Below are 72,089 nucleotides of genomic sequence, written 5' to 3'. Positions count from 1 at the left end.
TGGATCATTAGTCTAAGGGAAAATTATCGGGTTTCTACTTTTTTCCTTACATAACCATATTGCAGTATGTGGAATCTAATTCCAAACCCTTTGCAGTTGGGAGAAGTCATCCCCTATCCTGATTGAATCCATATTAAATGTTGTTGCACTGATTTTTTCAGAATCGGTGGCTGGGCTGATTTAGAGTCAGCAGACTTTCCGAATTATCGTGCCTTAAAGAGGCAAAGTGGTTGGGAGGTGTAGCCTAAAGAGTTAGAGCAACCCTTTTCCACTCAAGGAAAGTCAAAATATGAATAGGGATGTAAATTTAGTGGGGTGGTGCCCACTTAGCCATACTAAGGGACATAGAGGTGGTGGAGTTAAATAGTGTAAATACACACCCTCACAAAGGAGAGTGAAAACTTTTGATCTCCAGTTCTCTCATGTTAATTCCTAGGAAATTCCTCTAACATTATATCCAACTTGTGGGCGATAAGTTGTAAGAGACTTGTGGTGCAACTAGTCTATGATTGGGAGGAGAGCGAAAGTCCTTCCCATTTGCTGTTAAACCAGATAAGTAACTTGGTCTAAATATTGTTTGTGAATATTGGATTAAATTGTTTATTCAATGCGAAAGATCCAAAAATTGTTTAAATTCTCCCTATGTATGAAAAATTGGATATACATTAAAGACGTTACAAATCATGGCCCATATAACTTGAGTATTTGAATTTTATATATAACAATGTTGGTAGTGTTCAACAATGTCCAAATTCTTACGTTTCTAAATCTGGTGTGTTGCTAGAATTTTCTGTTAATATAATCTTACATTGTTTCACGGATATTTTGAATTATATTCCTTTTCATAGGCACATATATGTTTACACATCTATCTCTAGAACATTGAAATTTCACTTCTATAGGATGCTTGTCTTAATTTATAATATTTCCCATGTTACTCTTTATTCAATGCTACCTAGTGATTTTTGTGTCATGGTGCTACATGTTCAAGGGGTGCCTACATCTCAGTTAGTCATTTCCAGTCCTTGTTAACCTTTTGTGTTGGTCATCCCTATGTCAGTTGTGCTTGGTGACTTCATGTGTACACATCATCTCTTGGCATATTTTATGTTGATTTATGGGGAATACATTAAGGCCCTCCTTTAACAAATCTTCTCCTATAGACTTCAAATTATTATCAGGGAGCTTGATCTAGGCACTAGTAGTACCTTGGAGCTTGTAGTCCTCGGTGGAAGGCTTGTGATTGACAATGGGTTTATCTCATTGACTCTTGATGACTTGAATCCATGAGTGTTCGATGTCAATACATTTATTCACCATATGTGGGTTGTAGTAGGTACTTTAGTGCCCATTTTCATCATTGGTGGGTCCCTTCACATTTGTTAATCATATATCTCATTGATTAGTAATCAAACGATTTCTACCATGCTCAACATCAACTCATTTATTCACATGTTGTAGGTTCGTACCATTGGGGTTGAGTTGAAGACCTTGGGTTAGGTACATCCCACTCTTATATGGCACCCTTCCGAAGCTACATTGGAGTTTCTACCAATCTTGTATACTTTGAGGGTTGTTTTGGGGCACCTTTCTCTTATGTGTCCATAGTCCTACTAATGTATTCTATGACGTAGATCCACATTGTATTTGTTGGTGGCAATGATATTCTGGTCTCTTGCATGGATCCACTACGTATTTCTCCTGGCAATGTACTAGCATTTTATGTCATGGATCCACAATGTCTGGTTTGGTGGCCATGTTCAACTAGCCTTTTCTCGAGTATGGGTATGCCTACTTTAGGGATGATCTTATTATGATTGAGACTTGGTTGTCAGTGTTGCTTCAATATGATCCCTTTGTTTTGACTCCTTCCTTGCATTTTGGTATGTATTTTCATAATGCATTTCAAACATCAATTTCTCTTCTAATATCAGGCATTAAGGGGTATTTGTTATAACCATTTTTTCCACTTTATGTGTGTGATAGGAACCTAGTAACAAATCCTTTAGTTTTTGGTATGAATGTATATATTCTCCTCCTTTTTTGTGTTCAGTTAGTAGATAATTTCTCCAATAAGCCTCATATCTTGTGTAACCTTTGCTAACTTGTAGGTGCACATCCTGTCGCCTAGTATGTAACTTGCCTTCATCCTGGCAGCAATGGAGGTAAAAATTCTATAAGTGGTCCTTCACAAGGAGATCGACTTGACTTTTCTTATCCTGAGTTGGCTAAGGGTCAATTATTAAATAATATTCCTAACTCCTCATGGTCCTAGGTGTCTAGAACATCATCTCGGATCTAGGAAATACCTTTTTAATGACCCTCTCAAGGGTGAGAGGAGAATTAGGGAGTTATCTTAGTAATGTTGGTGAAATATCACCATGATAATCATATATTACTTCTCAAATGAGCCTAGTTTTTCTAAAAGTTGGGGGAAGAGAGGAACTAAAGGGTTGGAGGAGAGGACATGCTATAGTTGATGAATAATTCCTTATGCATTTTTTCTATAATATGAATACAAGCTAGTTTCCTCTCCATTTCATGTCTATGTTTGTGAGAAAATTTATTAATTTACTATGAATTTATGTTGCATGCTAATTTACCTTTTGTAGAGGAAAATCTCCTCCTTGTTAGTTTGTGCTTATGTGTAGGGGTTGGATGGAGCTAGAGCAAGATATTTGGATAGGAGCAAATTTTCTAGTTGCAAAAAGGGTATGCAAATGACTTCATCTTGCACGGGTTTGAGGTATGTACATTTATCCATTTGTATCTATTATTTATATGTTTGGATATGGCATTGCAACTAGGAGATTAACTTGGTTATTCCACCCACTGTTAGACAAATATTGAGGGTGAGATCTACGAAGCAATAAATCCTTGACATATATGTGATTTTAGGGCTATCACATCCATCAAGAACATTCACAATAAACTCCCAAAATTTCCATGGACATCAAATCCATTTGTTAAGGTTTTAGGGGATTTGAGTATCCCTTTCTTCAAGGAGGAAAATGCAAGTAACAATAAAAGGTTTAACTCAATCAATTCAATAATTTATCACCATTAAAATCAATTTTAAATGTTATTGGTCACCTCCTATAATTGTTACCTTTCCAAGAACTCATTTCAACCCTTAAAACCATAAAACCATCAAAGGAGGCCACATAGGCCACTACAAGACATGCTTGTGGGTCATATGAAGTAAATTAGTGAGGATAAGGGTGTGCTCATCCATTTCCTAAGGGAAACCATCAATTAGGTTACTTCCATCTTTCTAAAAAGGAGTGGGAATACTTTAAAATTCTCAAAAACTCAAGAATATTCATTTGTAAAAGCTATGGGAAGGATCTCAAGTTGAACCACTATTTGAGGGATTTAAAAGGCAAGGATTATACATAAAATAATCCTTCTAGATATTTTAAGTGAGTGTATACTAAATATTTTAATCATTATCATCCAAAGAAATTACTAGGACCAAACTTCATTTTTTCAAGATGAAACCTCTTAACAACTTAATAGGTACTTTATTAGGGTTCAAATCTTTCAAATTACCAAATATTAAATGGCTATATTAATCATTATTTCACACAATAATTTTATAAAACACGACATACATATATTTCTAATGCCTTCCACATGTCTTGCAAACTAGTTTATTACAACAACAACCATTTCACCCACTAACATATACAAAATTTCATGGAATGTTATCATAATAAATAATGTAGATATATTTTTCATAATAATGAATGAAACCATCAACAAATAGAAGAAAAAAATTCAGTCATCTTTTCACAAAATGAGCTCCAATGCAACTAATTGGGAATGCATTTTTTTCCTCTCAACAATAGGACAATCCTCTATGGAAGCCACACTAGTGTTGGAAATAGGACCACCATGGTAAAGAAGACTTGTTCAAGGCTTCAAAATTATTACTTCTATTCCTAAACTCTTTCAAGACCAATCCAATACAAACCGTCATTGGATTCTTTGTTTAATATTTCAATTAGACTAGATCTTAATGCTCACTCCACTATGACACCCCTTTGATTACCCCAAATTTTGCAATGTAATTAAGAAAACATAATGATGGGGTGCCAAAATTGATGCTATGATGTCAAACTTTATTATATTATGTAATGTTTATTTTTATTAACAAAAATGTTAGCGCTGAAGAAAGGGGACAACCAACAAATTATGATGCCTTGGGGAGGATTAAAACTTGACTTAAGAGGAAAAATATACTTTGGGTGAATATTTCCCTTTGATGTGATGGTTAATCTTCCCAAGACATTGAAAGGTTGGGAAGATGAAGGGGCAATGTGAGATTATAAAAATAAGAGGGAGGAGCAATCAAGGGCTGGTTCTTCTTGGTTCTGAAGCTTCTAGTTTTTCTCTCTTTTATTACTCTCTCATTCATCTCTCTCTCTCAACTAGAAAATTTGAATGGAGAAAGGATTGGTGACAGAACCTAGATAGGTTCAAACATGATGAATTATTAAGAGTTGTGAGTGACAACTCATGTGACAAGTAATGAATATGTTGTAGCACTCTTTTTAGACTAGATGACTTTGAGGACTCAGAATGGTCCTGGTTGTGTGTGGCACATAGAGAACTGAAGAGGGGAGGGCCAAGGGACTAAAGAGATTAGTGAAGAACTCCCTTGTGATGTGTAGATGTACATGGTATTTTTGTAAACGTGAGCCTATTTAAAGGTGGAAAGTATGATCACTGAGTTTTCCTGTGTGTGGAGGAGAATGACCCTGACTTTTGGTGTTAAAATTTGGTTTGATTCTGAGTGTGTGAAATACACCTGAGTTAAGTTTTACTCAAGGAATTAAGATATGGCATGAAGGTGTCCAGTTGCGAAAAAAAGTTGCATCACAACTGAGCTTATGGTGGGGTGGAACATGGCTCACCCTTTAGTTTCTAGTATTTTTTTGGCTACAATGGATAAATATTTATGTATGTGTTAATAATATTTTTGGCATAAATGGTTTAGTGACATGCATGGTTATTTAATTTCTCTTTTAAGAAAATTTATATGTACATTCATTTACACTTCAACAAATTTATCATGGTTATAGACATTACACTATTTGGTTGTAGCTTTTTAAATGTATTAAATTTTGTAACAACATTTGTTAAGGAAGATAGGCTTCCTAAATTCTTCTTTAAACATGCCAATGCTAGAATTTCTGCTATAAATTTTCTTTTGGGAGGTTCCAAAAGCTGAAACTTGGACCTTAGTAATGGGAAACCTCGCTCCTTTGTTCCAATATTTAGATATTGGGTCATGAAATTTTAGGAAATATGATTAAATGAATTTGGGCTTCATAAATGCATCTTTAAATAGCCCAAGTTGGCATTTATGCTATAACTTTTCTTTTGGGAGATTCTAGAAGCTAAAACTTGGTCCATAACGAGAGGAAATAATACTAATAATTTGGTCCAACTTTAGATCTCGGGTCACAACATTTTATGAGATATGAGTAGAGGAAATCAAGCTTCTTAGAGGCTCCTAAAATCACGCATTAAATAAGCCATGTTGGAATTTATATTGGTTCTAGAAGATGAAACTTTGACCATGGTGAGGGGATTCCCAACTAATCATCCAATCCAACTTTCAAATATTGGGTCACAATATTTTAGGAGATATGATCAGAAAAAGTCAAGGTTCCTTGATGCTCCTAAAATCATGCATCAGACATGCCATGTTGGCATTTCTGTTAAAACTTTTAATCTAGGAGATTTCAGAGGATGAAACTTGGACCATAATGAGGGGAACTTTGATTAATAATTTGGTTTAGTTTTTAAAACTTGGACTTCTATAATTTAGGAAATATTCCCTAAGTAAATTTTTATATTAGTTTACATGCAAAATGTTTGAATAAATGTGTAAATGTTTTAATGATTCTTTGCATACAAACCACTTGATGAAATGCCCCAATGAAAATGTTGTTTTGTGGATGGAGATAATATTGTTGTAGCTCTATTCCTGTTTGCATGCAAAGCATTTGAAGAAATGTGTTAAAGGTGTTTTATCACAATTTGCATACAAGTTATTTGATAAAATATCTCGAAATAAGAAATCAAAATTTGCATGAATGAGTGGTATATTTTAGCTAGTATATTACAAGTGGAATCAGAGCAATGTTTCTTATTTAATTTTATACAAAATGTTTGACAAAATATATACAAGAAAAAATCTATTTAATTGGTGTATACAAAGTATTTGAAGAAAGGTTTACATGTAAAGTGTTTGACAAAATGTATGAGATATGAAAATCAAGTTTTTGCAAGTGTTGTTAGATACATTTAATAGGGGTATGTGATAAAGTGGTATCAAATATTATTATCAAGCTACTAAAAATAAAACAAAAAATTGCGTACCCGATAACTTCGATAAGTCATTGAGGGTACCAAGTATGTGACAATTACTACCCCATACAACACAATATACCACTCCCTTCTTATTTATTTTATCCCTTAGGAATGTTCTTCCTCTTTGTTCTCTTTTATATCTATAGCAAGATCCCACATAACATCTATTTCATTTCCAATAATATCTCACTTCTTGGAAAACAAATTTTGGATTCTTGGAAAACCCCAAAGGGCCAACATTATACAGGGGTTAGGAAGGTATCTCCCTACTTAATATTGGTGGCTAATATTACATACCAATTCGTCTTTCAACTCTACATGTATCATATGAGAGCTAGGCTATTTTTTCCTTATCAAGAACTCTATTTTCTCTTTGAATACTCTCTCATTATCTTCCTTGCATGAATGAATTAGTGAGAGTGAGGAATTCTCCCCCTAATCCTTTCTTGGTTCCTCAATGGTAGGAGCTAGTTACATCAAAGTAGGAGGTAATTGTTAGAATATAGGAGATAATTACTCAATATAATATAATCATTTCATCATGATATTAATTTAATCAACATAAACATCGATATGAAGTGGAAATTGTTGAAACTATAACTAGTGTCGATCTTCATAATGTAATTGTTGCGCAACAGATCCCCCCATAACACGTTTTTTGGGCTTGAAGCCCAAGGTTTTGGTCAATGTAATGTAAATACCCCACAAAATGCGGGCACAAAGCACGAGAGTCTAGGGTTGTCCACCCTAAAATAATGTAATTTAATATAGAATGTGTCGGCCTACCCATGGTCCATGGACCATGGGATTGTATAAATAGAGTGAGGCTCTAAGTGTAAAAGGCAGTCTTAGCTTGGATAAATATATGGGTTTTTGGATGAGGAATTTGCTCTGAGTCTGTAAGTCCGAGCCTTGGGTGGTAGTAGTAAGGAGAGGCTCTGTAACTGTGTGTGCAGAGGCTTGGTAGCAGGGAAAATTTTAAGAACCCCCCCTAAATTTATAAATATAATAAATGGGCGAATCTCCATGGTATATAGGAAAAATGGAAGGCGATTTTATCAATAATATAATATGTATATATAATTTTTTGGCGAATCTCTCACCAGGCATGGCGAATATTTTACTCAATTATAAAATCTTGTAAGATCTTCGCGAGTCTTTCACTAAATAATAAAACTTTGTAAAGTGCTAGTGAATCTTAGCATAGGCTACATGCTGGTTTAATTCCCCCATTTAAATAGGCTACATTCCAGGTGAATACCATGGGTCAATACCATGTGCCATTTTGGTGAATACCATGGGTCAATACCATGTGCCATTTTTATTTTTATTAATTCTAATATTAGGGTTAATAATGGTTTTTTGCATGGTATTAATAACAATCTAGTCCATGGTATTTGTCCCATAGTATTTTGGCCATAGGTTTCACCTAAATATAACCCATTTTTTGAGTGTTCATAAATATAAGGTGACTTTTGGAGTAAATATAAAAAATGTTTTATTTGTTTACCATACCTCTCGTTTATTTATATTTTTATTAATTTACCATACCTCTTTTACAAATATGGTATTTGGCCCATAGGATGCACTTAAATAAAACCTCTTTCTTGAGCCTTCATAAATAGAACGAGGGTTATGGACTAAATATAAAAAGAGGTTTTATTTATTTACGATACGTCTAGTTTATTTATATTTTTATTTATTTACCATACCGTTTGAGTAAGTATAAAAATACGTTTTATTTATTTACCATACCTCCACTTTACTTATATTTTTATTTGTTTACACCGTTACATGTATATAAGGTGACTTATGGAGTAAATATAAAAAATGTTTTATTTATTTACCATACCTCTCATTTATTTATATTTTTATTAATTTACCATACCTCTTTTATAAATATGGTATTTGGCCCATAGGATTCACTTAAATAAAACCTATTCTTGAAAATGGGCGAATGGAAGGTTGTAAGTCCTAATTTCAAGGGCTAAATTTACCTTTTTTACCCTCTCCCTTAAAATAAGGTGGGCTATTTGAGGTGATTTGTAAAAATGTACTATGATACAAAATATTCGCCCACTAAAAATTTAAAACCCCTTAATTTCGCCAAAGGGCGAACATTCGCCCCTAAAATTATCCTTGCTTGGTAGAGTCCGCAGCTATGTGCACGGATCCCTGCAGCTGAGTGCGTAGGGCAGAGTTGGGATTGTATTGGGACAGAGAATTAATAAAATATAAGTTGATTTTGGAATATTTTGTGTCTATGCTTCTGTTATATTTATGCATCTCTTTACGGTTTATGATTGCGTGCACTTGTTATGAATGATTAATGAGAATATTGGGCCCACATAATTAAGTTAAGATCTATAATAAACACATAGTTAGGATTAAGGATCTAGACAACACCTCTTCGTGCTCTTTATAGATCTATGCAGAAGCAGTTGCACCAGTTATGAAGGACAAATGGCTGTGCGAACCAGCACAAGCGTGCAAGATCGATTCGCGAACTTCCCAGAATTCATCAAGACATCACTAGGGTGTGAAAACCTAGTTCCAGCAACCTCTCATACTACCTCATGTGAGACCTCAATCCACGCACCACGGACTGTTGCCGAAAGGGCCGGTAGTTTTAGGATTTGTTTGGCTAAATCAATTCTGAATCTGGGTTAGGCCCCAACAAGCCAAAAAATGGTTCCATTGTCGGGACCAGGATCTGCCTAAGGTATGTCTACTATCGTGCCACTGGAACCCAACAAAGAAGGAAATTGAAGAGTGGTTGGACAAGAAGCTTCATGAGTTCGTGACACAGGAAAACTGAACTCCGCAGGTATCCGAGAAAAGGTGGCTGGATCACTACGTGTATACAGAAATCCACGAGATCTTCTTTGCATCCTTTCCTTCCGAACTATACAAGTGGATCACGAGGTTAGCCGACAGATAGGGAAGGTGTAAGCTCGACCAACTGATAGTGTGGACTCCAGAGTTAGTGCGCAAACTAGAGGCATTAGAATATAAGATCGCACGAGCTATGGACCATTGGCTTAACCTAATAATAGGGGGATTTATCACTGAGTTCGCGGTAGACACAAATGTGAGCTATAGTGAAGCAGAATGACGTTTTCTCAAGGGACTGCAAGGTAAGTACATTAAATCATTGAATACTTGGATTAAGATGATTCTTTGTGAAAATCGGGTTATGCGAATACATTAATGTTTGGAACGATGCAGAGTGGAAAGATCTACAAAGGTACTGAGGGATTAGGAAACAATCTCTTAATTTCACCTTTACAAGAGAGTGAGGAAGAGCTCGCTCGGATTTCCCCGAGAAGTGCGGTCAGTTTGATAAGGCAACGCATTCCACAGTTATCACCTCCACTTATGTGCTTCACCTACTTCACCTCCATCTTCACCCACCCCACCTCCACCAAACCAACAGTTCAGCATGGCGAGCGCAATCAAGCTACCCGTATTCAGAGGAGTAGGTAATGAGGATCTGGATTAGTTCTAGTTCATGGTAAGAGAAGCATGGGAAGCACAAGGGGTCACGAATGACAACATTAAGAAGGTCACATTAGTGATTGGATTGTAGGATTGCGTGTTGACATGGTATATCATGCACTATAATGATCACCAAAATGTAGGAATAACAGAGATCCAGAATGCACTGAACAGAGAATTTAACCGGCCAAAATTAGAGACACAGTCAATCATCAGATTTAAATAAATCGCAATGCTTCTAGGCGAGACCCCCTGGGATCTAGATCAGAGGCTGAAGAGTACGATCCGTGAGGTTAATATGACGCTAACAGATGCACAACACCGCACAAGGTTTTTGGCGTCTTTGACACCACACCTGAGGATGACGCTGTCATAGTAGAAGCTTTCAACTCAGGCCAAAGCATTGGAAATGGCGATGAGGTTGCATGAAACACCGATACAGGATCTGGGGTTGGGAGTCCAACAAATCAAAATGCAAAGGCTAGGGCCATGACAAAGACCATTGTCCAATATTCGCGAACTACTTGGTAGGAGGGGGACCAATGCTGTTGAGGCTAGAGGCATAGGCAGGGCCAAGTGTAGCACCCATGCTGTTAGTGTCAGTCTTTTCAGCCTTCCTCTAATGATCAAACATGCTCTTACAAAGTGATTTTAAGGTGTCAAGGTCAAATTTTGTCATTTCAGTGAGTCTTCAAGTAAAATTTGGTCACTAGGTATTAGGTCTAGGGTTTTCTTTCACTCCTTTCACAGTTGTCCAAATTTCGGTCCTTGTCACCATTCAACTGAGTGTACCATCATTCAGAGGGTTTTCATCATCATGTCAAGTTCCACTGGGTCATTTTACACCTTGTTCATGCTTCAGTTGTGCCTAGGTAAGGTTCATTTCCCTCTCCTAGGGTTTTGAAGGCAATTTCTCTTGGATGGTCAAATCATCACCAAAAATTGTATCTTGATGTTCATGAACCTTCCCCTATCCTTAATGTACCTTACTAAACACTTCCCACCACTGATATCCCTCAAATTCCTCATTTTCACGCAAACCCTAGTTTCTTGCTACAACTTGACACTTTTCTAGGCTAGGCCTGTGTTTTGCCCATTTTGACCCCTTCCCCTCACTCAATATTTGAAATTCCACTTTCCCCTACTTCCTAACATCCCTCCCTATTTCCCAAATTTTTTTCAAGAATTTAGAAGCCCCTTATCCCCTTCATTTTACTTCATTTTGACAAATCCCCTATTTCACACATTGGGATAGGTTTTACTCCAATGATGTTTCTGAGAAATAAAAGATGAATTTGGGAAAAACGAGAGAGATTTTTTTCCAAAATAGGCCAAGGAAGAAAAAAAATCCTTCACTTTTTACACAGGTATCATGGTTTTAGAGAAATGTCAAAAATACAGTTGCCTCGGGAGAATTGATGTACCTCTAAAGTGACCTTGGGAAAATCAAGGTTTCTCCTAGCTTGGTTGGCCAAATGACTTGCTTGATGAGTCAAATGATAATTAGACACAAATATGTTTCCAATGAGCTATCATGAGCTCAATTTGGAGTTGAGGAAGACCTTCAAAAGTTGACTACAATAGCACTCTTCCTTGAGGCAGCCTCATTTGGCACATTTTGAATAGTCTTGGGAGATTTGATTTTTTATAGGGAAAATGAACTCAAAATTGGAAAATTATAGTTGGGTTGGAAAGTAGATTCAATAATCGTTCCAAATAGCTATCCCATGCCTAATTTGGACACCGGGAAGGCCTCCAAAAGTCTTCTGCAAAAATAACTATGCATTGGGTCATTGGCGCGGTGCACTGGGCTGCCCTCCACATTGCAAAAAATACACTGGCGCGGCGCGTAGAGAAGACGCGTCGCATTGGGTTTGAGGTGTGATGTATAGAGCTGCCAAGCCTGACTCTCTCAAAAACTCCCTCAAATTTCCAAAATCACTCAACTCTTCTAGTGTGCAAGTAAGTCAACATATTTTCCTTGCTAGTAAAGGAGTTTTACTTAAAGTTTATGGTGGTTGTGTAAAAGAAAATTCAAACCCTAATACCTTGAAATTCTCAAAATCCATTGCCTAGGGTTTGTACTTGTCATTTTTCTGCCAATTTTGTTCTACCACTCCCTCATTTTTTCACTCCCCCATTCATTTTCTCAGCTTATTCACCCATTCTCTAACTCCCATATTCAGTCATCCCTATCCCCAATTCCCATTTTCCCAAATCCTAACTACAAATCCCCAAACCCTAATTGCCATCCAAAACCATAAATATAATCCCCTAAACCTTTTCATTCCCTAAAACCCTACATTGAGCATCAAAACCTCCCCTCATCAGTCCCACTCATCCATGGTGCTCAAAAACATGAAGGCAAAACCGACAAGCTGCCAAGAGGAGGAAAATCAAATTGACCACACTTGAGCAAGAAATTCAAGCTGATAGTGAATCTTGGCTTGAGAGGACAAATTGCACTTGGAAAAGGTTTCTAGAGAAGGCCAACAATGTGAAAACTATGTTGAGGCACATGGCCCATCGTTACTTGGCGAGAAACAAGGTGTGCCAAGCTAGAGTCAGGAGCTTGAAGGCAAAGTTGAAGAAGAGATGAAGGAGGAAAAAAGGGCAAGATAAAATTCAGATCTTGGCTGAGGCTTCCTTGGTCCATCACATCACTTGATGGAGAATATTTAGCCCAAATTTCAAAAAATTTGGGACACTTTTTGCATTTTTGAATTTTTTGGACTAAAACACAGAATTTTCTGCCCTACGCGTCGCGCCACCTGGCGCTCGCTTTTGATGGGAGCCTCCAAATAATAAAAAAAACAGAATTTTTGGATTTGGCATGGAAAAATATGCTTACCTACCAATGGACAAGAAATTTTGACAGGTTTTGAGCCCTCAAAAAGGTCAAAAACACTCAAAAAATGACCTTACTGCCCATATTTTGACACACAGGAAGCAGTGTTGGGAGAAATGAATTTTGGAGGGGCAAATGGAGGCCAAATTGAAAAATTCCACTTGGGTTGGAAAGTAGACAGGTAGAAATTTCCAACAAGCACACTTGGAGTGAATTTGGACAATATGAAGGCCTTAAAAAGTGGCTCCAAACAGGTGTTACGCATAGAGAAATCAGGCGCGGCGCATAGGGAAAATTTTGCTAGTTTGACCAAGTATACTCTGTTTTTCGCCTAGCTTTTGCTAGTTTGACTTTTTCACCTTCTTAATGTAAAATTTGTGATGCAATTTAATGTAAATTGTTGGATCATGAGGTAAATACGTCAAATTTTCACTTATAGAGGTAGATTCATCCATGGAAAGGTAGTTTGCAACTGAATGAATTAGTTACCTAGTTTATAGAGGTAAGCTGTTCCACTACCTAATTTGTAGTTCTCAGTTTAGAATTAGTTGGAACAGCTCCTAAACTCATGAGCTCGACCACTAGAGGCTAGGATGAGTTGTTGTTTGCCTATATCTTATGTTTTTTCAATCTTTAGCATGGTTGGACTCTTGGGAAAGAAAAGAGCTTCATTGTACACTCATATCAACATTTTGGCTAAGGAATTGAGATCAGGGTTTGCAGCACTCTTTGGGATCCCTGTGGCATTTGTTTTGGTACAATGATTTTCTCTATAATTTTGAATTTACTTATGTGTTATGTATGACATTATCTATCTTGTTTCTTCCTAACTAAATCAAACAAGAGTGTAAGTAGAATCCATTGAAATTGCAATGCTCTACTTGAGGTTTGCTTTAGTTTCTTGATGTTTTTAGCTGTTTAGAGAGGATCCATGGTTTCTCTTGCCCTCTTCAACTCCTCACCTGTCCAATCCCTCCACCTCATTCGATTTGAAGTGCCAAAATCAATTGCCTACCTTGCCCCATTGAGATCTCTGCAAAGCTGAGCCTCATTCCCCACACCCAAAATCTGCTTTTCCATTTGAGCCAGCAAAAACATCATTTTATTCAATTAAACTCTTTTGCAAACATAGCTAGCCTAAGATTAGTAGTTATATCAGTCATCTCAAGCCTTTAGTGATCATATTTTGCTGAGATTGACCTGGAGAGAGTCCTCTCCCGACCTAGTAGGGCTAGCTACTAGGTTAAGCATGGTTTGATGTTGGCCCTGGATCCTACCTTTCTCAGCTTGAGATAGGTTTAGGCACTAACATGTGATATGGTGCACAATCTGTTAGATAAGAGGAAAGCACACGACATGTAACTATCACTTGTTGCAGAAGTATACACAGACTCCCTAGCAACTGTTTTGTAATTTTTGTAGATCGTTCGGCCATGACGAGTGTACTTGTCACAACTACGAGTTAATGATGGAGTGGACCCTAGCATATAGAATGTAGATAGAAACGTGAGGCCTCGACCTAGCCATGGGGATGGTACGCACTGGATTTCAGGGCCGAGGTCGAGGACAAGGAGGAATGAGGCCAGGAAGGGGCCACAGAGAGTTAATCTGTTATAATTGCGGTGGACCAGGGCACTACACCCGCGATTGTACCAACCTGATGAGAGTATCTTGTTCATACTATGCTCAGTTCGATCATGAAGCAGTAGATTGTCCTACATTGATCACACAGATGTGCGAGAAAGGAGTACTCCAACCTACTCCGACTCAAAATATTCAAATGATGAGGTTTGAACCGCGCGAGGAGGACCCAAATGTGAATATAGTGCTCAGAAGTGGTGTGACCATGAGGGAAGATAAGGGGAAGTAGCTCGACGAAGATACATGGATTCGCAAGGCTCCTATAAAGGAACCTGAGTTTGACTTGGAATGCGCAAAGGAGACATTTATGGAAGCTAAAAAGGCCTTCGCAAAGGCCTCTACTTCAAGTAGTAAGGATCAACCAGGGCCAGGAATGGATCCTTCTATGCTTACTACCTTTTTCGAGACATGCATGAAGCTACTGCGTGACAATAAGGAAATTAAATGACTACATGAGTTGATAACTAGGTGCGCAGCGTTAGGGGAACCACGCTTAGTCTAGAAACTTGGAAAGCATACATTGCGTACCGGGAGGGAAATGAGATTAACAGTGCAGAATGGTGAGTATGAAATGGATCAGGTAATCCTAGACCTGGGTTCAGACACAAATGTGTTACCAAAGCAGACATGGGAATGCATGGGCAGGCCTGTGTTATAGTGGTCCCCTATTCAATTACGAATGGCGAACCAATAGAAGAGTTTTCTCATGGGACAATTGCAAGGGGTAACCGTTGATATCGAAGGTGCGAGCACACAGACGAACTTTGAAGTAATAGAGATTGTTGATGATAGCAATCCATATCCGGCATTGTTAGGAATAGATTTGGCCACCGATATGAATGGAGTCATCAATCTGAAGAAGTGGAAGATAATATTTGAGAAAAAGTCCCTATGCGTAGTAGTTCCACTAGACCCAGCCAAAGGAGTGCGCTACGCCGAACTAGTGCGTGACGATGAGTTGGACTGTATTTACCAAATAATGGCACAAGACTAGGATCAGGTGAACCAGAATCTAGATTGGATAATATCATGGGAATGCGATAGCTCATGTACTTCGGATTCAGATGGAGAAGTAGAACGCTGGCAGAACTAGTTGCACAAAGTGACAACGCTAAATTGCAACATGATGATTAGATCACTGTGGTGCATGACAACAGAAGCAACGAAACTACCAACATATGATGGAGTAACAATGGTGGATGAATTCCTGGACAAATTTGAAAGCGCGGTACCAGAACAACAACAATATGATGCGCTGGAATGGGCGTTGCACGCAACACCTGCACAATGGTGGATTACACATCATAAGACTATTGGAAACTGGTGCGAATGTAGAAGACATATGTGCTTATTATTTAGAAGTCTCCAGTGTTAAACGAGAGCCGTGCAGCTAGGACAAAGCATCTTGTGCGCCCACTTGTGTCAATGGGTGCAAATGTGTGTTATGCAATCACATCCTAGACTAAGGATCGAAAATTAGAACCAGACGTGGTAGAAGGAAAAGCGACAACAATTCCACGTCAGGGAATTCAAAAAGCTTTGCGGAATCATGAACAAAGGTCACCAGGTGAGATGAACTGACTAGGACCTGTGCATACCAGCGGTTCGATGGGCCTATAGGGCCATGAGCAAAAACCGGAGTGCGAAGGTGATCCCAACGCTGATGAGAGGAGATGAAACCATAAGAGTAGAGAAAAATCCCCATACCACAGCTCCCATAGTTAGGAAAATACGCGAGGACCTGGGTAAAGGAATTATGTAGTTACAGGAAGTCATTCAGCGAGGGAACTTGAAACTTCACCAACTCGAAGAAGCTCGGGTATGACTGAGGCAGAAAAGCATGGTAATAGACACCAAAATCAGAAAACTGGAGACCGAAATCGTGCAAACATGTCATGTCGATGGAAGGGTATGACAAGATACGAGCAACCATACCACCGCATTAGAAGATTGTCGCCGAGAATTTCTAGCTCTGCTACCATGGCTGCAACTGCACCTTATCAAACAATGTAACCATGGGAGCGCATCGTATAAGGGAGAACACGAGGCATTGACTGACATGAGGGTAACTAAGGGAGGCCCGCGGACTGGGTTTAAAGGTGACTTGAAGCCTCGCACCACGGGTGCGACCACCTAACTATCTGTATGAAGCACAGTCTCAGTGTTGCAAGCAGTTGAAAGAGAGCACGAGACTATAAAATGTTGGAATTATGGCACACGTTTGGAGCTATGGCATAGGTTTTGTCCTTGATGGCAACTCACTCTGGTGACAGATCTCAGTTCAGGGTCTCAGAATGAAGGAAAATATATATACGCAGGTTCACCTAGACGAAGACGCGTATATACGCGAGTTAGATGTTTCAAAGGCGCGTATGCGTATACACGCACTTTCACGCAAGGAAAAGTGCGTACATGTTGGAGAAATTACTTTTGGTCTATGGTATTTAGTCCTTGGTAATTGAACCTATGGTTTTGGGCCATGGTATCTCGTCAGAAGTGTTGATCCCAAGTATTGGGTCCATGGTATTGTTTTGTTATGGTTTTGGACCGTGGTATTGTGAAAGGCCTAAGACTATAAAAGAGGAAGGAGATCATTTGGCAAAGTATGATCTGAATTATTGAATATCTGATAAAGCGCTAGATCTGAAATATTGGTGATGGGGTTATGGTGCAGATCTGGATCTGAATGAAGGAGGAACCTAAGCGGAAAGAGAAGGATAAGTTCTATTGATGGGTCATAATCTTAAGGCTTGAATAATAATATCTTTGTATGATTTTGATCCATTATATGTGGCACATGCTTGATCTATAAACCTGGTAATCTGGGTTAATTAATGTCTGAATATTTGAAAGAGTGAATTATCCTTTATAGATATGTATGCAGGTTTAGTGAAGCGAAGATGCGTATACGCGCTAGTTCTGTGAGTAAAAACAGCGTATACACAGGTTGGTACAAACACAGAAGTGTATGCACGCAGGTTTCTGGGTATTGAAGTAGCGTACATCTGTTGAGTTGTGTTCTAGTTGCTTCTGTTTGTTGCTGCAGTATTCTGGGTTCAGAATTTGGTGTGTGGTTACTGTTACTGTGTTCTAGGTACAAATGTCAGAGAAGTGTCTACTTGATTCAGTTCTAACTGGTGAAAAGGAGACTGTTTGATACAGAAAATCTTGATGATTGATTGATGTTCATGGATCTAGTCTGAAAATTTATGAAACGTGGTCCCTGGAAGAAAGAGAAGGTTGTAGCCTTCTGTAGGCCAGCACCTACGTACTAGTATCTTGGCTAGTGCAAGAGCTAAGGGGGTTGTAGCTACCTTCGAGGAGAAGTTGGAGAACGAGAGAGGGTTGTAGCTCTCTGCAGGTTGCAGCCTGCATACTGGTAAAGGATTGCACTAGTACAGAATCTTTGTAAAAAGAAGTTTCTAATTAAAGAAGATAGAGATGAATTCTAGCAGGTGGTTTTCACCCACATTGGGTTTCCACCTTATATCTTGTGTTCTTGTGTGTGATTGTCTTCTGCTTTGTTTCACTGTTTCTAGTTATTGTTTATTTGATTCTGATACATAAATTTGTGATCAACATCTGTAAGATAAATGAATTATAAGTTTGCATGGTATACGCGGGTTTCCTTATCTGTAGTTGCGTATCTATGCGGTTTTCACTAATTGAAGTAGCGCATATGATCTGGGTTTGAAAAAGAAAATAATTGACTTGATAATACTGATTCACCCCCCCTCTCAGTATTATTTCCAACAATTGGTATCAGAGCAGGTCCTTCAGAAGAAGCTTGATCACTTGAAGGAAGATCTATCATCATGAGCAACTACGAGAGAGAAGTCAATCAGGCCACCAATTTTTGATGGGACCAACTTCGTCTATTGGAAGGTAAGAGTTACAGCCTATCTTCAATCTCTTGGTACAGAAGTCTGCGATATCATAGATACAGGGTACACTTTTCCTTCAACAACTCCTATAGATACGGCTGGTAAGAAGCAATATGAAACAAATGCAAAGGCTGTCAATACTCTATTAGGATGTCTATCTCAATCAGAATTCGTCAAGGTTATGCAGTATAAATCCGCAAAAGAAATATGGGACAAGATCGTTCTGAGCTATGAAGGAGATGAACAGGTAAAACGAGCAAAACTTCAAACCCTCAGAATTTAGTATGAAAATCTTAGAATGTACAATGATGAAAGTGTGGCTAACTATTTCCTATGTATAGATGAGATTGTTAATTGTATGAAAAACTTGGGTGAAGAAATAAAAGAGGCTGTTGTGGTTGAAAAGGTTCTAAGATCTTTGTACCCTAAGTTTGAATCAAAAGTTTCTGCAATAGAAGAAAAGGAGAATCTACAGAACCTTACCATGTCACAGATGCACGGAATTCTAACTGCTTACGAAATGAGGAAAGGAGGACCATTAGACAGAAGAGAAGCTACATTCAAGGCTTTAGGAAAAGGAGATTACTATGAGTCAGGACATATGTCAGAAGAAGAGGAAGAATCAAATTTTGTCAAGAACCTTCAACGGAGTGCTGGAAGATTCAGAGGTAAGTTACCTTTCAAATGCTTTGCTTGTGGAAGAGTCGATCACTACGCTGCAAAGTGTCCTCATAAAGATAAGCCTGACAAAGGTAAGGAACCTGTTAAATGGAACAAGAAATAGAATTTAAATAAGAAAAGAAATTACACTCATGAAGATAGTGATGGACTTTCAAATAGTGATGAAGATGAACAAGGTTATAATTATAAACTTTTAATGGCTTTTGAAGATGATGATTTTGTGGATGATATAGTTGAAGAAGGTCTTTATGAAGAGATCTCTAGACTCAAAATTTGTTTAGAAGAGAAGAATGTGATCATAGATACTCTACAATTCCAACTTGCTGAAAAGGAAAAACATCATGAAAAGTTAGAATGTGAAATTGTGGGACTTAGAAAAGAGATTGAGAAAACAAAAGCTCTTAATTTTAGATTTGTTAAAGGATTTGACACTTTAAATGAGATTATCAAAGTGCAGCGTTCTCCACTAATCAAGACAGGTCTGGGATATAATGAAGAATCATCTCAAGCGCAGAAGCCATCCACATCCAAAATTTGTCTTGATGCAGCAAGGAGAAGTGAAATGGTTGACAATCAACAGCAAAGGCACAATGCTGCTCACCAGGTAAATCATGGACAATTTACCTCAAGAAAGAACAAAGACTACCAGGTAAATCAGGGGCAATCTACTTTAAGGATGAGAAGAAGCTACAACCAGCCATAAATAAAACCTTCTCAATTTGCCTCAAGAATGGATATCAATATAATCTACAATCACTTGGCTAGTAGATTTGATAATCGCATGATTTTCTTCAATGGCCAATGTTTCTCTTGTCATAAATTCGGACACAAAGAAACTCAGTGTTTTGCCTACAAAACTATCATGACTAGAGAAGCTCAAAAATAGAGGAGCGTGACTGGGATCATGAAAAGTACCTACAATAACTTTTCTGCTCTTGAAAATGAAATAGAATGTTCTATTTGTAACAATTTCAGTCATGAAGATTCTGAATGCAGGAGCAGGTTTCAGCAGACAACTCAGAAGGAGCAAGCCTCAAGTGCCAAAACATGGAGAATGAAAGAACCGCAACCAGAAAGATGTGGTATAGCCTTATATGCGGAAGGGCAGGAAAATCAATGGCACATAAAGAAAAACTTCAGTCATATTGTGCCTTAGAGAAGGAGAAGAAAGTATCATTTGGAAATGACACCCCTGCGTTCATAAAAGGTAAAGGTTCGGTTCAGTTGAAAGAAAGGGTCAAAGCTAGAAATGTTATGTATGTTGATGGTTTAAAGCATAATCTACTGAGTGTCAGTCAAATGTGCGATCAAGGAACTGAGGTAATATTTTGATCAAGTGGATGTAGTGTTCATGATCTTGATACAAGAAAAACAATGATCAAAGGCATAAGAACTCCAAATAATTTATACATATTTAACGAAGGACAACATCAATGCTATTTAAGCAAGAATGATGAACACTGGCTATGGCACAAAAGATTGGGGCATCTTAGCTTCTCACAGATAAGGAAAGCATGCAAATACCAGGCAGTTTGTGGTCTTCCAGACATCAGAATTCCAGACAATACAATATGCAAATCATGTCAGTTTGGTAAGCAAACCAGAACTAACTTCCCTGAGAAGGAAGGATCAGCCAGTAGGCCGCTTGAACTTGTCCATACTAATGTATGTGGTCCATCTAGGAAAAGGTCACCTCGAGGAGAAGAATACTTTATATTATTCATTGATGACTTTTCCAAGATGTGTTGGATAGGACTTATGAAGCACAAAGATGAAGCCTTTGAAAAGTTCAAATCATTCAAAGCCTTGGTGGAGAACGAATCAGATCACAGAATCAAATGCCTCAGGTTTGATCGAGGGGGAGAATTTACCTCGAATGAATTTTTCGATTTTTGTGAAGAACATGGAATAAGAAGGGAGTTCTCTATAGCTAGGACTCCTCAGCAAAATGGAGTAGTGGAAAGGATGAACAAAATGGTTCAACAAATGGCTCATGCTATGCTTGATGAGTCTGGAACTCTCGCAACCTTCTGGGGTGAAGCTGCATTTGTTGCAGTTGTTATTCTCAACAAAACAAATGTCTGGGTGAACAACACTCAAACTCCTCATGAGCTCTGGTATGGTGAGACTCCTTCGGTAAAATATTTCAAAATTTTTGGAAGAAAATGCTATATCAAAAATATTGATGAAAATCTTGGCAAGTTTGAACCTAGAGCAGATGAAGGCATTCTCCTTGGTTACTCTCCCCACAACAAAGCTTACAAGTGTTACAATAAAAGGCTTGGAAAAATTGTTGAAAGTATTGATGTAGTGGTTGATGAAGAAGAAAACACTCCTAGGAAGGTAAGATCTGAAGATTTCGAAGATGATGAAGACTATCCATCAACATCAAATTAGATTCATGATGAAGAAGAAACCCATGGGGCACCAGAAGAACAGATAAGGATAGAAGAAAAGACTCCATCCAGGTACGTTCAAAAGAATCATCCAGAATCTCAAATCTTGGGGCAGAAAGAGGCAGGTATACAAACAAGAAGAACAATTGCATAAGCCTCAAGCTATTTGGCATTGCTCTCATCCACTGAACCAAAAAATGTAAAAGAGGCATGCAAAGATGAATGCTGGGTCAAGGCAATGGATGAAGAACTTGAGCAGATCGAAAAACATAACACTTGGGAGTTGGTTCCTAGAACAAATGATAAGAATGTCATAGGGACAAAATGGATCTTTAAAAACAAGTTGAATGAAAATGGGGAAGTTATTAGAAACAAGGCCAAACTTGTTTGTAAAGGGTATGCTCAACAAGAAGGGATAGACTTTGAAGAAACTTTTGCTCCAGTTGCTAGACTTGAGGCCATCCGAATGTTCCTTGCTCTCTCAAGCTTTCAAAAGTTCAAAGTATTTCAAATGGACGTGAAATCAGCTTTTTTGAATGGAGACTTAGAAGAAGAAGTGTATATTGAGCAACCAGATGGATTCATCCTTGGAAATGATCCAAAACTTGTATGCAGACTCAAGAAGGCTCTCTATGGTCTTAAACAAGCTCCAAGGGCTTGGTATTATCGTCTGGACAAATATCTTCATCAACAAGGTTTCTCAAAAGGATCAGCAGATAGCAATCTTTATATAAAAATTGAAAATAACAAATTGCTAATACTTGTTGTGTATGTTGATGATATCACTTTGGCAACAATGAAGAAGCTATGAGTCAAAACTTTACAAACCAAGTACCTCAAGCAGATTACAAATCCAACAAAATGAAGGCGGTATCTTTTTATCTCAAACCAAGTACCTCAAGCAGATTTTGAAGAAGTATGGCATGGAAGATTCGAAACCAGTATGTACCCCTATGGTTACAGGATGCAACCTCAGTGCAAATGATGAATTAGCAGCAGTGCATCAACCAACTTATAGATCCATGATTAGAAGTCTGCTCTATTTAACAGGTACCCAACTAGACATCATGCATGCAGTGGGAATGGTTGGAAGATTTTAGGCAAATCCTAAGGAAACCCATCTTCAGGCAGTAAAGAGAATTTTCAAGTATCTTCAAGGAACTCAAAACTATGGCCTGTGGTATCCAAGAGATACATATCTCACTCTTCATGCTTATACAGATGCAGATTGGGCTAGAAGCGTGGATGAGAGAAAAAGAACAAGTGGTGGTGCATTCTTATGGGTTCCAGATTAGTATCTTGGTTCAGCAAGAAACAGAGTTCGATTGCTCTATCTACAGTTGAAGCAACATATGTGGCTGTTGCATCTTGTTGCACACAACTCCTTTGGATGATGCAAACTTTGCAGGATTTTCAAATCACTTGTACTCCACCTATCTCCATCTTATGTGATAATACAAGTGCTATCAGTATCTCAAAGAATCCTGTCATGCATCCAAAGACTAAGCACATACCGATCAAGTATCATTTTCTCTGGGAACAAGTGTTGGAACAAAAGGTCAAATTGGAGTATGTTCCCTCTAAGGAACAAGTTGTTGATATTCTCACCAAACCACTATCCAGGGAAACTTTTGAATACCTCAGACAGAAGCTGGGAGTAGTTGATGCATCACCTTGCTGTTGAAACTTGTCTGTTTCAGAGAAAAATGGGTGTACGTGAGTTGCCTGAGGAGGATTTGCGTACATACGCCGGTTTATGTAGAGACAGTCGCGTATATGGCAGTTTGAAAGAAATCAGTGGGGACAAACACTGGTTGAAGAAAGTCTGATATGGGTCTAATAGAGACCATCTGGCACAGGTTCAGGGGGAGCAACTAAACTTCTGATAATGCATTGTTGGCATTACATTAGAAGCTCTTGGTTCAGGTTCACAACTGTTGATCTCAGGTGGGAGAACGGAAGGAAAACATGGTTGCTGATCTGAATAGTGATTGATAGATGCTGCTGATATCAGTTATTGGTGACTTTCATAAGTCTTGCTCTAAATATTTCGTCTCTATGTCATGTATCTCTTTTATGGTGTCAATGTCATGTAACGCCTATTTTGGTTTCCCCACTATGCCTAGGATGAATGATGTAATGTACTTGGTTGTCATATGTAAATTTCTGATGTATCCCCACTTGGTTGGGTGATGGATGTATTCATAGAGTCTTTTGGTGATAGGAAGGTCTTTTATGATGTATAAGTCATGGTTCTTCTTGAAGAACATCTTTTTACAGATCTTGCCTATAGTCAGGGGGAGCATGGTTAGCAGAGCAGAGCAGAGATTTCAGCATGTACTCAGGGGGAGCACAAGGATTTGCCCTTGATGACAAAGGGGGAGAATGAATTTGAGGATCTTGGGGTTTCCATCAAGTCCAAAGGGGGAGATTGTTGGCATTATGGCACAGGTTTGGAGCTATAGCACAAGTGTTGTCCTTGATGGCAACTCACTCTGGTGATAGATCTCAGTTTAGGCTCTCAGAATGGAGGAAAAGATATATACGCAGGTTCACCTAGATGAAGAAACGTATATACGCGAGTTAGACATTTCAAAGGCGCGTATGCGTATACACGCACTTTCATGCAAGGAAAAGCGCGTACATGTTGGATAACTTACTTTTGGTCCGTGGTATTTAGTCCTTGGTAATTGAACCTATGGTTTTGGGCCATGGTATCTCGTCAGAAGTGTTGATCCCAAGTATTGGGTCCATGGTATTGTTTTGTTATGGTTTTGGACCGTGGTATTGTGAAAGGCCTAAGACTATAAAAGAGGAAGGAGATCATTTGGCAAAGTATGATCTGAATTATTGAATATCTGATAAAGTGCTAGATTTGAAATATTGGTGATGGGGTTACGGTGAAGATCTGGATCTGAATGAAGGAGGAACCTAAGCGTAAAGTGAAGGATAAGTTCTATTGATGGGTCATAATCTTAAGGGTTTAATAATAATATCTTTGTATGATTTCGATCCGTTATATGTGGCGCATGCTTGATCTATAAATCTGGTAATTTGGGTTAATTAATATTTGAATATTTGAAAGAGTGAATTATCCTTTATAGATCTGTACGCAGGTTCAATGAAGCGAAGACACATATACACGCTGGTTCTGTGAGTAAAAACAACGTATATGCAGGTTGGTCCAAACACAGAAGCGTATGCACGCATGTTTCTGGGTATTGAAGTAGCGTACATATGTTGAGTTGTGTTCTAGTTGCTTCTGTTTGTTGTTGCAGTATTCTGGGTTCAAAATTTGGTGTGTGGTTACTGTTACTATGTTTTGGGTATAGCTGTCAGAGAAGTGTCTACTTGATTCAGTTCTAATTGGTGAAAAGGAGATTGTTTGATGCAAAAATTCTTGATGATTGATTGATGTTCATGGATCCAATCTAAAATTTATGAAACGTGGTCCCTGGAAGAAAGGGAAGGTTGTAGCCTTCTGTAGGCCAACACCTACGTACTAGTATCTTGGCTAGTACAAGAGCTAAGGGGTTGTAGCTCCCTTCCAAGGGAAGCTGGAGAACGAGAGAGGGTTGTAGCTCTCTGCAGGTTGCAGTCTGCATACTGGTAAAGGACTGCACTAGTACATAATCATTGTAAAAAGAAGTTTCTAATTAAAGAAGATAGAGACGAATTGCAGTAGGTAGTTTTCACCCACATTGGGTTTCCACCTTATATCTTGTGTTCTTGTGTGTGATTGTCTTCTGCTCTGTTGCACTATTTCTGGTTACTGTTTATTTGATTCTGATACACAGATTAATGATCAACATCTGTAAGATAAATTAATTATAAGTTTGCATGGTATACGCAGGTTTCCTTATCTGTAGTTGCGTATATACGCGGTTTTCACTAACTGAAGTAGCGTATATGATCTGGGTTTGAAAAAGAAAATAATTGACTTAATAATACTGATTCACCCCCCCTCTCAGTATTATTTCGAACATAAAAGAGTTTGTATGGGAGCTATGTGACAAGGAGGTTGCAAGCAGGATTGGTATGTCACAGGGGTCACGACTGCATAAAGGGAGCCACGCTACTATGCGGATAGGCTAGGAAGTGACCATTGGTGTCACTGTTCATGACAAGAGGTCCAATTTAAGGCCAAAAGGAGCAGGCGGCGGGCAATTAAGATACAAATTAAGAGCGAGATTTGGGACGATATGCCGCCAAAAAGGCATTAATGACTCAAAAGTGGGGGGATGGGTCGAAGCCAAATTCAAAAGATGCTATAAAACCATTAGGGCTAGCCATAGGGCAACACTTGGTTGTTTGAGAATTGAGCAAGTACATAGCACTGAGCGCCGTGTACTCTTACCACCCTCAACTACAGACACGATGATGGCTACAAGAACAAGAGTGCGATTCACGGAAGCTACCCTGGAGCCCCGTATAGTCTAGGAAGAGCCTAAAGAGGCAGTAGTTACACCAGAAGTTCCTAAGTCACCTCGCACACCGTGACCACAGAAAGATAAGAAAACAATGGGGCCAGTTTGGATATCACTACGGAACCCCTAGTTTAGTAAATTATTAGTGAAAGAGAAGGGAAAAGCCGTCACCTTTGAAACAGAGGAGAAGGAGGAATATTTGCAAGCTCTGATCGCCAAAATTGAAGCATAGGATGATGAGGCGGAGGCTATCTCCCAGATGCCTTTGATGATAAAGTTACCTCCCAACATCCCCCCATGTAAGGGGAAAGCTAAGATACCAAAGGACATGGAGGCCACGAAGAGTGTGCTCCAGACCCCACTCCTTTCGAATGAAATAAGGTTTGAAGGTCCGTCGATGGGATGGGTACCTAATATGAAGTTCGAAGTCTGGGACCTCGCAAATAGCAAGAAGTTCCCTCAGTTGGCCACGGAGAAATTATAGAAGAAGAAATGGTTATGTGGTGTGGAGAGGGTTGAGTTACTCCATCTGTGATGGATACCCCACTACCACCATGTGTCCATCACAATTTTTGTCATCCGGTAGTTGTTGTTCCTAGTACGTGATGGGTTTCTCTAGCTGGAGGAGCTGATTCCCATCATGGCCAATTTAATTCACCGGATTTCTCGGCTACCCATCAAAGGAAATGACCTTGCAGCCATAGCAGGAAAGAGTAGTGACTTGGCCCTCGCAAAAGCTATGAAGGAAAAATATAAGTTGGAGAAGAGGAAGTGAGGGTATGTAATCATAGCATCAAGGACCAAGGGGTACGCGTAGCCACCCAGTTGCTGGTCAGCAAGCTAATGAGGAAATGGCAGGCCGATGAAGTGCCAGCATCTGTAATTGCGTTGGCAGAGCAGTGCATAGAGGTGGTCCAGTTCAACTGGGCGCAGTTCCTTTGTGACAACTTTTTGACAAACTATAGAGAGGCCCAAGAGCAGGGTAAGACCTTCCACTATGCATGGTTGCTCTTATCCATCTTGTTGGTTTGCAGGAGATTTGCCGGAAGACAACTAGTTTCCCACGATTTAGGGTGATCTAACCAAAGCCGCGAGGTACACCTCGCTCTGGGCAACGAAAGACGTGACGAGGATTCACAAGATAAATGTGTTTTGGGTGTTCATGGAGGCAAGCATACAAACATGGATCAACCGTAGGCTGCACTTGTCCCCTATAGTCCATAATAGCTTATAGAGCGCGATAGAGTTCAAGGCAGATAGGCATAACCTGTATATCCGGGCGCGCAATGATCCCACATGAACATGGGCGAAGCTCATATTCATTGCAATAGATGATGCATTCTTTGTGGTAATGGTGTCCTAGAATCCACAATGGCATACCTCAGACTTGGAAAAAATGGAAAAGATCACAGCACAGCAACGAAAGAAGGAAACCAAGCTATGCATCGTGTGCTGGTGAAGAGAAAGCACCAAGAACAAGAAGCGGCCATGCAGTAGAAGGTGGCTAAGGCAGCAGCGGCAATGCAAATGGTTGAGACCACAACCGCGCCCACCAAAGAGACCAAGGAAGGCCAAGAAATGTCCATGGAGTAGGACATACAGCGGGAGGCTGAGACAGAGGAATGCATGGACCCTACACAAAAATTGACCCAACTCAAGAGGCCGCATGTCCATGAGAAGCCAACCTCACGGAAAAAGATGAAGGCAACAAAGACCTCCACCAACCAAATCTATCTCACCAAGGGAGACCTTCTTGACAGTGGCGAAATGGTTTGTGATGCCACTAAGAATGCTTTTGAAGAATTAATGAAGGAGAAAACAATTGCGTTGGGGGTGCTCAGAGCGCAGTTATAGGCATTATAGGTGTGACTCCTAGGAATAATGGAACCACACGTTGCGACAGGTACATTCGAAGCCACACTGATGTTGCGTGCCCACACCACAAACACTTTTGTATTACCAGAAGGCGCAGTCTTAGTAGCCGCCGAGGGTGACGGGGCCACGACAAGTCAAATGAAGGGCTGGGGGTTGAATTTGGCTGCTCTTCCCAGAGAAATCCTATACCAACTATAGGATGGGGTAACTGCTAAGATTTGTGCTAGGGAGGGTTGCGCCCTCCAAGCCTTAAGTGAGCAGAAGGTAAATTTAGAACAGCTTAGCTTGCATCACGACAACCTGGTCGCACAAACCCAAGGCTTAGGACAGGCTATGGAGGAGGCCTATAGAAGCATACTGGAGTTGGCCATGCCGGCGGTACTCCCAACAGTAGAAAAGATTCACCAACTAGCAGCTAGAGTCCGCAAGGCCCAGGAGGAGGCCACAAAGGTTCAGTTGGAGTTGAACTTGCAGATCGCTGAGCTGTGGCTGAAGGTGTAGCCCTCTACACCCCCAGAAGTCAGAGAGCAGCACAACCGCACCATTCAATCGAGGTTGGAAGCAATAGAGCACGCCATACATGACTGCATGGGATTGTTGAATCAGTCCCTCTTCACACTCACCTCACTACTGGAAGATCAAACCATATAGCATCTAGAGACAGAATCATGGCAGTTACAATAGGCATATGACAATATCAGGGGGACTGCACAGATGGTCGCCCTTACTCAATGACTTGCCAAGATGAAGGAGGCCCAGGCTCTAAAGGAATAGGTGGACGCCACGTGCTAGAAAGAAGCAATGCTTAAAGTACACATCCAGCCTTGGCTCGAGGAAGCATTCACGGTCACTACCACGATCAAGGGAAAGCTAGCCGAGATGGAGGGTACATATGCGCTAAGGTAAGAAGGTGCCCCTGACAATGATGCATAAGAGATTTGCGCACAACTTATACAACAGACAACGGAAGAATATGTTGCAGACATAAACAAAGTGCAAAAGTTGTTGGATGGACTCTGTGCGAAGATCAATGCACCAACAAAGTGACTCGAGACGAGTCACGATGATTGTGTTGGGGGCCTATTGGGCAGCGGATCCCCCCATAGCATGTTTTTGGGGCTTGAAGCTTGAGGTTTTGGTTAATGTAATGTAAAGACCCCATAATGTTGAAAAGTGTGCAACAAGAAATGCTTGTTGAGAATGCAACAAGATGATGGAGCTTAGTGGAAAGGATTCGCCTTCACTAAGTGTTCCCGCAGACAAGTTTTGGTGCAAAGTCTATTTTTAGACTGTCTATTTTTAGACATATGGATCATGGTCTATGAGTTGCAGGATGCTGTTTATGGATGATTGGTCATGTTGAGAAAAATATATGGAATTCTATTTTTGGATCACAGTAGGAGTGATCAGAGTCTATTTTTAGAATGCTAGTTAAAAATAGAAAAGTCAAATATTATTGTCTCATAATAATATTTAGACTATAAACTTTATCTTATCCTCTTGGAGCACTTCAGTTTGAGCTACAGATGTGGCACATGTAGCTGTCAGAAGGAAATATGCTTTCTTTATGAGTCAGTTGAGCTATTGAATGTAGGACATCAGTTATAACTCATGTGGCTAAGTTCTATGGAGTTGGATGAGCAGTTAATGGAGTTGTGTTCAGTTTGACTTAGTTGAACTAGTTGTATTTAGTCTAACTGGCCAATAGACTAAGTGATGAGTTGTGTGAATTAGTTATTAATTAATTCACTAATTATTAACTCATAATGCAACTGAAAAATACATCAGTTAACTCAGTGCATGTACAGTTCAGTGGAGACAGGTGTTAGAGGTTGAGATTGCTATCAATTGTGACTATAGTTGTGCATGAGATATTGCACAATCAAAGGATTGAGTATGCCCATGAGAATTGCATATGCCTAGTGATATAGCCTGTGCTCACGTGATTTCCAGTGTGAGTGATTTTCCAAGGTAAATAGAACTTGGAATGAGTTTGGATTCATTCATTCTCTTGCAGGATTGTGCAGTGGAGGCAGACAAAGCAGTGGAGAAGATTCGAACCTGTGACTTGTTCGGGTCTGAGCTGGTTTGTGTGTAACAGGTGGAGATAGTGCTGGATACTTGTGAGGAGTATTGTACCATGTAATGTTACATGTTCTCAATCATTAATATACAGATAGTGTGGGGTTTTCAGCTGTAAGCTTTCCCCAGGTTACATACTGTGTTAATGTGTGCATGCTATTGATGTTTCATTATTTTTGATGTTGCTAAATTGATGATCAACGTAGAGGAGGTTATGTATTATGCATGTATTCCGCAATAGTGTATAATTGGGATAATCTCTGTTGAATATGTGCTTATTATTCAAAATTTCTACATGGTATTGGAGCGAGCTGATTTGTAGAAGAAGTTCTACATGATATCAGTGCTGTATTGATCATCAAATCTATTATTCAGAAAGTGTTTACATTTTATTACTTCAGGCAGAGTCTGTGATCGGGCCAGGTAGCCTCTGGATTCACCTTCTTTTGGAAGGTGAGATATCCAATGAATGCCCATACAGTTGATCTCTGTACGAGAAATACTTTGTTCTCATAAATTTTAGATCAGAAGCAGTTGAGTTTTTTGAGCTGGTGGAATTCAAATTTGCAGCATTGTTTTCTTGGTGTCAAAGTTGAAATGTCTTTGAACGGATTGCGATTGGAGTATGCCCTTGAGGGCAGCTCGAACTATATTTCATTGAAGGATATGATGGAGGCGGTGTTAGATGATAATGGGTTGAAGGAGTTCATAGATGCAGATGTCCCAAAACCTACTGATGCTGCTCAAGTCGGGGATTGGCAAAAGAAGACAGCAAAGTGTTGAAGGATTCTATTGGAGGGCGTGAGGGATCACATTGTGTCCAGCCTCCATGGAAAGGTTTCTCCATATTTTATGTGGAAAACATTGACAAAATTATTCCAAAGCAAGAGCGACCAGAGGAAGTTGGCGCTCAAGGATAAACTCATAAACATTAGGTGTGAGAATGGAGACAATATGCCCCAGTATCTCACGAAGTTCACCCAATGTCGGGATGAGCTGGGAAGTGTGGGGGTAACTGTTGAGGATGAGGATATGGTGAGTCTAGCACTCCTTAGCCTTCCTAAGAGTTGGCATAGCTACCAGGACTCAGTGAATGGAAGGGAGAAATTGCCAGGATGGGAGATATTTTGGTCGGATCTTGTGCAAGAGGAGATTAGATGGCGCACCAGAGACAGTTCTTCATCTATGCATGATGAGGAGAACTGTGCCTTAGCGAGTAAGGCGAAGAAGGGGAAGGGGAAGGTTTCTCTTTCCAAATCCAGTTTTTCCAATGATGGGAAGAAGGTTGACAAGTCAAAGGTGAGATGCTTTCGTTGTCATGAGTTGGGCCATTATGCTACTAATTTCCCAAAGAAGAAATCCAAGAAGGGATCCGGGGAAGGATCTGAAGGTGAGGCACTTGCTTCACAAATTGAGTTGGATTTCACACTCTTCGCATGCATGGTTTCATCCATGATGGGAAGTGGTTGGTTTCTTGATAGTGGAGCTTCTTTCCGCATGACCGGTGAAAAAAGTTTGTTCAATACTTTGGAGGAGAAAGATCTCCAGATACTCATAGGGATGGGTAATGATGAGAAGTATACTGTCTCAGGTGTAGGCACGATTATTTTTCAAAGGGAGCATGGAGCTTGCCTTACCTTGACCAATGTCAAGTATGTACCAAGACTGAAGAGAAACTTGGTGTCAATCGCGGTACTGGAAGATAGAGGCTATGATGTAGTCTTCAGTAAGGGAAAGGTTTTCCTTAGACACATCATCACTAGACAGGTGAAGCAGATTGGTTCACGGGTCAAGAACCTGTATGCTATCAACATTCAAGATGCATGAAAAGCCTTGAGTAGCGAGGCAACTGATGGAGACTTGGTGGTTGAGAGGGAGCGTAAATTACCTCTTGACATGCAGAGCCAAAAGAAGTCTCAGACAATTGTAGAGGAGCCACGATTGGTGCAACAACTTCAGGAGGTTGTGGAGCAGCCATAACAAGGGAAGATGAGTGGAGATCGAGTAGAGACATCTACTCATGCAGAGACCTCCAGTAGGGGGAAACTTTGAGCCAGGTGGGCTGAGGGATCACATGCAGCCATACCTCCAGGTAGGAGGTGGGGCGATATAGAGTGATCGTCCCAAGGAGGAGGGGCAGGATCCTTGAGGTACCCAACCTCTTGGATGAGACCTTGCTACGGGAGCCCCGATGTGGAGTAGCAGGAACTGAATGATTGCGTAGAGGCAGATGCAGATGGAGTGGCAGAGAGAGTGATAGTGCAAGGAATCCCAGGACAGTGCATAGCATGCAGGCTGCAACAATGCGAGAGGCACAAGTGTTTTGCACAGTGCTAGGTGGCACAGAGAGGTGTGCAATGGTGCGAGATGCATGGAGATGTTGCAGTAGCGCAGATGTCAGAGAGGGAGCACTTGTCAGCAACAGGTAGAGCTTCAGCATCAGAGTATGTTCCTAGCCCAACAGAGTGGTCAGTTGGGAGTGTTTTTGTTCCAAGTGTTGTTGGAGAAAGTGGACTGAGCAGATGTGTTACATGCAGAACATTCCAGAGTTACAGGATCGGGTTTGAGAGGAAGCCTTTCTTGTTGAGTGGGAGTGTTGAAAAGTGTGCAATAAGAAATGCTTGTTGAAAATGCAACAAGATGATGGATCTTAGTGGAAAGGAGTCGCCTTCACTAAGTGGTCCCGCAGGCAAGTTTTGGTGCAAAGTCTATTTTTAGACATATGGATCATGGTCTATGAGTTGCAGGATGTTGTTTATGGATGATTGGTCATGTTGGGAAAAATAGATGGACTTCTATTTTTGGATCATAGCAAGAGTGATCAGAGTCCATTTTTAGACTACTAGTCAAAAATAGAAAAGTCAAATATTATTGTCTCATAATAATATTTAGACTATAAACTTTATCTTATCCTCTTAGAGCACTTCATTTTGAGCTACAGATGTGGCACATGCAGCTGTCAGAAGGAAATATGCTTTTTTTATGAGTCAGTTGAGCTATTGCATGCATGACATCAACTAGAACTCATGTGGCTGAGTTCTGTAGAGTTGGATGAGCAGTTAATGGAGTTGTGTTCAGTTTGACTTAGTTGAACTAGTTGTATTTAGTCTAACTGGCCAATAGACTAAGTGATGAGTTTTGTGAATTAGTTATTAATTAATTCACTAATTATTAACTCATAATGCAACTAAAGAATACACCAGTTAACTCAGTGCATGTACAGTTCAGTGGAGACAGGTGTTAGAGGTTGAGATTGCTATCAGTTGTGACTATAGTTGTGCATGAGATATTGCACAATCAAAGGATTGAGTATGCCCATGAGAATTGCATATGCCCAGGGATATAGCCTGTGCTCACGTGATTTCTAGTGTGAGTGATTTTCCAAGGTACATAGAACTTGGAACGAGTTTGGATTCATTCATTCTCTTGCAGGATTGTGCAGTGGAGGTAGACAAAGCAGTGGAGAAGATTCGAACCTGTGACTTGTTCGAGTCTGAGCTGGTTTGTGTGTAACAGGTGGAGATAGTGCTGGATACTTGTGAGGAGTATTATACTATGTAATGTTACATGCTGTCAATCATTAATATACAGATAGTGTGGGGTTTTCAGCAGTAAGCTTTCCCCGGGTTACATACTGTGTTAATGTGTGCATGCTATTGATGTTTCATTGTTTTTGATGCTGCTAAATTGATGATCAACGTAGAGGAGGTTATGTATTATGCATGTATTCTGCAATAGTGTGTAATCAGGATAATCTCTGTTGAATATGTGCTTATTATTCAAAATTTCTACACATAAAATGCGGGCTCGGAGCGCGAGAGTCTAGAGTGGTCCACCCTAAAATAATGTAATTTAATATAGAATGTGTCGGCCTACCCATGGTCCACGAACCATGGGATTGTATAAATAGAGTGAGGCTCTAAGTATAAAAGGCAGTCTTAGCTTAGAGAAATATATGGTTTTTGGATGAGGAATTCATTCTGAGTCTGTAAGTCCGAGTCTGGGGTGGTAGTAGTAAGGAGAGGCTCTGTAGTTGTGTGTGCAGAGGCCTGGTAGAGACTGCAGCTATGTGTGCAGACCCTTGCAGCTGAGTGCATAGGGCAGAGTTGGGATTGTACTGTGACAGAGAATTAATAAAAGATAAGTTAATTTTGGAATGTTTTGTGTCTATGCTTCTGTTATATTTATGCATCTCTTTATATTTTATGATTGCGCGCACTTGTTATGAATGATTAATGAGAATATTGGGCCCACAAAATTAAGTTAAGATCTATAATAAACATACAGTCAGGAGGATTTAGACAGCACCTCTTTGTGCTCTTTATAGATCTACGCAGAAGCAGTTGCACTAGTTGTGAAGGACAGATGGCTGTGCGAAGCAGCGCAAGCACACAGGATCGGTTCGCTAACTTCCTAGACTTCATCAAGGAATCCCTAGGGTACGGAAACCTGGTTCCAGCACCCTCCATACTACCTTGGGTAAGACCTCAGTCCGTGCACCGCGGACTGTTGCCGAAAGGGCTGGTAGTTTCAGGATTTGTTTGGCTAAATCACTTCTGAACTTGGGTTAGGCCCCAAAAAGCTAACAATAATCCAAATGTACTATTGAAATATTTATTATATTCATTTATTACATTCATTATTATTAATTTATTTTCTAGTAAAAGCATGTTATTCATGCTTATAGGTTTTATTGACTCAAAATAATTTTGTCATGTGTCAAACAAATGTACTTGAGTCAAAGTCACATTTGGACTATTTGTAAGGGAAAAGAAAAATATTTTATTTTGAGTCAAAAGAGTAAAAAATGTCACCACAAGACCAAGTTGTCCCTATTGGACAAGTCATGCTAGAAGAAGCAACTATTCGACCATCCTTGATGTGTATAAGTAAGACAAGTTTGACCTCATTTCATTACTCACTCACAATTTCGATTTCTGTGCAAGAAAAAAGATGAATTTTAGTGAAATTCAAGGGAGAGAGAAAGTGAAGTTAATGGAGAGAGGAAGTTTAGTCTTCTTCCGTAATCTGTTCATACGTGAATTTTTTTTTGTGGTATTTAAGAGCCGGTACAAGACTGAAATTCAACCATCTAATGGAGGTCCAAAAATTCTATGGTTTGACCAAAAAATTTGGAGATTTTACCAGCATTAACCTTGTTGAATTTGATTTGGTTGGATGAGAAGTGATGAAGGTCTGACTTGGGTCTTGTGGTAGTATTGGTATTTGTTTTTGGGTCTTGGTTATCTCACTTTGATTTGATTCTATAAGAAGAGGATTTGTTGGGTTTTCTCCCTTGTTGGGTTTTTTCCTGGCTTGGAGTCTACATCTTGTGTTCTTTGTCACTTGTGATCTTCATCTTTTGTATATTTTTGTCAATTGCTTGATGAAGAAAAAATAATAATTATTATTTAAGAGAAATCACCCTAATCTACAAGCATATTGATTTCTCAACATGGTATTAGAGTTAAGGAGAAGGAAGGGCAACCTGAATATCACTCTTGTTGGCACATTTGAATATAGTTCTACATCAATCATCAACTACATTGGAGGACATCATTTGCAATATTTATACTTGAAGACATTCTTTTATCAAGGAAAAAAGGAAGAGGATACAAAGATCATCATATTTGTAGCAGAAGAAGAACATTGTAGAAACTCTCTCTCTCCCTATATCATTGAAGGCTTTTGGGAACATTGTCAAGTTCATAATCATAAAAACTTGAAGAAATTAATATAGTAGCCATCCTTGAAGAAATCAAGAAGTCAATAACATATTTGAAGACTCTTGGAAGCATCGTCACCATTCTTGAAGCGCTCCTATATCAATCCACTCTTCTTTGTCAAGTAAGTACTTCATTATATTCTATGTCTCAATCCTCTAGTCAAATGGGATCTATCTATAATAAAGGAAACAAGTTCGATGCAACCTCTAATTTCAAGGCTTGGAAGAAAAGAATTGATTTGGTTCTCATAGAAAATGAAGTCATGGATTTTTTTCTTAGTAAATTTCTAGAACCAGATAAAAACAATGCTCAAGCAGTGACCGATTACAATAAGGGAGAAGTCAAGGCTCAAAGAATCCTCTTTGAGTCTATCAAATATCACCTCATCTCCTTTGTTTCAGATCTATCCACATCCAAAGAAGTCTATGACAAATTGGTGAGATTATATTTTGTCAATACTATTGGGAAGAAAATCCTACTAAGAAATAAACTTTATAGAACAAGGATATCAAAAGATGAAGATATGGCCTCATATCTTATGAAGGTCTCAAAATTGAAGGATCAAATTTAAGAACTTGTAGAAGTCATATCTAATTCAGAATTAATCACTTTTGTACTCAATTCCCTACCTCCATATTGGAGTTTTTTTTGTAAGTAGCATTTATGCAAGAAAATAAACTCCAACATTTGAAGAAATTTGGGCATAATGTGTTCTAGAATAAGCAAGGATAAAATCAAGGGACAACATCGAACCCAATAGTGAAAATGCTCAATCTATTGTTGCTAGATCAAGGAAGAAGTTTTTTAGATTTTAACCTCGTCATAAATACAATAACAACAACTATAGTCGGCCATGTGGAAATCGAGACATGTCTAAAGTGCAAAGCTTTGGTTGCAATGAATTTGGACATTATAAAAGAGATTGTCCCAAACATCCCAAGAACAAGAAGAAAAACAAAAGGAAAGGAAGAAGTGAAGCTCACGTTGTAGAAGACAAAGAATATTAGAAGAAACCAAAGATTGAAGACAACAAGGACCTCTATTATTAAATTATTTGATACCAGGTTTGCATACAATTTATTTTTATGGGAGTTAGAGTATAAATTACAGTTACATTTTTGTAAAAGAGTTTTGAGATTCACAAATTATAGTATCACGAAGAAGCATATATTATTGGAACAAGTAGAGTATATATGAAGTTATAGAAGGGACACTCCATTGCATATCTTCACAGAAGAGTTGAAATCAATCACCACATTATCCAGTTAGCCAAAATAGAAGAGTTTGGGTCATCAAAAATTGTCTACACATCATTACACAGTCACAAGAATTCTACAATCACCAAAGCAATTAGTTTCATCATGAAGATATTGAAGAAATCATCTAACAAGTAAGGAATAAAAGATTTACAATAAAAGTAGAAATTTAGTGGAATCAAGGTCATTCTGCAACAATAGAAGTTTCAAAGTTTAGCATTTCAATGGAATAATTAAAACAATTTAGCAGAAATCTATTCTAGTAGAAGAACATGGAAATACCATTGAAGCAATCTAGAAGTATAAAAGTATGAAAATAGTCTAAAAACAACATGGAAGCATAAAATAAGGAACCTCATCATTCATGGACATCATCTTGAAAGAAGGTTAAAGTCGTTGTTCAAAGAATGAAAGAACAATGTATGCCTATCTTAGAAATGGTTCTTCATTAGACATCTAGAAAAGAACTCACATCTTTAGAAGAATTGAAGGAATAATTTAACGCATGAAATATAGTTGGACATAACTTAATAACAAAAACATGATATGTCTTGGTTAAAGAGTTGGAAATGAAAGTCAAGATACTTCTAGATGGAGATTTTACATATGGCATCAAACACACATAATTGGAAGAACGTTTTGACACTACCATTGGTTTTTATTCAAAACAATTTCTTGAAGGATGTGAAGCAGGAAGTAATGAGGACTTAAAAAGGAGCTAGAAGTAGAAATTGACTTGAAGGATATTACAACTTGAGAATTGGAGCAACATCAACTTTTTTGGCAACTCTAATAATAAGGAATGACATAATAGTTTCTAGGATATGGTATGGCTTCTAGGAATAATTTATAGTAGAAGTATATACATTATAGGGGAAGAAAAGGAGGTGGACTGATACAAGAAGGCATGAGACAATTTGTTGTTCACTTTGTTAGGTTCCTATACCAATAGGTTTCATTTTTCATGATTGACTATGGAAGTGCCAAATATGATCATCCTTTCCATGCTGCAAAGGTTCCATATTTTGTATACAGATAAAGAAAATTAAAAAATGTAAAGAGGATATGCCCTAAAAGAAAAATCAAAGGGCAAGAAGAATGAATTGGTCAACAAAAAGAAAAGGAAAATGAACCCCAAAGAAAGACCAGCAAAGTGGCCAGTCAAAATGCTACTACTATCTTATTTGTGCAAAGCAAGTGCACAAAGTGCAAACATTGTTTCATCACACTTGATGTATGGCCCAACAGTTCAATCTGGGCCCGTCCATATTTAAATTTCCTGCTGTAGAATAGAGAATAAAGATCTGCCCAAACAACTCAAGCTTGGCAGATGAGTGAATAGTTAGAGAAGCAAAGGAGGCCAACTACTTAATCTGGGCCCTTGGAAGAGATAAGGGTAGATTTAGATAGGAGGGCATTCAAAAGAAAAAAAGGAAAATCAGGGTTTGCCAGTCCAAATGCACCCAATCAAAAGGAAGAAAAAATGCTAGGTGTATTAGGCTGGGCAGGTAGTTTGAGGTTGCAGAAGCAAGTTGGTGATCATTTTTGTCTTATCAAGAAAGACTCTTATCATCAATGACACAAATACCATGGCAAAGTAACTGCAGGACAGTGGAAGCATGACTAAATTCCCCTATCATTCCCCCAGAAGTCATTTACTAACATCCTCTCAAGGACCTTGGGATCTGCCCAATAGTCCTACTTCACTTCATTTTATGAGAAATGCTAAGTTGAACTCTGAGTTTACTTAGTGAAAAGAAGCCACATTTCTTGTGTAAAAATGATCATTCCATACTCCTTTCATTTCCCTATGCCTAAGTTTTCACTCTATAAACTTAGCATTTATTCATGCAGTCTCATTCCATATATTCATATTGACATCCTAACTTATTGTATAGCTCCTTTAATTATTTCCCCACCCCAATTTCACAAAAAATATATAAAAAACCCAAAAAATATAAATATCCCTACCCTTGGCAATTTTAGCCATACAATACAGTTTTGGGGAAATATTAAGTCCATTCGGGACCTTAGTATTAACCCTTCCGCGTTCGTAATCCATCGGGATTTATTTAACTCCAGGTTAAATAAATAACCGCTTTAAAAACCCCACATAAACCATACATTATAACCCTTCGCGCATTATGTATTTGGGATTTGTTTAAACAGTTGGTTAAACGAATAACCGTGGCGCCCACATAAACCCATAACCCAAAGTTTTATGCCCCCGAAACATTATTAAACATTTAAAAAATGTGAGGGACCCTCATTTCAAAACCCCGCTGCTTATCATCGCCTGTCGACCGTCCGATCCTACGCCCAACATCCAACGACTGGCGGCAATATCGGAGCCCCTGATCTACGGAGAGTTAGCGTCCGGGGGATGGGCGGTATTGCTGCCGTACCCCCACCACACGTCAATCTCCCGGCGTGATCAGAGCCCCCCCTACAAAACCACCCTGGGCCAAAGGCAGTGTGGGGAAAACCGCTTACCGCCCGCCACCTGCCCCCTGACGTTAGGCCCACGTCGCCCGATGACGTCACGTCCACATCGCCCGCCGCTGCTCTGCATCACTGCCACATCACCTGCTGACATCACCGCCCCGCCACCGTGTCGTCCGCCATGTCATCATACACATCAGCTGCCATGTCATCCTCCATACCCGCTACATGACAAAAATACGTCATAATGATGTCATCATAAAAAAGCGCTAAGATGTCCAAATCTTGTTAAAAGTCATGAAAACGACGGTTTTTGTCTATTCTGTTTATTCGCTAGTGGAGACACTTGCATACGATTTTGCGATCAATCCGCCACCAAACGTGCACAGTCCATCACCCTACAAATTTGGCTCTGTAGCTTGACCTCGCGGCTCGAGTTGCCCCTGCTAATCACTCATCGCGCCATCAAAACATGTATTTACTCATAGTCTTGCCCAAACCCTATGTTTTTCACTTTCCTCTGCTAAAATTGCTTACCGACTCCAAATTCTAAGATAAAACCAATCAAAATGCCCACAGAAAGTGCACCATAACCGCAATTTTTCTAACCTTACACCAATAAACCCTGTTAAACAGTCTCCCTTTGCAAAGTTTCCCCATGGACTCGAACTCAAGTTCACTCCATTCTGTGAACGCTGAAGAAAAAAGCCCGGAGCTGCCCATATCCGATTTCCACTAAAGAAATTTCTGCTAACTATCTTTCTCACTGTCATTTTCACCTTATCAGTTAATTCAGCCCAATTTAGTCTATAAAAGTCCATAGAAACAGGCTCAAAACTTCTGTTCCACTCATTTCATCCACACAGACCCCAGTTTCAAAATTCATACTCATAGAATTGAGCCATGGAGACTCCAGTAGCCTTGAATATCACTCCTCTCAATGCACCCCATAAGGAACTGGAAGCATTACCTTTGGCTGATAGGGACCACTTAATTCAAGACTTGGTTGGTGACAAAAACCACCTGCAGACATTCTGTGAGCTGAGGAACAATTATTTGAACAACAGTGACATTTATGGCATTTGGGAATCAAACTTGCCCATCTACTTCCTTCCTTCTGTCAATGTCTTCCCTGAAATAATTCGCCTCTGCTGTGAAAACTATGACCCAACTCAAAGGGCAGTCAAGTCTCCATCTGGGAGCATCCTCTTCCATATAACTCCTGACTCCATCAATCAAATGCTAAACTTCAAGCAAACTCAGCTTCTGGTCCCTCTCTCTATGAAATTCTTGCTTGATGAAGATCCTAAACTCTCCAGCTCAGAGATAGCCCGAATTGCCAAAATATTCATGAGAGCAGACCGCCAGCCTACAGGGTCACCTCCTTTTCTCTATGTGTGTTTCAATGAAGTGGGCGAATTACTGGTAGATATGATATCTTATGTATTGGGCTTCAAGACAAGTGAACATATTGATCAAACCATATTGGTCTTGCTGTCTACATTCAGCCCAGGACAACCCCCTGCTGTCAAATACAATTATGCCAAATTCATTGCCAATAAGATACATGACCAACTAGTAAAACTGGATAGGGAGGGAGTATTTAAATACTCATCCTAAATTTGTCATCTATTCATGTATTATCAGCCAGACTGTTTCCAATGCCCCATCAAAAGATTGGACTCCAAAGGAGAAAAGAGGTCTGTGATTTTTTGGACCTCAGTCTTTCATGAAGTCCACAACTCCCCTTACTCTTACTGTGAGGTCATTGACCTGTTTGTCTATCCAGTCTCTTGTCTCCTAATGAGAAATCCCCCTGCTAGGCTATCCTATATCATGCAGAAAATATTGCAGCTTTCAAAGAACTATAGAATAGGTGATTGGTACTTTTACCAGAATCACACTGTCATTAGGATATATGGCTGTGAGCTCTGTCCCTACAGGCTGCCAAGTTATGTGCCAATGAGACTGTTTGCCTTGGAATATTACAGGCAATTTATAAACTTTGATTTAACTCATTTTCATAGCACCAAGAAAAAGGCCCAGTTGAAATTCAAGGACCAACTAGGCCCCTTTGTCATGAACAAAAAAGAAGGATGGAAAGATGCTGACCAAATATTGGGAGAGAAATTCAGGTTAAAAAGAAGTTTTTGGTGGGTACCTTATGACCCAAATGGTTTTATCAACGCTAGAAAAATAAAATATAGGCTGTCAGCCTATGAACATTGCAAAATCCCACAGATTGAACAATTGCCAACCAAGATGAGTGGGTGGTAGGGACACTAGTTGAAGAATTCACCCAAGAAGAAATAATGGAGCAAAATGTAAAAGATTTGGAAACAACTCTTGACTTGGATTCTTTTGAGCAGGTTACATTCAAACTGCCAAAGCAAGTTGGAGAGGGCACATCAGCTGCTGCTCCACAAGCTGCCCAAGAGAGGTCTACACCAGCAATAGGGACAACAAAGGGCAAGGAGGTAGTTGATGCAGAGCAAGAAACAATGACAGAACAACCAACTACTTCAATGGAATAGAGTCAAGGGAAAACCCATCCACTGCAGATAGAGGCTCCACAGGTACTAGCTTTACAGACTCCTCTCAATGAGGAGAGAGGCAAGAAGCAGGATAGGGAAGAAACTACATCTGCTAGTGGCTCAACACAGTAGCCAAAGGCCAAGAGGAAAAGAATAGATCCTCAAATTGAAGAGGAAATTAGTGAAGAAGTCATAGAGAGCCCAAGGAGGGAGAGGGAAACCAGTCAGCAAGCATCCATCAGCTCTCAAAGATAGGAAACAAAGAGACAACATGGTATGGAGGTATCCTCCTCCAGGCAGCAAGGTGCACAACCATCTGGCATTAAAGGAACCTTCATGGAAATCAAGGCCCAAAATGAGATATTGAGGATACAGTTGTATGATCAATTTCTCAATACAACACCCTCCAAATAGCAGAGATTAATGGCAGCTTATGACATTAAGGAGGAGAAAATGATCTTAGCTCATTTCAAGCCTAGGATACCACAGCCACAAACAGTTGCAGATTACATAAAGACAAACCTGGAGGTCCTCGCCAAGGACATACATCCAATCGACCAAATTGAGCTACACAAGCAGACAGGTGAAATGGTCTATGCTACTCTAGTAGATAAGGCAATGTCGGCCCACCAATTGAAAGAATCATTGAAAAATACAGATATTCAATTGGATTTGGAGAGAATGTCTTCACTGGCCAAAGAAAATAGAATAAAGACATTGGAGGAAATTATTGTGGAACTAGGGCATGATCCTAAGGCTAAGGATGCCCAGGGCATCAAAGCCCTCATAAGAAAAAAGGAAGAAGATATTGCTGCACTTAGAAAGCAGCTAAGGCTACCTACAACCATGCAACCTCAAACTACAGAACTTGTACAAGAAAAGGAAGGTGAAGACACAATGGATTTTCTCATGAGGATGAATCAAAGGATAATTCAAATGGAGGAAGAGTTGGAGAAAGCATTACAAGGCAAGCAGGGAGAGTCGACCTCCCAACCACCTATAGCAGCTCCAACAGTCCCCACTGCCCTTCCCATAGCAGCAACAACAATTCCTCCTGTCATTCCAGCATCAACAACAGGCACATCAACTACAGAAGCTACAGCAGCAGCAAAAACAACACCAGAATCTAGCTTAAGTATGGAAGAAATGATGAAAGTAGTCAATGAGATAGAAGTCCAAATGAAAGAGCTGAAAGAGGCCAAGGAAAAGTTGTCCAAAATTGAAGTAAGCTATGACAAGTCCAAGGTAACAGTGGCTGAGAAAACAAGGGAAATAAAATCCTTGGACAATAAAATAAAGTCCTTAGAAAAAGAGCTTACTCTAGATAAAACTCTAGTTGAGATCAAGAAAATTTTGTGGGCCAAGATTGGCCAATCTATCACTAACCAATGGCAATCAATCCAGACTATACATGAGCAAATAGATTTGATAGGCCAAGCTCAACTTGATACTCAAAAGGCTAGAGCAGCATTGGGAAACATGCCTGAACAGGCCAACAGAATGATTCAATTTTTGAATACTCATACCAAGGAACAACTAGCAGCACTAGATATCAGGAACAGGACAGATACCATTTTGATAGTGAAAAAGGTGTTGACCCTGAGGAATTTTGTGTAGACTCTAGAAAGAAAGTGCCAGGAAATGTAGGCAGAAATAAATGACTTCAAAATAAAGTTTGCAACATTGCAGAGCAAAGGACTGCCCAACTTATTAACTAGCAATGGAAGGCTGCTAACACATGAATAGTATGCCAACAGGGTGAATAATTATGTTGCTAATCAAATCATAGCATCCTCCAGCACCTCAGAAGAAACAGGGCCTCCCTTTGAACAGAGTCTTTATGATAAATTAGAAAATTTGTTCCACATTGAACATGAGATAAATCACCTTTTTGAGGTTCAGCCAAACTTTTATAGATATACTTAAGCTGATGAGACACGGATAAAAATATAAAGACGTCAGTTGCCTACAGAAGACTAGTGGCAGAGAATGCTAGAAATTTTTCCAAGGTAATTTCGTTTCTATTTCCTTTTTTTCAGCTAAAGATCAGCAAATTCAAAGGCATGAGCCACCTGTCAAAGCGTAAAAACAATAGAAAAAGGGAGTCAAATTGGGACTGCAGCTCATTAAATGAAAAACCAAGCACTGATGACAAGGCCAGGACAACAACGCAGCAAGGCATCAAGGCAGAAAAAGTAGGAAACGTAGAGTAAAGACACAGCCACCAGCTGACTCACTTAGTCCAGAAAGTCAAATATTTCTAACTAATTAGACAGCTAGAACACCAACATTTACTATGGCATTTATTTCTCTCATTTACTTCTTCTGAAGAGTTGGTGAAGGGAGTTATTGCATGAAGACTTATCTACAAGATATTTTGTGTCTCATTTTTTGTATAAATACCTCCCCATAAAATGTATTTGGGGTTGGTGATTTTCTCTCTGGACTGCGCTGTAAATTTTGAGACTGTCTAATACAAAGGCTGTTGAAGTTCACTATTGCTGGATCGTCTAACTGTGGATTTGATGTTCTGGGAACTGCTACAGAATTCCTATGTCTTTCTATGGATCAATAAGTTGCTCTAACCTGTGTTTATGTTCCTGTGTTTGCAAATATCATATATGTTTCATAGTATTAGTAATAGAGAAAAAGAATAGCCCAGGGTTTGTTTAAAGGAATTCTGTGTTCAATCTCTGCTATTAATTATGTTTTCTTCAAAATTAGTCATAAATATGAATTCTTAGCTGCTCATGTTTGCACTAATTCTTTCATTTTGAATACTATTTAGGAATTCTTAGTTGCTCCTGGATAATATTCAAGCACCTTCCCTCTTCCAGCATGATCAAGGATTCTTGACTGCCCTTCATCCACTGGCTTACGTTCCATTAACTTCCAGATCTCAGAATTATTCCAAGACTGATTATCGTGCTCTATAGCATTTCCCTTTACCAAAGAAACACTTTCAGCAATACATCATCATTCACCCCATTGCACAATGGTATAAACTATTTTTGATTTGCATCCCAGCCTTATTTAAGATCACCATCCAACAAACTAAAAATCAAACTCTGTGCATCATAACTAGCCTAAAATACTTCAAAACAAAGCTAAATTACAAAGAGAGAGCCCTCTCTGGTTGCATATTGGCTAGAATATGCAACTAAAATATTGGTTAGTGGTTACCTCGGCCGTATTCCCTTCTGGAGGCAGAGAACAACCTGAGTGATAACATCATTGGCGACTCCACTGGGGACCTGAATGACTGTTTGTAACTGCTGCCTATTTCCTAAAGCTAGAGATGGAACATTAAGTTATCCAGGTAGCCTTTGAAACTGCCTTTTTTGTGCATTTACAAGAGTAAATAAAAGCTGCTTCAGTCAATCTCCAGTACAGTTTTAGGCTTTAAACAACTGTTCCAAAGATTTGATCAGTTTCCCTATTTTAACATATTCAAAGGAAAGCCCAAAGCCTCCTATATTTCACAGAATTTCATGTAGAACACTGTCAAAGACTGTGATCTTCAAACATTCCCAGAAAATACCAAAACAAATTTAGAAGCTAGCTCCAAAGAAGAAAACTCGTTACACCAGGTCAAATCTTGACCCAGATCCTCCAGCTATTTTTGAAAATCCTAACCTGATCTCAAAGGCTCTTAGAAAACAAGAAATTCTAGAAAAATCTGCTGATTTGGACCTTGATATACTTCAGCATAACCCTTCAAAATCTGAGCTTACTCCTGGGAGAGAAGCAGTCCTTTCTGTCAATACTACAGCCTCTCCTAGTTCCTCATCCACACCTCAAAGTATCCTCTCCACCCCCCCATCCACTGCACATATCTCCCCTCCCGTCCCTGCTGTTCCAACTGTCTTATTTCTTCTTGTTGTCCCTTTTATCCCTGTAAATATGGCAAACTGTTATGCTCCTCTTCAGTTGCTTGGAAATCCAGGGGCTATGCCTCAGGATTATCAGAGTAAAATCACATATTTTGATGGTATTGGCTCCTATACAGCCCAACAACACACTAAGAAAATGCAAGATTATATTGAGAAATATGAAATTGATAATGATGATGTGAGAACGAAGATCTTTGTCCAAAGTCTAACTGGTGATGTAAGGATTTGGTTTAGAGAACTTGCTGCAAATTCTGTAGCTGATTCAGAAGCTCTTTATCAATCCTTCTTAAATAGATGGGAAAAGAAGAAAGACCCTTTACACATTTTAACAGAATATGACAATTTGAAAAGAGGCCCACAAGAAACCGTCCAAGACTATTGTGCTAGATTCAACAATGTCTATAATGCTATTCCTCAAAACCTTAGGCCTCCACCTGATTTAGCTTTGATCAAATTCCCTAATGGATTTGATTCTGACATGGCATATCAACTGAGGGAAAGAGCCCCTCCAAGCTTAGCAGACATGCAGAATATAGCTGTTAGTGTGGAGGCAAACATGATTGCCAAACGAAATCGAGCAAGAGCTAAAAGAAGAACAACTTTCAAAGAAGAGCCTTTAGCATTTGAACAAAAACTTGATGCAATTATCAAAGGTATGGACAGACTTGGAGATAGAGTCGAAACTATCGAAAGAAAATCATCTTGGGAAGGTCAACCAAGTAACCCTACAAGAAACCCAAACTTTAAAAAGAACCAAAATCCAAATGTTGGAAGGGCTGCCCCTGACCAGAACATCAGACCTCCATTTCAAGAGAACTATTGTGAAGCCTCAACATCTAGTGAACCAACAGAGGACACCCAAATCAATCTAATGGGATTAAACAGTGAGCAACAAATCTTCCTAACCCAAGATGACCAAGAAGCTCATATTTTCAATCAATTTCAAACCAAATCCGGAGAGTCTTTTGATTTCAGGGAAGGGTACGATGCAGTAGTCTATGAGGTCCATAAACAATACAAATTAAGAAGTAGAACCATAGATGTGCCTGAACCTGCTAAGCTGAAGGATACCAAACAGCCAAAGAAAACAAAAGATAAAGCTGTCCTGATAGAACTTGTTATCACCCAGGTTGTTCCCTTTGACTCCCAAGGGAATACGGCCGGGGTAACCACTAACCAATCTTTGGATTGCAACCTCTAGCCAGGCTGTAATCAGAGAGGGCTCTCTCTTTAAGGTTTTAGCTCTGTTTGTGCTAAAGTTTCAGGCTAGTTATGATGTTCAAGATTTGTTTCTGTATTTGGTTGGAGAATGTTTCAGTCAAGATACATATGTTCTCACTAGAATGTTATAGGTCATTGGGCATGGAGTCAGTGGTCCTTTAGTTGTCTGGTGTGCTATGTAGGTATGATAGTGATGCTGCAGAGCTGGATAACTGTCTGGGAAACAACGCTTTGGAATTTTGATTAAGTGTGATGTATCCAGTTTATGAAAGGCAGTTAAGAATCTTTCAATAAAAGGATATGTAAAGAAACGAGAATATTATTTAGAAGCAATTAAGGATTTCTAGATAACATTCATATTTATAGAATTAATGCAAACATGAGCATTCAAGATTTCATGTCCATGGTTAATTCAGAAGAAAAACAGTTACAGCAATAAAAGATTGAGCACACGGTGTTATGAATCATGTCCTGTACTATTCCTTTTCTCTATTGCTAGATTTGATGAAAACATGAGTATGAAATAACATAAGAAAACAAAACAGAGATTAAGAAGACTTATTCTTCCATCAGACAGCACAAGAATTCTGCAACAACACGCAGGTCCTCAGCAACACATCAAATTTTCAGGAAATCACTGAGCTAATCCAGCCCTTTGTATTAGACAATTCTGAAAGTTTACAGTACATTTGCCTCAGAGTGAAAATTACCAACCCCTTATGCGTTACTAAGGGGAGTATATATACAAAATTTACATGTAAAATATCAAGGAAATGAGTTAATGGCTCATTGATGTTATGCCAACTCCTAGAGCGTTGTAGCTGAGAAAGTTAATGCTGTAATAACTCTTCAATGCTTTAGCTGTCAAAATGGTCAGAGACTGTTGACTTGGTGGCTGTTGGAGTCGGCTGAGGATACGCTGTCAAAGATATGCGTTTTTCCTTATCCTTTGGGCTAGCTGTCGTTGTACATGTGCTGAGTCACTTTTCAGCTGCTTTAAATGCTAACCTTTTTCTGCTGTTTGTCTTCTAGTGAGCTGGAGATGGCAGTGACCGAGCAACTGAGGCTACCGTGGCAAAATTTGAAGCATTGCCTACCACCAATCCTCCTTAGGCATTTGATGTCTTCGAATCTTAATTAAAGTTTCATCGGCCTCTGTATACCTGTAAAAATTAGGAGGAATTTCAAAAAGGTGCTTCACCTCACTCTCAATAAAAAACAGGCCTTCAAGTTTATTATATAAGCTCTGTCCTGTTGGAGGCCCTGTTTCCTGAGAGGTACTGGCAGATGCAGTGATTTGGTTTTCAATATAGGCTGCCATCCTGTTAGCAAATTGATCTCGGGAGATCAACTTTCCTGTGCCGCTTAGTAGGCTGGGCAGTCCTTTTGCTTGCAGTGCTGCCATCTTGTGTTGGTACTCATGCACCTCAGCCTGTATCTCAAAGCACTTTCTCTCCACTGTCTGTACATAATTCCTGAGAGTGAGTACTTTCTTGGCTGTGAGGACGGCCTCTGTTCTGTTGACTATGCCAATGGCTGCCAGTTCCTCCTTTTCTTGCCTATTCAAAAAATCTATCATTCTGTTGGCCTGTTCAGGCTTGTCTCCCAGTGTTGTTTTGGCCCTCTGAATCTCTGTTTGTGCTTGGCCAATTAACTCCATCTGCTCATGTATGGTTTTAATTGACCTCCATTGTTTATCGATGGATTGGCCAATTTTGGCCCACAAAATTCTCCTTATTTCGGCCATGGCACTTTCCAGATTCAGCTCCTTTTCTAAGGCCTTTATCTTTTCTTTTAGGGCCTTTATTTCTCTGCCTTGTTCTGCCACTGTCATCTTTGATTTGTCATACTTGGCATCTAATTCTGCCAATTTTTCTTTGGCCTTCTTTATTTCATCTGCCTGGAGCTCCATTTCCTTAATGGCCTTGGTTAATTCTTCCACACTTGCACTGGAACTTGGAGCTGTTGCTGCTGCTTCTGTTGTGGGAGCCACTGCTGGCTCTATAGTTGTTGCAGTGGTTGAAGTAGTTGGGGGGGCTTGGGATGTGGATTCTCCCTGTTTGTCTTGTAATGCCCCCTCAAGTTCTTTCTCCAACTCAAGTATTTTTTGATTTAACTGCATTATGAGGTCTAGCTGCTCATCGACCTGCTTTTCCTTCTGTAGTTCTGCTGTCTGAGGATGCTCTGTGGGCAGCAGTTTTAACCTCTTCTTTAATGCATTGAGGTCATCCTCCTTTTTCTTCATAAGGGCCCTTACACCCTTTGGATCCTTAGGATCATGCCCTAGGTCAACAATAATGTCCTCAAGTGACTTTATTCTGTTATCTTTGGCTAGGGAGGACATTCTCTCAAAATCCAACTGAGTGTTGGTATTTTTGAGTGACTCTTTTAGTTCATGGGCCAAGGTTGCCCTCTACACCAAGGTTGCATAGACCATTTCTCCAGTCTGTTTGTGGAGTTCAATCTGGTCCATTGGATGGATGTCTTTGGCTAGGACCTCCACCCTTGTCTTCACATAATCTGCTGCGGAATTTGGATGGGGCACTGTAGGCTTGAAATGGCTGAGGATCATTTTCTCCTCTTGAATGTCATACACAGACATTAGCCTTTCCTTTTGGGCTGGTGTGGCATTGAGGAATTGCTTATAAACCTCCACCCTCAGCAGGTCATTCTGTGCTTTTATTTGTTTGAAGAAGTCCTTAGTGCCTTTGGGCCTCTTGCTCTGCTGTGAGGGGGAGGACACCTCCAAACCAAGTTGTAATCCTTGCTCCTGCTGAAAGGAGCTTGTACCTGTGTGCTGGCTGCCCTCCCTGTTTTTCCTTGAACTGTCAAGGAATTCTTCAGTGATGTCTTCTACCTCCGGGGAATCAGCTCTTGGCCTCTTGGTCTGGGGTTGTTGGGAGGATCCACTAGCAGGAGCGGACTCTTCTCTGGCTCTTTTCGTACCCCTGTCCTCTTGTGCTGGGGTCTGCAAAATTGGAGCTGTGGGTGGCTCATTTTGTGGAGGGGGAGTCTGCTCTTGCTGCTGCTCTAGTTGCTGCCCTTGTGGCTGCTCACTTGAAGGGGCAGACTTTTCTTTCACGGTTTCATCTTCAGCACCCATTATGCCTTTCCCTTTGTCTGTAACTGGTGCTGCTGTGGAAGGTGCCTGTGTGACTGGTGCAATCCTTGAGGCCGAGGTCCCTTCTCCTGCTGAATAAGGCCGTTTGAAAGGTACCTGCTGCACAGAGTCTAGGTCAAGAGTTTTTTCAAGTTCCTTGACATTCTTTAACATTGTCTCTTCTTCAGTTAGTTTTTCAACTAGAGCACCCTGCTGCCATTCTTGCTGGTTGGCATATCTTTCAATGTGTGGGTATTGACAATGCCTATAACCTAGAAGCCTGTACTTGATTCTTCTAGAATAATGAAGCCTTCAGGGTCATAAGGGACCCACCGAAAACTATATGATAGCTTGTATTTGTCTTTGAGGATTAGGTCAGCATCTTCCCATCCTTCTTTCTTATTCATAATGAAGGGGCCCACCTGGTGTTTGAACTTGAGGTGGGCCTTCTTTTTGGAGCTGTGGAAGTGGGTGAGGTCAGACTGAATCAACTGCCTGTAATACTCCAAGGCAAATATTCTCATAGGCACATATTTTGGGAGCCTGTATGGACAGAGCTCACAGCCATAGACTCTGATGACTGTATGATTCTCATATAGGTACCAATCACCTATTTTGTATTTTTTGGAAAGCTGCAGAGCTTTCTGTATCTCAGTTGATATTCTGGGAGGAGGGGACCTCATCAATAGGCAAGAGACTGGGTATACAAATTGGTCAACAAATTCACAATAGGAATAGGGTGAATTTGAGACTTTGTGATAGACAGAGGTCCAAAAGATAACAGATCTCCTTTCCCCTCTATAATCCAGCTTTTTGATGTAGCATGGAAAAGCCTCAGACTGATAGTACATGAAAAGGTGATAGATATAGGCCGAGTACTTGAAGACACCCTGTCTATCCACTGTGCCCAACTGATCATGGATCTTGTTAGCTATGAACTTGGCAAAGTTATATTTGCGGGCAGGGGGTTGGCCTGGGCTGTAAGCAGCTAGTAATACCAGCATTGTTTCATCCACATGCTCGCTGGTTCTGTATCCCAGCACATAAGCAATCATGTCCAGTAATAGTCTGCTGACATCCAGATAAGGAGGTGGCCCTGTAGGCTGGCACTCAGGTCTCATGAATGTCCTGGTGACCTTTTGAATCTCCTCACTAGTCATCTTGGCACCAGTGTCCAACAGATAATTCATGGAGAATGGGAATAATAGCTCAGTCTGATCAAAATGGAGCATTTTATTGATGGATTCAGGATTAATGTAAAAGAGGATCCTCCCAGATGGAGAGCTAATAGCTCTGTGCTGCACATCATAGTTTTCAGCACATAGGCGAATGATCTCAGGAAAGACATTGACAGAGGGGAGACAATAGTATGGCAGGTTTGACTCCCATATCCCATATGTATCATGACCATTCAGGTAGTCCTCTCTCAATTTCCTGAAGGTCTGCAGAAAGTCCCTGTTACCCACAAAGTCTTCAATGAGGTAGTCCTTGTCAGCAAGAGGCAAGGACTCTAGGTCTTTATTGGGTGGATTTAATGGAGCAACACTGAGGGCTGAGGGTGCAGGGGCAGCCATTGTATAATCTGATTTTGAACAAGGTGAGTGCAATGGTTTGCAAGGTTCCTCAGAGCTTAAGTGATAGGCTCACTGTAGACAATGTTTGAAATCTTCTTCACAGTGGAAAAGGCAGGCTTGTTTCTGCAGTTTTTGGTAAATTCACAGGGATTGTGAATTGCTAGGGGTAAATTGCAGAGGGTATGTGAGATTTACTTTGGTAAAAAGCTGCAGCTGGTCTACACCCGGCAAAAGGGAACAATGCCGGGCACCTCGAGGACAAATTTACAATTTTGGTCCGCGAATTGACTGTTTTAATGTTAAATTATGGTGCTGGGGCAATGCAGGTTACCTTAGCTCACTTTTAGGTAGCAGACAGAGTTTAATTTGGAATTTGACAAGTGCTTTAATGGTGAATTTGCAGAGAAATGGTATGTATGGGCGAAATGGGAGAATTATGGTGAATACCTGGATAAAATCGCTTGAAAAGCCTGCGGGCCGAACTGTGAAGGCTCAATGTAGCTGAGTTGATAAGCTCGGGTGGTCGCAAATTCGAATTTGGAGGTTCGGGAACAATCTGGCGCCGAAGCAGCGACAAGAGCTCTGTGTATTTCGCTCGAAAATGACACAAAACGGCTATTTCGGGCGTTTATAACGACAATTTTGGCAAAAACGGGTTATTGGCGCTTTTCCGCCGATGACGTCAGCATGACGTCATGGCGGGCCCGGGTACGGAGGGTGACGTGGGCGCTGAGGTGGAGGCCAGCGTGGCCGGACACGGTGGCGGGCGGATAAGGTGGCAGGGCTACGTGGAGGGCCACGCGGCGCGGGGCGGGAGATGGTCCGACGTCATGGTGACGTAGGAGGGAAGGTGGTAACGGGGAGGGTGGTAAGCGGTTTCCCCGCACCACCTTTGGGCAAAGGCGGTATCGGGGAGGGGGGCTCCGAACAACCCCGCCGCCTGCCACGCGTCCCATGTACGGGGCGGAAAACCACCGTTCCCCGGATGCTAAACGACGACAGATCCAAATCTGGAAATACCCGCCCAACGTTGGATCGGGGGTGGCAGACGATGGACGGCTGGCGGGCCTCCCGACGGATCGTGCATGTTGGGGGGGGTCCCGCCGGCATATTAAAATATTCGAATTAATATTTTGGGCGGAGAACTTTAGGTTTTAAGGCTTTTTTTGGGTTTTTCGGGGCAAGGGTTAATCTGAGGGGGGAAGAAGGGTTAAAAAGTGGGTTTTAAGCAGAGGGAATGGGTTTTTGTGGAATTCTTGAGCAGAGGTGGGGTGAGGGCTTAGGGGGAGGTTATCAATCCAACCAGAGGTTAGAGCAATCCCATGACAGGGTTGACCATAGTCCCTAGTGGACTAATGTCTCCCTTAGAAAAACTTATTTAGCTATAGTGCTAAAAAGGGAGGATATTTATACCATGATTGGGATTTATACACCATAGTGTTATAATAGTAGGGAAAGGGTAAGATAGGGGATTTAGATAATAGAAGTTAGGGGTTAATATGGATGGAAAAGGTGAATGAGGAGTGATATCACTAAGTTTATTTGAAAACCACTTAGCTTAGGGAGTAGATCAAAATGAAAAGAATTTTACACAGGAAATGTGGCTTTTAAAGATATAAGAACCAGCATAAAACCTCAAATTCTTCCATGAATCTTAACTGATGAAGGGATGTTAGTAATGAATGTGAAAAGGGGAAAGAAGGGGGGTTAGACATGCTCCTTTGCTTTGCTGCACATGATGGAGGAGAGAACCTTCTCAATCCACTGATATTCCTTTGTGACTAGGTTATCAAACACTCAATTGAAAGGAATGACATTTCTGCAACCCCATCTGCCTACCCATCTACTTGCCTAACATTTTTTGTTTCTTCATGGAGGGTGCACTTAGACTTGCAGACCCTTATGTGCCTTTTCTTTTCTTTGGCTTTTTCCTTTTGATTTTCTATCCAAGGCTACCCTTATTGCTTCCAAGGTCCCAGATTAAGCAGTTGGGAACCTCCATTCTCTACCTAAGCTACTGGTCTGCCAAGATTAAACAGTTTGGACAGACTTCTTTCTCTATTCTACAACAGAAAATTGAAACATGGCATGATCCAGGTTAGGCTGTTGGACCATCCATCAAAATTGGGACAACATCAAGCTATGTACACACATTGTCCTCTCTTGGAAATATGGGATCTTTGCATCACCAAAGCAGAGCATATTTGGACCTTTCTTTGTCAATCATGAAATATGAAACCTATTGGTATAGGTAGCTAACAGTGGCTCCACATGGGGATGGCTTTTTATTTGAAAGGCCAAGAACAGCAGGTCAGAATGCCTTGGCCCTTGACTTCTTGTATCAACACTTGGAGTATTCCTCTATGAAAACCCAAAATTGTGCTCTCCCCATCTTGGTAAAGCTTTAAACTTATTTGGCTTTTGCTGATAACTTAAAAACTTGAGAAACTGCATTTTTACATGTCAACAGAAAGTAATATATACACCTGGATATGTACAAGGGAAACTCAGGCTGCACTTATGGATAGTAGTCAAAATAGTGCTTCAACATCTTGCCATTCACAGGACCTTCATCCAGATCAGCTTCATCAAGACTTTTGAGGAAGTAAGTATTGTTTCCTTGCACTGCTTGAACAGCAAATGGTCCTTTCCAAAGGGAATCAAACTTCCCATGTTTTCCTTTGTCTTCCCTTCTTGAATCCCACTTGAGGACTTTGTCACCAACGTTGAAATCTTCTGCCTTGGTCCTTCTGTCAAAGGCTTTCTTTAGCTTTTCTTGTAAAACTTGAACTCTGTTGTAAGCTTGGTCTCTAGTTTGCTGCAAACATATTATTTGATTGATTCTTCTTTGCATATCATTTGGCTCAGCTTGACTTTCTTGAAGTAATTTCATAACAGGAACCCCTAATGATGAAGGAAATTTGGCTTCTAATCCATAAACTAACTCATATGGGCTGATCCCAATTGATCTCTTGGTTGTTAGTCTATCTGCCCACAAGGCATTCACAAGCTTCTTATGCCAATTCTTCTTATTTTCTTCCAATACCTTCTTTATGATGTTTACAAGACTTTTGTTTGATGACTCAGCAAGGCCATTTCCTTGGGGATAATATGCATTAGAATGGCCCAAGGTAATGTGAAATTTGTGGCAGAAATTCACCATCTTCTTTGATCTGAAGGCAGCAGCATTGTCTGTTATTATCTTATCAGGACAACCGAATCTAGAAAGGATATTGGTCTCAAGGAACTGAATGATAGTGGAATCATTAGCTTGTCTGCATGGAACAACTTCAATCCATTTAGTAAAGTAGTCTGTAGCTGTTAGAATCCATCTATGTTGGCCTGAAGATGAGGGATGAATTTCCCCAATGAAATCCAAGCCCCATTGTTGAAAAGGTCTCTCTGTTGCAATAGGCCTCAAAGGAAGTGGCAGTAACTTTCTCTTTCCCTCAAACACTTGACATTTATGACATGAGGTGGTGAATTTCTTGACATCAGAGAAAACAGTGGGCCAATAGTAACCAGCCCTCAGTATTTTATCCACAGTGGACTTCCAATACAAGTGTCCACCACAGTCACCTGCATGAAATTCTTTGGTGACATTGTTAGTCTCATTCTCAATCAAGCAGTTTAATAGTATACCCTCATGGTTTTTCCAAAGCAAATTGCCATCCATAACACAAAATTTAGAAGCTTTCATTTTTAGGAATCTACACTTAGTTCTGGACAATCCTGGTGGAGCACACAGGTTTTGTAACACATAACATATATCAGAATACCAAGGGGAATGTTCAAAGGCTACGTTGATCTTTGGAGTCGCCAGCTCCGGTTCATTGTCCAGCTGGTTTATGTCTAGGGCTTGGAAGTTTGCTTCTGTCATTAGTTTGGCCAAACCTTGCCCTTTTATTAGTTTTGTAGGTTTTATTTCAATGTCAAATTCCAAGATGTTGGCAATCCATTTTCCTCTTCTGCCCTCTAAATTTTCTTGAGTGAGTATGTCTTTTACAATGGGACTTGGCACATAAGCTATAACATGGGAATAAAGGATGTAAATCCTAAAGTCTTTAATGGCCTTGACCAAGGCATAAGCTTGCTTCTCCATGATCTGATATTTCAGAGGTGCATCTCTAAGAGCTCTACTAAAGAAAGCAATAGGTTTCTCGTTTCCTTGGTCATCTTTTTGTAATAGAACAGCAGCAATAGTATGCTGAGAGGCAAAAGAGAAAATGATAAATTCCCTGTCAAATTGAGGATTTGTTAAGACTGGAGTTTGGGTAAGGGCCAATTTTATGCCTTCAAAGGATTGATTTGCTTCTACTGTCCATTTCACTTTTGAATCCTTTTTTAGCATGTTGTTTAATAATCTGATCAGTTCTGCTAAGTTTGGGATAAACCTTCTTAAGAAATTAATCTTCCCTAAGAAGGCTTGCACTTCTTTGATGTTTCTTGGGTGGGGCATTTGCAAGATAGCTTGTATCCTGTCTGGGTCAATTCTGATGCCATCCTTTGAAATAATATGTCCTAACAACTTACCTTCTTCCATTCCAAACAGTGATTTCTTTGGGTTCAAGGAAATTCCATATTTCCTACATGTTAGGAAGATCTGTCTCAAATGTTTCAAATGTTCTTGGTCTGATTTTGAAAAAGGTGTGAGGTCATCCAAATAAATGACAAGGAAGTCATGAATCTCTTTGGCAAAAGCAATATCCATTGCTCTTTGAAATGTTGCCCCTGCATTTTTCAATCCAAAAGGCATTTTTACATATTTGAAAGTTCCCCATGGGGTTGTAAATGCAGTTTTGTCTTGATCATCAGGGTGTACTAGGATTTGATTAAAGACTGAGAATCCATCAAGTAATGAGATCCTTGATGCTCCTACCACTCTTTGGAGAATGTGATCCATCTTAGGTAAGGGATAATTGTCTTTGAGGGACACTTGGTTTAGATTTCTAAGATCAACACAAAGTCTTATTTCACCAGTTTTCTTTCTTGTAGGCACCAAATTTGAGATCCAATCAGAAAACCTGATTGGTGCTATGATACCAGCTTTAAACATTTTTTGTACCTCTTTCTCAATTGCAGGGAGAAGCATAGGGTTTATTCTTCTCAATTTTTGCTTAAATGGCTTTTGATTTGGCTTGAGAGGGATGGTATGTTGGATAACAGAGGTGTCATAGGATTTTAAGTCCTCATAACTCCATGCAAAGATATCCTGGAACTCTTTGAAAAGGTCAATGTATTTGGGCTTCTGATCAGGAGGTAGGGATGCAGACAATTTTATTATCTTGGGCTTATCAATGGTTCCAATGTTGCATTCTACAATGGCAGAGTTAAGGGGCTGCATTTTTGGTTTTCTAGGGACATCATTTGAATCAAAAATGTCCTCTAGTGGAGTTAGGCCTGTTGGAAGAAAATTGTCTTTCAATTGTATCACTTCAGCCTCAGCATCAGCCATTTCTTCACAACTGATTTGTTGGATTTCTAGTATGTTGTCTTTGTTGAAAATTGTTGGATGTAGGATTTGGTTAGCTGTTTTAGGTGATATTGGCTTATGATTCTGTTGATCAGGTATTTGTGATTGACTTGCTCTTTCAAGTATTTGTGATTGACTTGCTCTTTCAAGTATTTGTGATTGACTTGCTCTTTCAGTGTCAATATTTAGTCCTACAAATTCTTGTTGCAAGGTCAAGAAATTATTTATTTGTGCATCATCTTCAAATACTTGCCAGTCCTTGACATTGTTTGGGACAGAAGGTCTGTGTTTTACCTCAGCTGTAAAGCAATGGTGGGGCTCAAAAGGTAGCTTGCAGGTACTCGCAAATGTGGCCAAGCTATGGGCATGCAGATTATGGGTTCTAGGAATTTTGGTAATCTGAAATTCAGTGAAGGACTGTAGTAGTTCAGCAGCAGCAGATCTATAGGATCTTAGTCTTTTATCATTAGTAACAAAATTTCCCTTTACTTGTTGGATGATCAAGTCTGAATCTCCCATAATTGAAACCTTTATGGCTTGTAAGGATTTTACCAGCTTAAGGCCTAGCAAAAGGGCTTCATATTCTGCCATATTGTTGGTGCATCTGAAGTTTAACCTATAGGCTCGGCCCTCTGCATGACTATTTTGTTTATTATGTATCCAAACCCCTGCTCCTGCCCCTAACTTGTTGACTGACCCATCAAATTCAAGGAACCATAAGATTTCTTGTTCTAGGGGAGACTTAATCACTTCTCGGTGATTTGGGATTATGAGTTGAAGTTCTGGTTTTTCATTTGGTTTGTCTTTTAGGACTGTCTCATCTCTTGGTTGGATCAGCTTGATTTCTAGAGCAGCAACTTTGTTTAATGATTGATCAGCCATTATTTCTGGGGTAACAGTTTGTTGATTAATGTCCTGCTCTTGTTTGAGTGTCTTGGTTTCATCATTGTTTGTAAGACCTGTATTATCATTGAAGAGAATGTATGAGTCTATATCAGAATGAACAGCATATATGGGAAAATTTTGAGGTTTTTCTTCACTGCTGACCATGTATTTCATAAGTGTTTCTCTGTATAGTCTTTTTGGTTGCCCAAAGACAGAGATAGTGGCATATGACATGTCTAACTGCAAAGAACCTTGGAGTTTAGCCCCCCATGACCTTGATAACAGCATCCCATATTTGGGTGGGATATCAGCAACTACAACATCCATCAGGATTGTCTTATTGGGATATTGGACGAGTGAGACACAGAGATCTTTTATGAGACCTAAACACTTAACTTGGCTGGAGTCAAATGAGAATAGGTCCTTATATGGTCTTGTAATATCTAGATTCAATCTTTCCATGACTGATTTAGGCATCAAGTTGTGAGAGGCACCTGAGTCAAACATTGCATTGTGTAATATCTTATCATGAACATGTAAACTGACATAAAAAGGTAGGATACCTGCAACAACTGTCTTTCCATCGACTTCTGGACCGAAAAGCAATTCTGGGGTGTCATCTAACACATTTACATTATCTTTATTACGAGTTAGCTGAAGGGACTTCTTGATTTGTTGCCTATAAATGTCATGCTTGGCCAGTTCTGAAAGGGGAACAACTACCTTCAATTTTCCAATTTCAGCTTCTAAGTCAAAGGGTCTATCAGATTGGATCTTGGTGTTGTGGGTGGCAGCCTTTTCCTTGTTTACCAAGTCTTCCTCTTGTTTCTTTTCTTGATCTGGAAGCTTGTCCTTCTTACTCATTTCTTGAGAAGTGTTGCTTGGATTGGGCTGCAAGGGTGAGGAATCTACTGGTTGCTGTTTTGAGGGAGAAGTTTCAGCTATTTCCTCAACGGTTACTTCATCTGTAATTGGACCCGTTTTGTCACTTGGTTCTGTGATAATAGCTTTCTTAGGTTGTGTAGTGTCCTTTGTCTTGTCAGGCTGTGTCACATTTATGGTTCTGCTTCTTAGCTTATATTGTTTATGAACTTCATAAACAGCTGTATCATAGCCTTGTTTAAAGTCAAATGATTCACCTGACCTAGTTTGGAATTGCTGAATGTCATCATCCTCATGATCTTCTTGACTTAGAAAAACTTGCTGCTCATCATTCAGGCCCATCAGGTTAATGTGGGTGTCATCTGTTTGTTCATCCGAAGTGGATGCCTCAGTATAGTTTTCCTGGAAAGGAGGTCTTATGTCTGGGTCAGAACCGGCTTTGCCAGCGTTTGGGTTTTGATTTCTCCTAAAATTTGGATTCCTGTTAGGGTTGTTTTGTGGTGCTTCCCATGATGATTTTCTCTCAACTGATTCTACTCTATCCCCCAACCTCTTCATACCAGTGAGTATTGCATCCAATTTTTGATCAAAGGCTGAGGGTTCATCTTTGAAGGTGGTTCTCTTTTCCAATCTTGCCCTGTTTCTCTTGGCAATTAGGTTAGCCTCCATTGTGACAGCAACCTTTTGGGCATCTTCAAGGGTTTCAGGGGCTCTTTCCTTCAACTGATATGCCATATCAGGGTCAAAACCATCAGGAAATTTGTACAAGGCTAAATCAGGAGGAGGTCTTAAATTCTGTGGTATTGCATTATATACATTGTTGAATCTTGCACAATACTCCAAGACAGTCTCTTGGGGACCTCTTTTGATTGTATCATATTCACCAAGTATGTGCAAGGGATCTTTCTTCTTCTCCCATCTGTTGGTAAAGGCTTGATAAAGTTCATCGGGAGTTGTGATGGTATTTGCAGCCAGTGATCTAAACCAAGTCCTTACATCCCCTGTCAAACTCTGAACAAAGGTTCTCATTCTCACACTATCATCATCTATTTCATAGTTCTCAAAATGGTCTTGCATCCTCTTGGCATGCTGAATTGCTGTGAAAGGGCCAGTGGAGTCAAAGTATGAGATCTTGGATTGGTACTCATGAGGTAGAGCTGCAGCATTGGCAGGCAACTGCAGGGGTGCATATCTAATAGCCATATTTGCAGGATTTATAGGGTTGATTGGGACAACTGGGATGGCATGAACAACTGGTACAATAGGGGTGGTTGGAACAGTAGAAACTAGAGTGTTGGTCAAGGGAATATGTGCAGTGAATGGAGGTGTGAAAGGAGGGCTTTGAGAGGTAGATGGTGAACTAGGGGACTCAAGGGTAGATCGAAATAGGACCTTGATTGGAGTTGGAACTGGTTCGGGGTAAGCTGTCTCAGGGCTCAAATCAGTAGGATTTTCCTGCCTTTGCTGCCTCCTGATGACTTTGGGGATTGTATTGGGGTTTTCAAAAATAGCTGGTGGATTAGGGTCAGGATTTGACCTAGTGTGCCTAATTTCCCTTTTAGGAGCCAGCTTTTGAACTTCTTTTTGGTATTTTTAGGATATTTTTAGGACTGTTTTAAGGGACTGCTCAAGTTTTTTAGAACCACTGTCTATGGACAGACAACAATTGAAAAACAATATGCCTCTTCCCCAGTGGAGTCGCCAATTATGTTATCACCCAGGTTGTTCCCTTTGACTCCCAAGGGAATACGGCCGGGGTAACCACTAACCAATCTTTGGATTGCAGCCTCTAGCTAGGCTGTAATCAGAGAGGGCTCTCTCTTTAAGGTTTTAGCTCTGTTTGTGCTGAAGTTTCAGGCTAGTTATGATGTTCAAGATTTGTTTCTGTATTTGGTTGGAGAATGTTTCAGTCAAGATACATATGTTCTCACTAGAATGTTATAGGTCATTGGGCATGGAGTCAGTGGTCCTTTAGTTGTCTGGTGTGCTATGTAGGTATGATAGTGATGCTGCAGAGCTGGATAACTGTCTCGGAAACAACGCTTTGGAATTTTGATTAAGTGTGATGTATCCAGTTTATGAAAGGCAGTTAAGAATATTTAAATAAAAGGATATGTAAAGAAACGAGAATATTATTTAGAAGCAATTAAGGATTTCTAGATAACATTCATATTTATAGAATTAATGCAAACATGAGCATTCAAGATTTCATGTCCATGGTTAATTCAGAAGAAAAACAGTTACAGCAATAAAAGATTGAGCACAGGGTGTTATGAATCATGTCCTATACTATTCATTTTCTCTATTGCTAGATTTGATGAAAACATGAGTATGAAATAACATAAGAAAACAAAACAGAGATTAAGAAGACTTATTCTTCCATCAGACAGCACAAGAATTCTGCAACAGCACGCAGGTCCTCAGCAACACATCAAATTTTCAGGAAATCACTGAGCTAATCCAGCCCTTTGTATTAGACAATTCTGAAAGTTTACAGTACATTTGCCTCAGAGTGAAAATTACCAACCCCTTATGCATTACTAAGGGGAGTATATATACAAAATTTACATGTAAAATATCAAGGAAATGAGTTAATGGCTCATTGATGTTATGCCAACTCCTAGAGCGTTGTAGCTGAGAAAGTTAATGTTGTAATAACTCTTCAATGCTTTAGCTGTCAAAATGGTCAGAGACTGTTGACTTGGTGGCTGTTGGAGTCGGCTGAGGATACGCTGTCAAAGATATGCGTTTTTCCTTATCCTTTGGGCTAGCTGTCATTGTACATGTGCTGAGTCACTTTTCAGCTGCTTTAAATGCTAACCTTTTTCTTCTGTTTGTCTTCTAGTGAGCTGGAGATGGCAGTGACCAAGCAACTGAGGCTACCGTGGCAAAATTTGAAGCATTGCCTGCCACCAATCCTCCTTAGGCATTTGATGTCTTCGAATCTTAATTAAAGTTTCATCGGCCTCTGTATACCTGTAAAAATTAGGAGGAATTTCAAAAAGGTGCTTCACCTCACTCTCAATAAAAAACAGGCCTTCAAGTTTATTATATAAGCTCTGTCCTGTTGGAGGCCCTGTTTCTAGAGAGGTACTGGCAGATGCAGTGATTTGGTTTTCAATATAGGCTGCCATCCTGTTAGCAAATTGATCTCGGGAGATCAGCTTTCCTGTACCGCTTAGTAGGCTGGGCAGTCCTTTTGCTTGCAGTGTTGCCATCTTGTGTTGGTACTCATGCACCTTAGCCTGTATCTCAAAGCACTTTCTCTCCACTGTCTGTACATAATTCCTGAGAGTGAGTACTTTCTTGGCTGTGAGGACGGCCTCTGTTCTGTTGACTATGCCAATGGCTGCCAGTTCCTCCTTTTCTTGCCTATTCAAAAAATCTATCATTCTGTTGGCCTGTTCAGGCTTGTCTCCCAGTGTTGTTTTGGCCCTCTGAATCTCTGTTTGTGCTTGGCCAATTAACTCCATCTGCTCATGTATGGTTTTAATTGACCTCCATTGTTTATCGATGGATTGGCCAATTTTGGCCCACATAATTCTCCTTATTTCGGCCATGGCACTTTCCAGATTCAGCTCCTTTTCCAAGGCCTTTATCTTTTCTTTTAGGGCCTTTATTTCTCTGCCTTGTTCTGCCACTGTCATCTTTGATTTGTCATACTTGGCATCTAATTCTGCCAATTTTTCTTTGGCCTTCTTTATTTCATCTGCCTGGAGCTCCATTTTCTTAATGGCCTTGGTTAATTCTTCCACACTTGCACTGGAACTTGGAGCTATTGCTGCTGCTTCTGTTGTGGGAGCCACTGCTGGCTCTGTAGTTGTTGCAGTGGTTGAAGTAGTTGGGGGGGCTTGGGATGTGGATTCTCCCTGTTTGTCTTGTAATGCCCCCTCAAGTTCTTTCTCCAACTCAAGGATTTTCTGATTTAACTGCATTATGAGGTCTAGCTGCTCATCGACCTGCTTTTCCTTCTGTAGTTCTGCTGTCTGAGGATGCTCTGTGGGCAGCAGTTTTAACCTCTTCTTTAATGCATTGAGGTCATTCTCCTTTTTCTTCATAAGGGCCCTTACACCCTTTGGATCCTTAGGATCATGCCCTAGGTCAACAATAATGTCCTCAAGTGACTTTATTATGTTATCTTTGGCTAGGGAGGACATTCTCTCAAAATCCAACTGAGTGTTGGTATTTTTGAGTGACTCTTTTAGTTCATGGGCCAAGGTTGCCCTCTCCACCAAGGTTGCATAGACCATTTCTCCAGTCTGTTTGTGGAGTTCAATCTGGTCCATTGGATGGATGTCTTTGGCTAGGACCTCCACCCTTGTCTTCACATAATCTGCTGCGGATTTTGGATGGGGCACTGTAGGCTTGAAATGGCTGAGGATCATTTTCTCCTCTTGAATGTCATACACAGACATTAGCCTTTCCTTTTGGGCTGGTGTGGCATTGAGGAATTGCTTATAAACCTCCACCCTCAGCAGGTCATTCTGTGCTTTTATTTGTTTGAAGAAGTCCTTAGTGCCTTTGCGCTTCTTGCTCTGCTGTGAGGGGGAGGACACATCCAACCAAGTTGTAATCCTTGCTCCTGCTGAAAGGAGCTTGTACCTGTGTGCTGGCTGCCCTCCCTGTTTTTCCTTGAACTGTCAAGGAATTCTTCAGTGATGTCTTCTACCTCCGGGGAATCAGCTCTTGGCCTCTTGGTCTGGGGTTGCTGGGAGGATCCACTAGCAGGAGTGGACTCTTCTCTGGCTCTTTTCGTACCCCTGTCCTCTTGTGCTGGGGTCTGCAAAATTGGAGCTGTGGGTGGCTCAGTTTGTGGAGGGGGAGTCTGCTCTTGCTGCTGCTCTGGTTGCTGCCCTTGTGGCTGCTCACTTGAAGGGGCAGACTTTTCTTTCACGGTTTCATCTTCAGCACCCATTATGCCTTTCCCTTTGTCTGTAGCTGGTGCTGCTGTGGAAGGTGCCTGTGTGACTGGTGCAGTCCTTGAGGCCGAGGTCCCTTCTCCTGCTGAATAAGGCCGTTTGAAAGGTACCTGCTGCACAGAGTCTAGGTCAAGAGTTTTTTCAAGTTCCTTGACATTCTTTAACATTGTCTCTTCTTCAGTTAGTTTTTCAACTAGAGTACCCTGCTGCCATTCTTGCTGGTTGGCATATCTTTCAATGTGTGGGTATTGACAATGCCTATAACCTAGAAGCCTGTACTTGATTCTTCTAGCAGTAATGAAGCCTTCAGGGTCATAAGGGACCCACCGAAAACTATATGATAGCTTGTATTTGTCTTTGAGGATTAGGTCAGCATCTTCCCATCCTTCTTTCTTATTCATGATGAAGGGGCCCACCTGGTGTTTGAACTTGAGGTGGGCCTTCTTTTTGGAGCTGTGGAAGTGGGTGAGGTCGGACTGAATCAACTGCCTGTAATACTCCAAGGCAAATATTCTCATAGGCACATATTTTGGGAGCCTGTATGGACAGAGCTCACAGCCATAGACTCTGATGACTGTATGATTCTCATATAGGTACCAATCACCTATTTTGTATTTTTTGGAAAGCTGCAGAGCTTTCTGTATCTCAGTTGATATTCTGGGAGGAGGGGACCTCATCAATAGGAAAGAGACTGGGTATACAAATTGGTCAACAAATTCACAATAGGAATAGGGTGAATTTGAGACTTTGTGATAGACAGAGGTCCAGAAGATAACATATCTCCTTTCCCCTCTATAATCCAGCTTTTTGATGTAGCATGGAAAAGCCTCAGACTGATAGTACATGAAAAGGTGATAGATATAGGCCGAGTACTTGAAGACACCCTGTCTATCCACTGTGCCCAATTGATCATGGATCTTGTTAGCTATGAACTTGGCAAAGTTATATTTGCGGGCAGGGGGTTGGCCTGGGCTATAAGCAGCTAGTAATACCAGCATTGTTTCATCCACATGCTCGCTGGTTCTGTATCCCAGCACATAAGCAATCATGTCCAGTAATAGTCTGCCTACTTCAGTAAAATAGACATCCAGATAAGGAGGTGGCCCTGTAGGCTGGCACTCAGGTCTCATGAATGTCCTAGTGACCTTTTGAATCTCCTCACTAGTCATCTTGGCACCAGTGTCCAACAGATAATTCATGGAGAATGGGAACAACAGCTCAGTCTGATCAAAATGGAGCATTTTATTGATGGATTCAGGATTAATGTAAAAGAGGTTCCTCCCAGATGGAGAGCTAATAGCTCTGTGCTGCACATCATAGTTTTCAGCACATAGGCGAATGATCTCAGGAAAGACATTGACAGAGGGGAGACAATAGAATGGCAGGTTTGACTCCCATATCCCATATGTATCATGACCATTTAGGTAGTCCTCTCTCAATTGCCTGAAGGTCTGTAGAAAGTCCCTGTTACCCACAAAGTCTTCAATGAGGTAGTCCTTGTCAGCAAGAGGCAAGGACTCTAGGTATTTATTGGGTGGATTTAATGGAGCAACATTGAGGGCTGAGGGTGCAGGGGCAACCATTGTATAATTTGATTTTGAACAAGGTGAGTGCAATGGTTTGCAAGGTTCCTCAGAGCTTAAGTGATAGGCTCACTGTAGACAATGTTTGAAATATTCTTCACAGTGGAAAAGGCAAGCTTGTTTCTGCAGTTTTTGGTAAATTCACAGGGATTGTGAATTGCTAGGGGTAAATTGCAGAGGGTATGTGAGATTTACTTTGGTAAAAAGCTGCAGCTGGTCTACACCCGGCAAAAGGGAACAATGCCGGGCACCTCGAGGAAAAATTTACAATTTTGGTCCGCGAATTGACTGTTTTAATGTTAAATTATGGTTCTGGGGCAATGCAGGTTACCTTAGCTCACTTTTAGGTAGCAGACAGAGTTTAATTTGGAATTCGACAAGTGCTTTAATGGTAATTTGCAGAGAAATGGTATGTATGGGCGAAATGGGAGAATTATGGTGAATACCTGGATAAAATCGCTTGAAAAGCCTGCGGGCCGAACGGTGAAGGCTCAATGTAGCTGATTTGATAAGCTCGGGTGGTCGAAAATTCGAATTTGGAGGTTCGGGATCAATCTGGCGCCGAAGCAGCGACAAGAGCTCTGTGTATTTCGCTTGAAAATGAGACAAAACGGCTATTTCGGGTATTTATAACGACAATTTTGGCAAAAACGGGTTATTGGCGCTTTTCCGCCGATGACGTCAGCATGACGTCATGGTGGGCCCGGGTACGGAGGGTGACATGGGCGCTGGGGTGGAGGCCAGCGTGGCCGGACACGGTGGCGGGCGGATAAGTTGGCAGGGCTACGTGGAGGGCCACGCAGCGCGGGGCGGGAGATGGTCTGACGTCATGGTGACGTGTAGGTGATGTAGGAGGGAAGGTGGTAACGGGGAGGGTGGTAAGCGGTTTCCCCGCACCACCTTTGGGCAAAGGCGGTATTGAGGAGGGGGGCTCCGAACAACCCCGCCGCCTGCCACGCATCCCATGTATGGGGCGGAAAACCACCGTTCCCCGGACGCTAAAGGACGACAGATCCAAATCTGGAAATACCCGCCCACCGTTGGATCGGGGGTGGCAGACGATGGACGGCTGGCGAGCCTCCCGACGGATCGTGCATGTTGGGGGGGTCCTGCCGGCATATTAAAATATTCGAATTAATATTTTGGGCGGAGAACTTTAGGTTTTAAGGCTTTTTGTGGGTTTTTCGGGGCAAGGGTTAATCTGAGGGGGGAAGAAGGGTTAAAAAGTGGGTTTTAAGCAGAGGGAATGGGTTTTTGTGGAATTCTTGAGCAGAGGTGGGGTGAGGGCTTAGGGGGAGGTTATCACTCCAACCAGAGGTTAGAGCAATCCCATGACAGGGTTGACCATAGTCCCTAGTGGACTAATGTCTCCCTTAGACAAACTTATTTAGCTATAGTGCTAAAAAGGGAGGATATTTATACCATGATTGGGATTTATACACCATAGTGTTATAATAGTAGGGAAAGGGTAAGATAGGGGATTTAGATAATAGAAGTTAGGGGTTAATATGGATGGAAAAGGTGAATGAGGAGTGATATCACTAAGTTTATTTGAAAACCACTTAGCTTAGGGAGTAGATCAAAATGAAAAGAATTTTACACAGGAAATGTGGCTTTTAAAGGTATAAGAACCAGCATAAAACCTCAAATTCTTCCATGAATCTTAACTGATGAAGGGATGTTAGTAATGAATGTGAAAAGGGGAAAGAAGGGGGTTAGACATGCTCCTTTGCTTTGTTGCACATGATGGAGGAGAGAACCTTCTCCATCCACTGATATTCCTTTGTGACTAGGTTATCAAACACTCAATTGAAAGGAATGACATTTCTGCAACCCCATCTGCCTACCCATCTACTTGCCTAACATTTTTTGTTTCTTCATGGAGGGTGCATTTAGACTTGTAGACCTTTATGTGCCTTTTCTTTTCTTTTGCTTTTTCCTTTTGATTTTCTATCCAAGGCTATCCTTATTGCTTCCAAGGTCCCAGATTAAGCAGTTGGGAACCTCCATTCTCTACCTAAGCTGTTGGTCTGCCAAGATTAAACAGTTTGGACAGAATTCTTTCTCTATTCTACAACAGAAAATTGAAACATGGCATGATCCAGGTTAGGCTATTGGACCATCCATCAAAATTGGGACAACATCAAGCTATGTACACACATTGTCCTCTCTTGGAAATATGGGATCTTTGCATCACCAAAGCAGAGCATATTTGGACCTTTCTTTGTCAATCATGAAATATGAAACCTATTGGTATAGGTAGCTAACAGAACTCCCTACTAAAACAGACCCAAACCCAAAGGAAGCCACTGTTGAGGACATATCAGAGGTATAGCCCTCAAAAAATCAGCCATACATAGCCTCTCCTCCAAAAGAAAATGTAACCAGCCCTCCTGAAAATAATTTCAAAATAGACTTACCTCAAAACAACATTTACAATGAAGAGAAGGTTACTGAAAGTTCAGCTGAAAAGGAAAAGTTCGCTATCCATAACACAAGAATTCAAAGGGAAAGACCTTTTAATTTAGAAACAAAAATAGGCAAGCTGAAAATAGCTATTCCTTTGTTTGAATTGGCTAGACATGAAGTTTATAGGGAACAAATCAATAGGTCACTCCAAATATCAGAGAATAGGGATGCAGTCAATGTTCTAGATGATAAGCCAGAACTGATTTTTGATCCTGAACTCAATGATAAAACAGTAGATGGAGGAGTTCCTCCATTCTATGTGAGTTTAAACATTCATGACAAAGTGCTGCATAATGCAATGTTTGATTCGGGAGCTTCCCATAACCTAATGCCTAAGTCTGTGATGGAAAGACTGGACCTAGATATCACAAGGCCATACAAAGATTTGTTCTCATTTGATTCTAGCCAGGTTAGGTGTCTAGGCCTAATTAAAGATCTTTGTGTATCCTTGGTCCAATATCCAGCAAAATCAATCTTGATGGATGTGGTGGTAGCTGATATTCCACCTAAGTATGGTATGCTTTTGTCCAGATCTTGGGGTGCAAAACTCCAAGGGTCTTTGCAACTAGACATGTCCTATGCCACTATTTCAGTCTTTGGCCAACCGAAGAGATTGTACCGGGAAACATTAATGAAATATGTGGTTAGCAGTCAAGAGATACCACAAAACTTCCCCATCTATTCGATGCATTCCGACATGGATTCATTCATTTTATATAATGATGAGATGTGTCCCAAAACTGATGTCAAACTCCTAGAAACAACACAAACAGAAAGCATGAATGAAGAATCTAGTGCCCAAGATCAAAAAAATCTTGATGTGACTAATACAACAAAGGAAAATGACATATCATATAAGTTACAAGAGCCAAATCTGCCCACTGAACAAGCTTCCAAAGCTCTTAAGGCTAGTCACAACCAAGAAATATTATGGTACATAGAGTTTGATGGCTCAGTGAACAAATTGGGAGCAGGGGTAGGGGTTTGGACACACAACATGCAAAATGACCATGCTGAAGGTCATGCATATAGGTTAAATTTCAGATGTACAAACAATATGGCCGAGTATGAAGCCCTTCTATTGGGTCTCAAACTCATCAAAAGTCTTGGGGTAGCTAGGATTTCAATTCTAGGAGATTCAGATTTGATTATCCAACAAATGAAGGGAAATTTTGTTACAAATGATCTCATGTTGAGAGCTTACAGAGGGGAAGCCATTGAAATACTTTAACACCTTCTCAAAATTTCAGCTCACCAAAATTCCAAGAAAGCACAATTTACATGCGCATAGCTTGGCAGCTTTTGCCAGCACTTGCAAGCTTCCATTTGAGCTCAACCACCACTTCGCTGTTGAAATCAAACACAGACCTGCTGTCCCAGATAATGTCAAAAATTGGCAGGTGTTTGAAAGTGATACACAAATAAATAATTTCCTAACTTTGAAAGATGAATTCTTAGGTATAAACATTGACACAAGCACCATGGATGAACAACAGCAAATAAAAAAAAGTGAGAAAAGTATATAAGCTCAAACAAAAAATTTGCTTTTGCATCCAACAACTTTTGATGACAAAAATATACAAGAGCTGAAGCAATTAGATCTTGATGAAATGGCTGAGGGAGAATATGAAGTAATTGAAATAAAGGATAATTTTCTGCCCACAGGCTTAACTCCTTTAGAGGACATATTTGATTCAAATGATATTTCAAGAAAACCAAAAATGCAACCACTGAATGCAGAAATTGAGGACTGCAACATTGGGACCACAGAAAATCCTAAAGTAGTAAAACTCTCCAAAGCATTACCTACTGATCAAAAGCTGAAATATATTGAGTTGTTTAAGGAGTTCCAAGATGTCTTTGCCTAGAGTTATGAGGACCTCAAGTCCTATGATACTTCTGTCATCCAACATGTTAGACTCCGTCTCAACATGAGATTGATTCTTCTTCAAAACAGGGTTTTGAAGAAGAAATAATTTAAATGTGCTGTTTAGATTATGTAATTTGTTCTCCAGCTCTTCAAAAGGCCGCATCAAACTTCAACGCTCCTATCCCTGCACAAGTACAATTTGAAATATCATCAGCAATCAGAGGCAATTAGAATGTTTGTGGAGGTTGTTTACAAGCCACAGTTTTCCAAAATTTCACATAGCTGTAGAAGTGGAAGAGGACAACATTCAGCTCTAAAACACATTCAAAATCAGATTCATAATCCTAATTGGTGGTTCAGCATTGTCATACAAAAGAAACTTGATGCTTTAAGTCATGAGAAAATCTGCAGAAACCTTGTGAAAGGTCATCAAGGAAGGTGCATGGAGGATGTTACTAAACAGGTGCTCCCTGTACTGAAAACAAAGGCCAAGGTGGATGTGATTTGGCAGGAGGGTGGCCAGCATCTGTGCATCTAATAGGGAAGGACATATTAAGATTCCATGCAGTTTACTGGCCTGCAATGTTAATGTCTGCAAATCTAGAACTTCCAAAAACTGTCTTTGGTCATAGATTTCTGACAAAGGATGGTTTGAAGATGGGAAAATCCTTGGGGAATGTTCTCGAACCAAAGGATCTGATTTACAGGTGGAGAAGGTACGACTCAATTATATGAATCTTTCCTTCAATTCAGCATGTGAAGCTCTTATAGATATTGCTAATGCTAGCAATGTATATCTGGATGAGCATACTCCATGGTCTCTTTTCAAGAAAGGGGATTCTAGTGCAGAAGAGGCTGCAAAGGACCTAGTGGTAATACTAGAAGCAATGAGAATTATAGCTGTTGCATTATCACCAATAGTTCCAAGATTATGTCGCAAGATATATTTGCAACTTGGCTATCTCGAGGATGATTTTGAGAAACTTTCTTGGGGCAATACAGCATGGGGAGCTCTCAAGGCAGGTCAAGTCATGGCGGAGCCTGAGCCTGTTTTCAAAAGAATTGAAGATTTACAAGAGGAAAAGCTCAAAATCATTAAAGCAACAGAGAAGAGTGGAAAAATTAAGACAAAGGCTCAAGAACAAGGCACAGCAAATGCATGCATAGATCGCAAATTAACTTATAATGTGTCTACCATCACAGAATTCTAATACTTCAAACAGTAGATACCAGTATATATTTCCAGAAGAAGCAGAGATATGAATGAAAATTGATTGCAATGTGTACCAAGTGGAGGAGACCCTGAGAGATTCGTTTAGTGAAAATGGGAATGTCTTGGGTGCAAAAAGTCGTTTATAAGCGTAAAGATGGAGTGCTTCGTCCACCAAAGCTTGCGTGAGCGCCATAAACTTCTTTGCGAGGTCGTGAAGCCTTTAAAGGGTCGGTTAGAGCTATTGTTACCTGAAGGGAGTTTGAATTCATGTCGCTCTTTTGGTGAACCTTGTTGGTCCTTTATTGCTGCTAGTGTTGAAGAAGTTGCTAAATTTTTACAAGGAACTGTTGATAACAGAGATGAAGGCATAATTTTGAAGGATTTAGATCCAAAATGGAAACCTAGTGACCGCAGTGGAAAATGGCTCAAGTTGAAACCAGATTATATAAACACCGGATCTGATCTTGATGTTCTCATCATAGGTGGTTATTTTGGATCTGGACGCCGTGGAGAAGAGGATTGATTCCATTGGCCGTGACAGTAAATTCAACGTAGAAGATGAGTAAATTCCTCGCATTATCGAACCAGATGGCACGTCTCCAAGACCCTGTGCTCCCTCTCTTCATAGATTCAGAGATTTCGAGTGCCAACACGCTAGCTATCGACTCACAATTCATTGCTATTGGAAGTTGTTGAAGATTGGGATTCTCGATTGCTATAAAGAACAAACCCATGTTGTATGACAACAATTTGCACCAGGAATTATTTTGGAAGGATTGCTTAGTTTGTAACTGATGGATCTAAGGTTGGGGCATCTATTGTTTGTTGTCACTAGGTATATTGCACTGCTACTATTCCTGTGGGTCCCCAAAATGACTGAGAAAGAAGTGGAAGCTTCCTGGAATGACAGGTCTGACTTTTGTGTTCATTGACTACTGGAAATGTTGTGCTCTCCATCAGGAATATCACCAAGTAAAACACGCAGTTGGTGTTAGTTCTGTGTAACATATAAATTAATGCTTTACGGGGCTCCTTTTTCCCATGATACGTTCCACTACTTGTAACGGGGGGGTATGTATGACACTATAAAGATTTTGACTTACTTCTTACTATGAGATGGGTGCTCTGCTCCAACCCTGGTCGAAATAACAAGCCCGTGCGTCTATGGGGATGAGGTGTCTTTTGGCAAGGTTGTGAAGTGTCCATATTGTATGATAGCCTTTGCTGTTGTCCAACCGCAACATGAAATTCAGGTTGTCGCCTGTTCAAAGTGCCGTTACCAATATGAGCTTATGTCTGGTGAAATTGTCAACATAGAGTCAGAATCAATCAG

This window comes from Pinus tabuliformis, chromosome J, assembly GCF_031772625.1.
Source record: "Pinus tabuliformis cultivar Carrire ecotype Pingquan chromosome J, CPIR1, whole genome shotgun sequence".
NCBI lineage: Eukaryota > Viridiplantae > Streptophyta > Pinopsida > Pinales > Pinaceae > Pinus > Pinus tabuliformis.
Note: the sequence above shows the minus strand (reverse complement) of the source record.